The sequence below is a fragment of the Oryctolagus cuniculus genome, chromosome 15 (assembly GCF_051225735.1).
Source record: "Oryctolagus cuniculus isolate XC-2025 breed Fujian yellow rabbit chromosome 15, ASM5122573v1, whole genome shotgun sequence".
Classification (NCBI taxonomy): domain Eukaryota; kingdom Metazoa; phylum Chordata; class Mammalia; order Lagomorpha; family Leporidae; genus Oryctolagus; species Oryctolagus cuniculus.
The window spans coordinates 90,849,548-90,921,636 of NC_142881.1; the positions used below are offsets into that span (position 1 = coordinate 90,849,548).

The window sequence follows — 72,089 nt, forward strand, 5'->3', positions numbered from 1 at the left end:
CAACAAGAGCAAGGGAAACAATCCAGTTAATAAATGGGCAAGGCCAGCGCTGTGTCTCACTTGGCTAATCCTCCGCCTGTGGTGCTGGCACCCTGGGTTCTAGTCCTGGTCAGAGCGCCGGATTCTGTCCCGGTTGCCCCTCTTCCAGACCACCTCTCTGCTATGGCCCGGGAGTGCAGTGGAGGATGGCCCAAGTGCTTGGGTCCTGCACCTGCATGGGAGACCAGGAGGAAGCTCCTAGCTCCTGGCTTCGGATCAGTGCAGCGCATCGTCCGTAGCAGCCATTTTGGGGGTGAACCAATGGAAAGGAAGACCTTTCTCTCTGTGTCTCTCTCTCACTGTCTAACTCTGCCTGTTCAAAAAAAAACTGGGCAAAAGATATGAACAATCCTGCCTTTGTTTTATTTATTTTTTTAAATTTTTCTTCTTTACTTGAGTTGTGGTTGATTTATACATATATCACTTAACACATGTGTGTTTCAAAGAGCTGTTAATTTATTACTCTTAATGAAGAAAGATGTCTGTTGAATATGTAACTGAAATATAGTGGTGATGTTTAAGTTTTTGTTATTTAATTTTTACTTAAAAATTTTTTTAGTTATAAAGAGAACAGATTGGAAATACTGGATATATATAATTCTATCAAGATAACCATACTTCCTTCTCTTCCTCCCTTTCTCAAACTACCCTCCTTATTTTCATTCTCTAATTTTTCCTTTAATTTGTGCAGTAACATACTTTAAATTTTCCTTATAATCATTGGTTTCAAGCACCAATAATCACAATGTTCAACAAGTTAGAAAGTAGGAAGACCACTGTGCCTCAAGAATATACACAGGGCTATAAAAATAACAAAATCATAAGATGTCAACTTATTATATATTGTGTTCTTTATATTCTGTATTAACTACCACAATCAGAGAAAAAATATATTACATTTGTCTTTTGGGGACTGGCTTATTTCACTAAGCATTATGGTATGCAGTTGCATCCATTTTGTTGCAAAAGACAGGATTTCATTCTCTTCTATGGCTGAGTAGTGTTCCATTGTGTGTGTGTGTGTGTGTGTATGTGTGTATCACATTTCCTTTATCCAGTCATCAGTTGATGCACATCTGGATCAATTCCATATCTTAGCTATTGGGAAATGAGCTGTTATAAGTATGAGGGTATAAATATCTCTTTTATATGTTGATTTCATTTCCTTTGAGTAAATCTTCAGGATGAAATGGCTAAAACAATATGGCATATCTCTTTTCAGATTTCTGAGGAATCGCTACTCTGTTTACCATAATGGTTGTATTGGTTTACACTTCCACCAACAGTGCATAAAGGGTACCCTTTTCTATACATCTTTGCCATCATTAATATTTTTGAGTTGCCAAGGCTATAGAAGCCTTTTGAGTTGGCCATCTCCGATCTTACTTAGACAAGGTCATAGTCAAAGTGGAAGTTCTCTCCTCCCTTCAGAGAAAGATACCTCCTTCTTTGATGGCCCTGCTCTTTCCACTGGGATCTCACTCGCGAAGATCTTTCATTTAGATTATTATTTTTTTTTTGCCAGAATGTCTTGGCTTTCCATGCCTGAAATACTCTCATGGGCTCTTCAGCCAGATCTGAATGCCTTAAGGGCTGATTCTAAGGCCAGAGTGCTGTTTAGGACATCTGCCATTCTATGAGTCTGCTGTGTTACCCACTTCCCATGTACCATCATCTCTCCTTTTTAATTCTATCAGTTAGTATTAGCAGACACTAGTCTTGTTTATGTGATTCCCTTTGACTCTTAGACCTATCAGTGTGATCAATTGTGAACTAAAACTGATCACTTTGGCTAGTGAGATGGCATTGGTACATGTCAGCTTGATGGGATTGAATTGGAATCCCCTGGCATGTTTCTAACTCTACCATTTGGGGCAAGACAGATAGAACATGTCCCAAATTGTATGTCTCCTCCCTCTCTTATTCCCACTCTTATATTTAACAGGGATCACTCTCAGTTAAATTTAAACACCTAAGAATAATTGTTTGTTAATTACAGAGTTCAACCAATAGTATTAAGTAGAACAAAAAAAAAAAACACTAAAAGGTATAAAGTATTAAGTTGTTCATCAACATTCAGGACAAGGGCAAATCAAGTCACTGTTTCTCATAGTGTCCATTTCACTTCAATAGGTTTCCTTTTTGGTGCACAATTAGTTGTCATTGATCAGGGAGAACATATGATATTTGTCCCTTTGGGACTGGCTTATTTCACTCAGCATATTGTTTTCCAGATTCTTCCATTCTGTTGCAAATGACTGGATTTCATTGTTTTTTAATGCTGTATAATGTTCTATAGCGTACATGTCCCATAAATATTTTTAAACATGAAAGGCAGTGTTACAGATGAAGAGATAGATATCTTTCATCTTCTGGTTCACCCCCCAAATGGCTGCAACATCTAGTACTGTACCATGCCAAAGCAAAGAGCCCAGAGCTTCTTCTAGGTCTCCCATATGGATACAGGGACCCAAGCACTTGGCTATCTTCTCCAACTTTCCCAGGTAAATTACCAGGGAGCTGGATAAAAAGTGGAATAGTTGGATCTGAAACTGGTATCCAAATGAGACGCCAGCATGACAGGTGACAACTTAACCCACTGTGTCCCAAAGCCAGACCATTGTTTCATACTTCTCCATACAGATAATCAATTTTCCCAATATTATCTTTTGAAGAGACTGTCCTTTCTCCATGGAGTTATGTGCATGGATTGCATGGATTAAATTCTGTGGTGTCTATTCTGTTCCATTGGTCTACATGTCTAATTTTAAGTCAGCACTAGGCTATTTTGATTATAACTTCCCCCTAATATTTCTTAAAATCTGGTATTGTGACACCTCCAGCTTTGTGTTTGTTGTTTAATATTGCTTTAGCTACTTGGGGTCTCTTGTGCTTCCATATGAATTTTTAGGCCAGTTATTTTTCTATGTCTGAGAATGTTCTTGTATTTTGACTGGGGTCACATGGAATCTGTAGATTTTCTTTGGTAATAAGGACATTTTGATGATATTAATTCTTCCAATCCACTAACATGGGAGATTTTTCCTTTGTGTTTTTTTCTACTTCTTCCTTAATGACTTTTAAAATTTCAATTGTTGACATCCTTCCAAACCTTGGCTATATTTATTCCAAAGTATCAAAATTTTTGTATCTCTTATGAATGGGACTGAATTTACAAGTAATTTCTAAGTCATGGTGCTGTTTCTATATACAAATACTATTGATTTTTTAAAGATTATTTATGAAAGTCAGAGTTATACAGGGAGAGAAGGAGACTCAGAAAGAGAGAGAGAGAAAGTCTTCTGTCTGCTGGTCTACTCCCCAACTGGCCATAATGGCTGGAGCCGCACTGATCCAAAGCCAGGAGCCAGGAGCTTCTTCTGGGTCTCCCATGTGGGTGCAGGGGCCCAAGGACTTGGGAAATCTTGCACAGCTTTCCCAGGCCATAGAAAATAGCTGGATTGAAAATGGAACAGCGAGGACTTGAACTGGCACCCATACAGGATGTTGGCACTCCAGGTGGCAGCTTTACCTGCTACAACACAGCACCGGTCCCAATACTACTGATTTTTCTGTGCTTATTTTATAGACTACAATATTGCCAAACTCTCTTATTAGTTCCAATAATATCAGTGTATTCTTTTATTTCCCCTAGATATATGATTATGTTATCTGATAAATAAGGGTAATTTGACCTTTTCCTTTCCAACTGGTACCCCTTTGATCTATTTTGTCGCTCCCTTGCCCGCAAAGGAACGACACTGCTCGCAGCTTATCGGTCTTCAGCAGACTTTTAATAAGAAAGTAACAGTGATAGAGAAAGAATGAAGGGAGGAGAGTGGAAAGAAAAGCCCCCTCCTTCCTCAGCACACAGCTTATATACAAAATCCGGCCAATTGCAAGCGGGCTCAAGTCCATGCACGGAACACTCCAATCCGCTGTCCACGCAGTGTGCACGCATCCTCGGGCCAATCAGATGAGGTGTCACGCAGCAGGCAGGCTCACCGCGTGGTCCTCGGCGCCATCTTGTTGTTTACAACATTCTCAACTCCTCTGGAAAGTCCCGACCGTGGGAAAGCATTGCCCTAACCGAAACTAGCAACATCCGCCTTGTGATAAAGACACAGCAACAGCTATCAGACCGACCTTGACGAGGGGGCTCCATGGCTGCCCATCCCATGGAGCCCCACACTATTTTTCTTGGCTAACAGCTCTAACAAAAATTTCCAGAGATATATTGAGTGGTAATGGTGAAAGGTGCATTTCTGTATGATTCTGGGTCTTAGTGAAAATTGTTCCAACTATTCCACACTCAATATGATGCTAGCTTGGATATTTAATATGTTGCCTTGATTGTGTTGAGGAATATTCCTTCTATAATTAATTTACATAAGGTATTATTATGAAAGGTTTTGCAATTTATCAAATGCTTTCTCTGTATCTATTGAGATAACCACAGATAGAAAAATGTGGTTTTATTCATTAATTTGTTCATGTGATGTGTCACGTTTATTGATTTTTATATTTTGAAAAATCCCTGCATAACTGGAGTAAATTCCACTTGTTCCAATGGAAGATTTTGTGTGTGTGTGTTCTTGGATTCAATTAGCCAGTAACTTGTGGAGGATTTTTACATCTATGTTCATCAGGAATATTGTCTATAGTTCTTTTTTTAACTTTTATTTAGTAAATATAAATTTCCAAAGTACAGTTTAAGGATTACAATGGCTTTCTACCCCCATAATTTCCCTCCCATCTCCCGCTCCCTCTCCCATTACATTCATATCAAGATTCGTTTTCAATTTTCTTTATATACAGAAGATCCATTTAGTATATATTAAATAAAGATTTCATCAGTTCACACCCACACAGAAACACAAAGTGTAAAATACTGTTTCAGTACTCGTTATAGCATTACTTCACATTGGACAACACATTAAGGACAGATCCCACATGAGAAGGAAGTACACAGTGACTCCTGTTGTTGACTTAACAATTTTACACTCTTGTTTATGGCATCAGTAATCTCCCCAGGCTCTTGTCATGAGGCGCCAAGGCTATGGAAGCCTTTTGAGTTCGCCGACTTCGATCTTATTCTGACAGGGTCATAGTCAAAGTGGAAGTTCTCTCCTCCCTTCATAGAAAGGTACCCCCTTCTTTGATGGCCCATTCTTTCTATTGGGATCTCACTCTCAGAGATCTTTCATTTAGGTCTTTTTTTTTTTTTCAGAGTGTCTTGGCTTTCCATGCCTAAAATACTCTCATGGGCTCTTCAGCTAGATCCGAATGCCTTAAGGGCTGATTCTGAGGCCAGAGTGCTGTTTAGGACATCTGCCATTCTATGAGTCTGCTGTGTACCCCGCTTCCCATGTTGGACCCTTCTCTCCCTTTTTGATTCTATCAGTTAGTATTAGCTGACACTAGTCTTGTTTGTGTGATCCCTTTGACTCTTAGATCTATCAATGTGATCAATTGTGAACTGAAATTGATCACTTGGACTAGTGAGATGGCATTGAACATGCCACCTTGATGGGATTGTATTGGAAACCCCTGGCACACTTCTAACTACACCATTTGGGGCAAATCTGATTGAGCATGTCTCAAATTGTACATCTCTTCCCTCTCTTATTCCCACTCTTATATTTAACAGGGATCACTTTTCTGTTAAATTTAAACACCTAAGAATAATTGTGTGTTAATTACAGAGTTCAGCCAATAATACTAGAACAAAAAAGATACTAAAATGGATAAAGTATTACATTGTACATCAACAGTCAGGACAAGAGCTGATCAAGTCACTGTTTCTCATAGTATCCATTTCACTTCAACAGGTTTCCTCTTTGGTGCTCAGTTAGTTGTTGCCGATCAGGGAGAACATATGATATTTGTCCCTTTGGGACTGGCTTAATTCACTCAGCATAATGTTTTCCAGATTCCTCCATTTTGTTGCAAATGACTGGATTTCATTGTTTTTGACTGCTGTATAGTATTCTATAGAGTACATGTCCCATAATTTCTTTATCCAGTCTACTGTTGATGCACATTTGGGTTGAATCCAGGTCTTAGCTATTGTGAATTGAGCTGCAATAAACATTAGGGTACAGAAAGGTTTTTTGTTTGCCAATTTAATTTCCTTTGGGTAAATTCCAAGGAGTGGTATGACTGGGTTGTATGTATTCATCAGGTTTCTGATGAATCTCCAGACTGACTTCCATAGTGGCTTGACCAGTTTGCATTCCCACCAACAGTGGGTTAGTGTCCCTTTTTCCCCACATCCTCTCCAGCATCTATTGTTGGTAGATTTCTGAATGTGAGCCATTCTAACTGGGGTGAGGTGAAACCTCATTGTGGTTTTGATTTGCATTTCCCTGATTGCCGGTGATCTTGAACATTTTTTCATGTGTCTGTTGGCCATTTGGATTTCCTCTTTTGAAAAATGTCTATTGAGGTCCCATCTCTTAAGTGGGTTGTTTGTTTTACAGTAGATTTAAATTACATTTTAGCCCAAATGGATCTAACAGATATCTACAGAACTTTTCATCCTACACATAAAGAATTTACTTTCTTCTCAGCAGTGCATGAAACCTACTCTAGGATTGACCACATACTAGGCCATAAATCAAGTCTCAGCAAATTCAAAAGAATTAGAATCATATGATGCAGCTTCTCAGACCACAGTGGAATGAAGTTGGAAATTAGCAACTCAGGAATCCCTAGATCATAGGCAAACACATGGAGACTGAACAACATGCTCCTGAATGAACACTGGGTCATAGAAGAAATCAAAAGAGAAATCAAAAATTTTCTGGAAGTAAATGAGGATAACAGCACAACATACCAAAACTTGGGAGGCGGAGCCAAGATGGCGGAATAGTGAGGGCGCGCGCCGATAGTCCGGGAAAATTTAGTTTAATAAAAGGGGAGTTACGGTAGCCTCAGAAAAAAGAACCAGGAAAATATTGCAGAGGAAACTCTTCTGGATCGAGTGGCTGTGAATCGGAGGACCTGCTGGGAGAACAAGGTCGCCCACCGCGCGGAAGCTGAGCCCCGGGACCGAGCCGTGGAAGCCGCAGGTTCTGCACGCCAGTGCTCGAAGGGGAGTGCGTGCCACACAGACAACAGCGGGGAGGCTTGGGAAGTCCAGGGCTCCAAGTCCACACATTGGCGCTGGAAGGGGAGCGGACCTGCGTGGAGAGCGTGGGAGCCCACAGTTCGGGACACCAGCGGCAGACTCAACACACCAGCGCTGGAACGCGAGGTGAGCCGAACCTCAATAGCCCGAGACACCGGCAGGCAAGCGGAGAGAGGAGACTAGAGGGAACGACCCCTGGGGGGGGGAGTTCACCAGGCTAGCTGGAAGAGAGAGAGAGAGAAAAAAAAAGGTGACTGGTACGGACACGGGTTTCTCTCTCTCCGCTCACCTCTCAAGGGTGAGCAAGACAAAGAGCAGGCGCCATCTTGGACATACATCATAAGCAGAGCGACCTCAGGTCTGCACCGGCCCTGAGCTTAGCAGAAAAACCTGACTCTGGGTGGGGCGAATTAACAGGAGATTAGGACCTAGTAAATTTGTGGTGCTACTGAACTGAGACTGTGAAAAAAGAGACGGTGGGGGAGAGAACTCATGGAATTCACGTGAACACTCTCCAGAGATGCTACAATTCTGTAACTTTGGCAACCCAGTGGGAGACTGAAGGAGAATTTGAGCCCACTCTGAGGGCCGAACAGATTCCCTGTGTGGTCCTTGGGAAAGAGCTTCTGATCTCTGGCTCCTGTGGGTATATCATTTGCCTGCTAACTACCTCCAACTTCGTTCAGCTGTGCAGAATAACTTCCCTTTAGAATCAAAAAAAAAAGAAAGAGAGAGAGAGAGGTTTACCATGCCTAACCTGGGAGTGTCACCTTTGGCACACCAAACAGAGCTCTCAGGCCACACCCATCTCAAGCCCTAAGGCTCCATCAAAAACAGATAGTCCACTTAATCTAGAGTCATAGTATAAAAAAAAAGCACCACAGTGAAGAAACCAAATATCTCCAATATGCCAAATAACAAACGCAAAAACCGAGGTAATAAAAAACAAGGAAGTCACCATGACACCCTCAAATGAAAAAGACACCCCAATTCAAGATTATGAAGATGATGACATAGAAGAAATGCAAGAAGCAGATCTCAAAAAATTGATAAGAACATTAAGAAGTTCTCAAAAACAAATTCTTGAACTACAGAAATCCTTAATGGACAAGATAGAAAATCTCTCTCATGAAAATGAAATATTAAGGAGGAATCAAAATGAAACGAAACAACTAGTACAACAGGAAACTGGGATAGTGACTGAAGTGAAGAATTCAATAGATCAAATGAAAAACACAATAGAGAGCCTTACAAACAGAATGGGAGAAGCAGAAGAGAGAATATCGGACTTAGAAGACAGAGAACAGGAAAGGATACAGTCAGACCAAAGAAAAGACGAGGAAATTAGAAATCTAAAAAATATTGTCGGGAATCTTCAGGATACTATTAAAAAACCCAACATTCAGGTTCTAGGAGTTCCTGAAGGCATGGAGAGGGAGAAAGGATTAGAAGGCCTTTTTAGTGAGATATTAGCAGAAAATGTCCCAGGTTTGGAGAAGGACAGAGAAATCCTAGTACAGGAAGCTCACAGAACCCCTAATAAACACGACCAAAAGAGATCCTCACCACGACACGTTGTAATTAAACTCTCCACAGTGAAACATAAAGAAAAGATCCTAAAATGTGCAAGAGAGAAACGTCAGATTACTCTCAGAGGATCTCCAATCAGACTCACAGCAGACTTCTCATCAGAAACACTACAGGCTAGGAGGGAATGGCGAGATATAGCCCAGGTACTAAGAGAGAAAAACTGCCAGCCCAGAATATTATATCCTGCAAAGCTATCATTTGTGAATGAAGGTGAAATAAAGACTTTTCATAGCAAACAGAAATTGAAAGAATTTGTTGCCACTCATCCAGCCCTGCAAAAGATGCTTAAAGATGTGTTACACACAGAAACAAAGAAACACGGTCATCAATATGAAAGAAGGTAAAGGAAGGAAACCAAGGAAGGAAACCTCACAGCAAAAGATTACAGGGAATTCAAAGCATATATTAGAACTTATCTTTGGCAAATGGCAGGGCAAAGTTACCACTTATCATTAGTCACATTGAACGTGAATGGCCTGAACTGTCCAGTTAAAAGACACCGATTGGCTGATTGGGTTAAGGAACAAAACCCATCTATTTGCTGCTTACAAGAAACACATCTTTCCAACAAAGATCCATACAGACTGAAAGTGAAAGGCTGGAAAAAGATATACCATGCCAACAGAAATGAAAAATGAGCGGGCGTAGCCATCTTAATATCAGACAACATAAACTTTACCACAAAAACCGTTAAGAGAGACAAAGAGGGACACTACATAATGATTAAGGGATCAATACAACAAGAAGATATAACAATTATCAATGTATATGCACCTAACTACAGGGCACCAGTTTATCTAAAAGATTTGTTAAGGGACTTAAAGGGAGACTTAGACCCCAGTACAATAGTACTGCGGGACTTCAATACTCCACTCTCAGAAATAGACAGATCAATAGGACAGAAGATCAACAAGGATACAGTAGATTTAAATGACACTATAGCCCAAATGGATCTAACACATATCTACAGAACTTTCAATCCTACAGCTAAAGATTTTACATTCTTCTCAGCAGTACATGGAACCTTCTCTAGGATTGACCATACCAAAACTTATGGGATACAGCAAAAGCAGTGTTAAGAGGAAAGTTTATAGCAGTAGGTGCCCACATCAAGAAATTGGAAAGGCACCAAATAAATGAGCTTTCAATTCATCTCAAGGATCTAGAAAATCTGCAGCACACCAGACCCAAATCTAGTAGGAGAAGAGAAATAATTAAAATCAGAGAAGAAATCAACAGGATTGAATCAAGAAAAACACTACAAAAAATCAGCCAAATGAGGAGTTGGTTTTTTGAAAAAATAAACAAAATAGACACCCCATTGGCCCAACTAACTGAAAAAAAGAAAAGACCCAAATCAGTAAAATCAGAGATGAAAAAGGAAATGTAACAACAGACACCACAGAAATAAAAAGAATCATCAGAAATTACTACAAGGACTTGTATGCCAGCAAACAGGGAAATCTATCAGAAATGGATAGATTCCTGAACACATACAACCTACCTAAATTGAACCAGGAAGACATAGAAAACATAAACAGACCAATAACTGAGACAGAAATTGACACAGTAATAAAGGCCCTCCCAACAAAGAAAAGCCCAGGACCAGATGGATTCACGGCTGAATTCTACCAGACATTTAAAGAAGAACTAACTCCAATTCTCCTCAAGCTATTCAGAACAACTGAAAAAGAGGAAATCCTCCCAAATTCTTTCTATGAAGCCAGCATCACCTTAATTCCTAAACCTGAAAAAGATGCAGCATTGAAAGAGAATTACAGACCAATATCCCTGATGAACGTAGATGCAAAAATCCTCAATAAAATCCTGTCCAATAGAATGCAACAACACATCAGGAAGTCTTCCACCCAGACCAAGTGGGATTTATCCCTTGTATGCAGTGATGGTTCAATGTTCACAAAACAATCACTGTGATACACCACATTAACAGACTGCAGAAGAAAAACCATATGATTATCTCAATAGATGCCGAGAAAGCATTTGATAAAATACAATACCCTTTCATGATGAAAACTCTAAGCAAACTGGGTTTGGAAGGAACATTCCTCGATACAATCAAAGCAATCTATGAAAAACCCACAGCCAACATCCTATTGAATGGGGAAAAGTTGGAAGCATTTCCACTGAGATCTGGTACCAGACAGGGATGCCTACTCTTACCACTGCTGTTCAATATAGTTCTGGAAGTTTTAGCCAGAGCCATTAGGCAAGAAAAAGAAATTAAAGGGATACAAATTGGGAAGGAAGAACTCAAACTATCCCTCTTTGCAGATGGTATGCTTCTTTATTTAGGGGATCCAAAGAACTCTACTAAGAGACTATTGAAACTCATAAAAGAGTTTGGCAAAGTAGCAGAATATAAAATCAATGCACAAAAATCAACAGCCTTTGTATACACAGACAATGCCATGGCTGAGGAAGAACTTCTAAGATCAATCCTATTCACAACAGCTACAAAAACAATCAAATACTTTGGAATAAACTTAACCAAGGATGTTAAAGATCTCTACAATGAAAATCACAAAATCTTAAAGAAAGAAATAAAAGAGGATACCAAACAATGGAAAAATCTTCCATGCTCATGGATTGGAAGAATCAATATCATCAAAATGTCCATTCTCCCAAAAGCAATTTATAGATTCAATGCAATACCAATCAAAATTCCAAAGACATTCTTCTCAGATCTGGAAAAAATGATGCTGAAATTCGTATGGAGACACAGGAGACCTCAAATAGCTAAAGCAATCTTGTACAACAAAAACAAAGCTGGAGGCATCACAACACCATATTGCAGGACATACTACAGGGCAGTTGTAATCAAAACAGCATGGTACTGGTACAGAAACAGATGGATAGACCAATGGAACAGAATAGAAGCACCAGAAATCAATCCAAACATCTACAGCCAACTTATATTTGATCAAGGATCCAAAGCCAATCCATGGAGTAAGGACAGTCTATTCAATAAATGGTGCTGGGAAAACTGGATTTCCACATGCAGAAGCATGAAGCAAGAACCCTACCTTTCACCTTACACAAAAATCCACTCAACATGGATTAAAGACAAATCTATGACTCAACACCATCAAATTATTAGAGAACATTGGAGAAACCCTTCAAGATATAGGTACCAGCAAAGACTTCTTGGAAAAGACCTCAGAAGCACAGACAGTCAAAGCAAAAATTAACTTTTGGGATTGCATCAAATTGAGAAGTTTCTGTACTGCAAAAGAAACAGTCAGGAAATTGAAGAGGCTACCGACAGAATGGGAATAAATATTTGCAAACTATGCAACAGATAAAGGGTTAATAACCAGAATCTACAAAGAGATCAAGAAACTCCACAACATCAGAAAAATCTTTTTTTTTTTTTATCAACGAGGTTTGTTCTGCTCTCTTGGCTACCATAGACTCAGCCCATTTCTTCTCCTCAAAAGACACCAGTGCCTGGGTACTAGTCCCAGTGGTTACCACAAGGATCACACTAAGGATCCTTGTTGTAAGCTAATTTCCCAGCGATGTCCCTCACCATGGAACCAGGGAGCCCTGATTGTGTGGAGCCTCCCACGGTGACTTCCCAAAGTACCAGCCACACCCTGAGCCTTCCCATGCAGCCTCAGTGTTTTCAGAGTCCTGGCACACAAGCCTCCCAGTTACCAACACTCAGTCCCCTGTCAGTTCTCCCCACCTGACTCAGAAGTCTCCATTAGCCTGGTTGCTGGGCATGCGCATAAGCTAGTGCAACTGTTATATATGTCCAAAATGGCGTCCTCTGTCTATCAGCTTGTTATAGGGCACTGTTGCATGGTGATCGGGGAGAGAGAAACGTGCTTCTCCTCCTTTTTTTCTCCTCTAGTTTGGCAGGTATGCTATCCCCGACAGGGCTCCAAGCCAGATTCCCTCCAGGCTTTTCCTGAAGCTTTAACACCAGTGGCTTGGGTTGCTGCAGTCTGGACTCACCTCACTCTCCAAAGCTGGCATAGAGGCTCTCAGCTGCTGGAGTTCTTATTTGTGCATGTTTACACATTCCATGTAGGTCTGCTGTGTCTCTCTAATTTGCATAGAGTTTCCTCTGCTGTTTTCTCCCTAACTTCCCTGATACTGCACTCTCCCCATTTTTTTAAACTATCTTTTCCTAGACTAGAACAGTAAGCTCCCTCCATATTGCACTATCTTAATCCAACCCCCTGGATTATTTCTTAATTAATTTCTTTTTCAGATACTTCATTGTTATTATATAGAAAGGCTCCTGATATTTTGAATTTTATTTAAAATTTTATTAATATATTAAATTTTATTAATATATTAAAGGATATAGTACAATAATTGAACACATATATTCAGAATGACCTGTTAAGCCAAGCAACTAACCTATCTAATTCTTTTTATTTGTGTTTAGATCCTGCCAGCTCCTCACTTCAAATTCTTTGTACAATACATCTTATTGTGAAGAGTCACTGCCCTACACTAGAAACACTAAAACTTTTTACTTGTACCTCACTGTATTTTGGTACTGGGTGGCCAATCTCCCTCTACATAAATATTTTATCCTTCCCAGTCTCTACTAATCACAATTCTAAGTGCAGATCTATTTTTTTAAAATTCCATAAATGAAAGAGAACATGGCACTTTTCATTTTGTATCTGGCTTATATAATTTAATGATCTCCAATTCCATCCTTTTTTCAGAAAATATCTTTTCTTTTTTTAAGGCTGAATGCTATTCCATTTCCCATTCATATATTGATGGACACAAAGATTGGTTCCATCTCATGGCTATGGTCATTAGTATTGTAGTGAACATGGTTGAGCAGATATCTCTGATATGCTGATTTCATTTCCTTATGATATATACATATATATGTGTGTGTTATACATATGTGATATCACACAAACACACATGTATATATGTGTATGTGTATATATATATATATATATGCAGGATAGCTGTATCATGTGGAAGATTGATTTCTTAAGAATGACCATAATGTTTTCCATGATGCTCATTACTAATTTATTACTCAACACCAGTGTATAAAGGTTTTCTTTTCTGCATATCACAAGTATTTGTTACCTTTGTCTTTTTGAGTGAGAAGATACCTCAATGTTTTCTGATATGCATTTCCCTAATAACTAGTGATAAGAAGCATCCCTTTACATATTTGTTGACCATTTATATCTCTTCTTAGAAATGCCAATTCAGGTCCTTTTCCCAGTTCTTAACTATATTGTTTCCTATTGTTGCTGCTGTGTAGATTTTAAATCTATATGTATTCTGCATATCAGTCCTTTGTAAGATGCATAGCTTGAAAATATTTTACCTCATTTAATTAGTTGTATCTTCCTTCTGGTCATTGTTTTTTTTAAAAAGGAATCATCTTAGTTTATATCAAAATTATATATTTATGATTTTGCTGCCAATTCTTTTGGGAACTTATCGAAAAGCCGCCGATGCCAATATCTTATTGAATTCTCTGTCTTCTTTATGATATTTAGTGCTTACATTTAGATCATTGACCTGATTTGAGTTTTATATAGATTTTTGGTGGGTGAAGTTTAGTTTCCATCTTCTGCATATGGGTGGGCCATTTACTGAGAAAAACTATTGCCACCAGAGTATTTTTGGTGCCTTTGTCAAAGATAAGTTGGCTATGGATGTGTGGGTTCCTTTATGGGACCTCTATTCTGTCCATTGGTCTATGTATCTACTTTAATTCTATCAGTTACAATATCTTTGAGGTATGTTTTTTTCTTTTTTTTTTATTATATTTTTTTGACAGGCAGAGTTGACAGTGAGAGAGAGAGACAGAGAGAAAGGTCTTCCTTTGCCGTTGGTTCACCCTCCAATGGCCGCCGCGGCCGGCGCGCTGTGGCCGCTGGCGCACTGCGCTGATCTGAAGGCAGGAGCCAGGTGCTTCTCCTGGTCTCCCATGCAGGTGAAGGGCCCAAGCACTTGGGCCATCCTTGACTGCACTCCCGGGCCACAGCAGAGAGCTGGCCTGGAAGAGGGGCAACCAGGACAGAATCCGGTGCCCCGGCCGGGACTAGAACCCGGGGTGCTGGCACCGCAAGGCGGAGGATTAGCCTAGTGAGCCGCGGCACCGGCCAAGGTATGTTTTCAATTCACACATTACGGTGCTTCCAGAATTCTTTTGTTGTTCAAGACTGTTTTGGTTATTTGGTGGTAGGGAGCCTTTTTGACTCTATATTAATTTTTTAAGATTTATTTATTTGTTTGAAAGTCAGAGTTACAGAGACAAGGGATGGAGATCTTCCACTTGCTGTTTCACACTTCAAATGGCCACAATGGCCTGGACTGGGCCAGATCAAAATCAGGAGCCAGGAGCTTCTTCCAGGTCCTCAGTGTAGGTGGCAGGAGCCCAAGAACTTGAGCTATCTACCACTGCTTTCTCATGTCTTTAATAGGGAAGCCAGAATGTGAACCAGTGCCAATTCAGAACATCAGTATCACAGATGATACCTTTTTCTGCCATGCAACAATGACAGCTTCATTTCCATGTTAGCTAAAGGGAATTTTTAATGGTTCTATGAAGAATTTCATTAGTGTTTTGATGTTAGTTGTGTTGAATATGTAAATTATTTTGTGTGGCATGGAAATTGAACTCATTCAATCCATGAACATGAGAGATCCTTTTAGGTTTTTTGTCTTCAATGCCTTTTATCAGTGCTTTTAAAAAATTTCTTGTAGAGGTATTTCACATCCTGAGTTATATTTCTTCCAAGGCATTTTGTTTTCTTACAGTTATTGTGAATTTAGTTGTTCTTATAATTTCTTAGTGAGTTCATTATTGGCGTACCAAACTGCTTCTGATTTCTTTGTGTTTATTTTGTGAGCTAAAACCTGAATGAATTCATTGATAAGTTTTGGCAGTCTCTTGGTAGACTCCTTCTGTTTCTCTGTATATAGAATCATGTCATCTGGAAACAGAAATAATTTCACTTTCTTCTTTCCTATTTGTATACATTTTCTTTCTGTCATTTGCATACTTCTTTGGTCAAACCTTTCAGTGCAATATTGAATAACAGTGATGAGACTGGGCATTTCTGTCTGATTCCAGATCTTAAAAGAAATGTTTTCTATTCTGGAGAATGTAGTTATGGGTAAATCATATACAGGTTTTGCTGTGTTGAAGTATGTTCCTTCTATAAATATGTTGCCCAAAATTTGCTCATAAATCAATGTTAAATTTTACCAAATACTTTATCTCCATTTATTGAGATGACTATAAAGATGATTATATAGATGATTATCTGTCATCCTGTTGATATGATTTATTTGGTTTATTTATTTGCATACATTGGTCCATATCCTATAGTCCCAGGATGCATCCTACTAGGCTATGATGTTTGAGATTTTTAATTGTTGAATTTGATTTGCTAGTATTTTGAGTCTATGTTTATCAGCCATAATGGTCTATAGTTTTATATTCAAAGACAAAGATCTGTCTGCTGTTAGCCATGGTTTTGAAAGCTAGACAATGCTGGCCTCATGGATAACTTTGAAAGAGCTCCATCTCTTTCAAGATTCTGGAACAGTTTGAGAAGTATTGATGTTAGTCTTCTGAAAGCAGATTATTAGAATTAGCAGTGAAGCAAAAAATTTTTTTTGATAGGCAGAGTGGACAGTGAGAGAGAGAGACAGAGAGAAAGGTCTTCCTTTGCCGTTGGTTCACCCTCCAATGGCTGCCGCGGCCGGCGCGCTGCGGCCGGTGCACTGCGCTGATCCGATGGCAGGAGCCAGGAGCCAGGTGCTTTTCCTGGTCTCCCATGGGGTGCAGGGCCCAAGCACTTGGGCCATCCTCCACTGCACTCCCTGGCCACAGCAGAGGGCTGGCCTGGAAGAGGGGCAACCGGGACAGAATCCGGCGCCCCGACCGGGACTAGAACCCGGTGTGCTGGCGCCGCTAGGCGGAGGATTAGCCTAGTGAGCCGCGGAGCCGGCCGCAAAAATTTTTATTACTGCTTCTTACTTTCTCGGTATTATTTACTAATTTATCCACATGGTGAATCATTGTGGGTTTTTCAGCATTTTAGCAATCAATTGTAATACTCAGCAAATTTTCAAGTTTATCATCATGTGTATTGTCAACTCATGCACTGGTATTACCACTTTCATGAACATGGGGATGGCCATTACAGGATTTGAAATAGAAAAATATATATTATTAAGGTACAGGTCATCTTAACATACACAGTCTCCAAAACACACAAATAATAATGTGAGTCTGTTTTTAAAAATATTTATTTATTTATTTGAAAGGCATAGTGACAGAAAGAGAGGAGAGAGAGAGAGAGAGAAATATCTTCCATCTGCTGATTCACTCCTCAAATGATCACATTGATCTGGGTTAGGCCATGTGGAAACCAGGAGCCAAGAGTTCCTTCTGGGTCTCCCACATGGGTTCAGGGTCCCAAGTTCTTGAGCCATATTCTGCTGTTGTTCCAGGCACATGAGTAGGAAGCTGGATTGGAAGTAGAGCAGCTGAAACTCAAAGTGGTGCCCATATGGAATGCCAGCATTGCAGACTGTGGCTATACCTGCTAAGCCACAGTGTCAGCCCCTAATGTGAGTCATTTATAGGAGAGATTTGATGGAGTTTAATTCTTTTTAGCTAATGTGTCATTACTATGTGGCAATTATAAACATAATTAATAATTCATTAAACATGAAAGCAATAGTTTCCTAGCAAGAATTCTTTTTTTAAAGGCTTTTAGGAGATAGAAGATTCCTCTCTCTCTCTCTCTCTCTCTCTCTCTCTCTCCCCCTTGCCCTCCTTCCCTCTCTCCCTCCATTTCAAATTAATTAATTGTTTTAAATAACAACAATATTGGGAGTTGGGAACTCAATCTAGATCACCCAAATGGCTCAAATATTGTTAACTACTTGATCATTTCCCTTATGGATGATGTAGTCCCAGTGTTAGCATTAGTTGGAATCTGGAGTTAAGAGTGGAGCTGGGAGTGAAACCCAGGCACCAAATAAGGGGCCAGGGTTGTGATAGAGTGGATTAAGCTGCCACCTATGAGTAGTGCTGATTCATGTCCCAGCTGCTCCACTTCTGATCCAGCTCTCTTCCAATGTGCCTAGGAAAGCATGACCCAAGTGCTTGGGTCCCTGTCATCCATGTGGAGATCTGAATGAATGGCTGGCTTCATCCTGGCCCAGCCCAACCCATTACAGCCATCTGGGGAGTGAACCAGCAGATGCAAGATTTCTGTGTCCTTTTCTTCCTGTAACTTTATATTTCAAATTTTAAAAAATGATTATATTAAGGAACATCATCATGATACACTGGGTTATGCCACTGCCTAAAATTCCATAATACAATATGAGCACTGATTTGATTCCTGGCTGCTCCACTTTCTATCCAGCTCCCTGCTAATGCAGGTGGGAAAATGGCAGAAGATGGTCCAACTGCTTGGGCCTCTGCCACCCACATTGGAGTTCCAGACTCTTGGTTTCAGCCTGAACTGACCATGACAGCCAGGTAAGGATGGAAGAGCTCTCTCTCCCTCTTTCTCTCTCTCTCTCTACTATGACTTTCTAATTTAATAAACGTAAATCTTTTTTTAAAAGTTACATGATTTCTGACAAGTTATACAAAGGATACATTTGTTTTCAATTTATATTATATTTATATTATAGTATTTCAAGCCAAAATCCACATAAAATGTTATTTTCCTCTGTCAGTTTTTTTATTTATATGTTGATATGGACATAAATGCAAAAGTAAGTGACCCAGCATATAAATAAACTAAATTAACCAAGGACGTTAAAGATCTCTACGATGAAAATTACAAAACCTTAAAGAAAGAAATAAAAGAGGTACCAAGAAATGGAAAAATCTTCCATGCTCATGGATTGGAAGAATCAATATCATCAAAATGTCCATTCTCCCAAAAGCAATTTATAGATTCAATGCAATACCAATCAAGATACTGAAGACCTTCTTCTCAGATCTGGAAAAAATGGTGCTTAAATTCATATGGAGGCACAAGAGACCTCGAATAGCTAAAGCAATCTTGTACAACAAAAACAAAGCCGGAGGCATCACAATACCAGATTTCAGGACATACTACAGGGCAGTTGTAATCAAAACAGCATGGTACTGGTACAGAAACAGATGGATAGACCAATGGAACAGAATTGAAGCACCAGAAATCAACCCAAACATCTACAGCCAACTTATATTTGATCAAGGATCTAAAACTAATTCCTGGAGCAAGGACAGTCTCTTCAATAAATGGTGCTGGGAAAATTGGATTTCCATGTGCAGAATCATGAAGCAAGACCCCTACCTTACACCTTACACAAAAATCCACTCAACATGGATTAAAGACCTAAATCTACGACCTGACACCATCAAGTTACTAGAGAACATTGGAGAAACCCTTCAAGATATTGGCACAGGCAAAGAATTTCTGGAAAAGACCCGGGAGGCACAGGCAGTCAAAGCCAAAATCAACTATTGGGATTGCATCAAATTGAGAAGTTTCTGTACTGCAAAAGAAACAGTCAGGAGAGTGAAGAGACAACCGACAGAATGGGAAAAAATATTTACAAACTATGCAACAGATAAAGGGTTAATCACCAGAATCTACAAAGAGATCAAGAAACTCCACAAAAACAAAACCAACAACCCAATTAAGAGATGGGCCAAGGGCCTCAATAGACATTTTTCAAAAGAGGAAATCCAAATGGCCAACAGGCACATGAAAAAATGTTCAAGGTCATTAGCAATCAGGGAAATGCAAATCAAAACCACAATGAGGTTTCACCTCACCCCGGTTAGAATGGCTCACATACAGAAATCTACCAACAACAGATGCTGGCGAGGATGTGGGGAAAAAGGGACACTAACCCACTGTTGGTGGGAATGCAAACTGGTCAAGCCACTATGGAAGTCAGTCTGGAGATTCCTCAGGAACCTGAAGATAACCCTACTGTTCGACCCAGCCATCCCACTCCTTGGAATTTACCCAAAGGAATTTAAATTGGCAAACAAAAAAGCGGTCTGCACCCTAATGTTTATTGCAGCTCAATTCACAATAGCTAAGACCTGGAACCAACCTAAATGCCCATCAACGGTAGACTGGATAAAGAAATTATGGGATATGTACTCTTTAGAATACTATACCGCAGTAAGAAACAACGAAATCCAGTCATTTGCAACAAAATGGAGGAATCTGGAACACATCATGCTGAGTGAAATAAGCCAGTCCCAAAGGGACAAATACCATATGTTCTCCCTGATCGGTGACAACTGACTGAACACCAAAAAGGAAACCTGTTGAAGTGAAATGGACACTATGGGAAACAGTGACTTGATCAGCATAGCCCTGACTGTTAATGAACAACTTCATACATTATCCCTCTTAGTAGTTTTTTTTGTCTGTTCTACTTAATATGACTGGTTTAATTCTGTAATTATCACACAGTTATTCTTAAGTGTTGAAAATTAACTGAAATGTGATCCCTGTTAAACATAAGAGTGGGAATAAGAGAGGGAAGAGATGTATAATTTGGGACATGCTCAAGCTGACTTGCCCCAAATGGTAGAGTTAGAAACATACCAGGGGATTCCAATTCAATCACATCAAGGTGGCATGTACCAATGCCATCTCACTATTCCAAGTGATCAATTTCAGTTCACAATTGATCATAATGAAAGGACTAAGAGTCAAAGGGAGCACATAAACAAGTCTAGTACCTGCTAACACTAACCGATAGAATAAATAAAGGGGAGAGTGATCCAACATGGGAAGTGAGATACTCAGCAGACTCATAGAATGGCAGATGTTCTAAATAGCACTCTGGCCTCAGAATCAGCCCTAAAGGCATTCGTATCTGGCTGAAAAGCCCATGAGAGTATTTCAGGCATGGAAAGCCAAGACACTCTGGCAAAAGATCTCTGTGAGTGAGATCCCAGTGGAAAGAACAGGTCTTCAAAGAAGGAGGTACCTTTCTCTGAAGGGAGGAGAGAACCTCCACTTTGACTATGACCTTGTCTAAACAAGATAAGAATCGGAGAACTCAGAGGGCTTCCATAGCCTTGGAAACTCATGACTGGAGTATAGGGAGATTACTGATGCCATAGACAGGAGTGTCAATTGGTAAAGTCAACAACAGGAGTCACTGTGCACTTACTCCTCATGTAGGATCTCTGTCCTTAATGTGCTGTACATTGAGATTTAATGCTATAACGAGTACTCAAACAATATATTTCACTTTGTGTTTCTATGGGGGTGCAAACTGTTGAAATCTTTCCTGAATGCATACTAAACTGATCTTCTGTAAAAAAAAAAAAGAAAGAAATTATCAATTCCCAACTTGACTCTCACTGGGATTAAACATGACAATAGGTCTGATCTGATTTCATCATCATTTAAAAAAAATCATCTATTATTTTTCACTTTATGTTTCTGTGTGGCAGCGAACTGTTGAAATCCTTACTTAATGTATACTAAGCTGATCTTCTGTATATTAAGATAATCGAAAATGAATCTTGATGTGAATGGAAGGGGAGAGGGAGTGGGAAAGGGGAGGGTTGTGGGTGGGAGGGACGGTATGGGGGGAAGCCATTGTAATCCGTAAGTCGTACTTTGGAAATTTATATTCATTAAATAAAATTTAAAAAAAAAGCTAAAAAAAATGATTATTGATTCAAGGGCAAAGTATTTGGGACCGCTGATATTACTCTTGTCTGTATGTCTTTTTAAAGAATATAATTAAGTATCACTTCTCAGCCTTTTGGCTAAGATCAAGAATGTAATTAAGTAATAAATTAATCCAAAGAAAAACATAGACACCACAGGTACTTGCCTAAATATTTTAGTAGCAGTGAACCAGAAAAGACTAACTTAGGGTTTGGCATTGTGGTAGAGTAGTTTATCTGTGATGCAGCATCCCATATTGTAGGGTCAGTTCGAAGCCCAAGTACTCTGCTTCTGATCCAGATGCCTGCTAGTGTGCCTGTGAAGGCAATAAAAGATGGACCATTAATTGAGCTGTTATGAAATAAGTAGAAACCATATGGAGTTATTGATTCCTGGATGCAGACCCTACTGTTGCAACCATCTGGGTGGTGAAGAAGCAGGACAGAAGGAACATATCTCTCTCTCTCTCTCTCTCTCTCTCTCTCTCTTGCTCTTCCTTTCAAATAAATAAGTAAATATTAAGAAATGAAACAAATAACTTGATAATCCTTATGGGAGTCCTGAGTAGTCCATCCACTCTCTGGCCAGTACTTTCTTTATCTCTACCATGGGACTATACCTCTGCATTCAGCTCAGATTAATTACCCAGACTTTTGTCATTTATTCAGTGCTTAAAATAATTAAGTCTACTCATTACATGGAAAGTATACTTAGGCAATAGAAGAATGAGTTGCCAACTGTCAGGGCTGGCTGCTCCACTTCTGTTCCAACTCCCTGCCAATGTGCCTGGGAAAGCAGTGGAAGATGGCTCAAGTGCTTGGGTTCCTGCACCCATGTGCCTGCATCTCATATTGGTGCTAGTTCAAATCCTGACTGCTCCACTTCTGATCCTGCTCCCTGCAATCATGCCTGGGAAATAGTGGAATATGGTTCAAGTGCTTGTTTTCCTGCACCCATGTAGGAATCCCAAAAGAACATCTGGCTCCTGGCTTCATCTTGGCCCAGCACTAGCCATTATGGCCAATTGAGAAGTCAGCCAACAGATGCAAGATCTCTGTCTCTGCCTCTATCTTCCAGCAACTCAGCTCTTCAAATAAGTCTTTAAAAAATAAGACTAGCCAACTGTCCATGAGTATGTTCTTCCAACTTTTTCTCTTCTCAGGACTCCTCATGGAATCCACATTTCCAATCCCAGTTGGAGGAGCTTCGGTTGGCAGTTTTGTAATGAGCTGGATGAATAAAAGGACATGAAGAAAGGACATGAGGACCTACTACTTCACGGTGCCAGTCTAGTTCTTTGATCTCTGAAAGTTCATTCCTATTTCAAGAAATATGAGTTTTAGACTTATTTTTCAGGGTACCATTGCCTCTGTGATCCGAGGAGCTGGTACATAGGCTTGGAAGCTCAAGGCAGATTTTCCTGCATTCACAGAATAGTCAATGGATGGCAATGGAAGGATTATAGAAGACTACGGAATTTGAGTGGATCAAATCATACCTTAAGCATAGAGAAGACTAGGAATAGCTGTGGACCCAGAGTCAGTTAACCAACCCCTTCCAAATTCAAGCCCACATCCCTGACCATCCCATTTGAATGAGGGGCATAAATATCAGTGGAACCCTTGCATTTCACAGATCTCTTGTGTTGACCTCTTTGTCTATTTGGTGGCAGCAATCCACAGATGCAGGGAAAAATTCAAGCCCAGCTCTCAGAACAACAAGTGAACATTTGCAAGATGTATGGGTGGGTAGACAGGAGAATTTCAGGAGTTCCTAGGTAGTAGTTCCTGCATTCATAGCACATTTCTTTCAAATGTAAATTTGTCAAGCCAAGTATTGGTCATCAGAATTCTATATGGTTAGCACACATGGATGGAGATGAATTCAGATGCACCATGACTGATAAGGCTAGATATTCAGGAACCATACAAACCATACATTTCCTAATGGAAATGTACTTCTGAGAAGTACAGTCTTCCCCTGTTATGACATCACTAGCACGGAACTGTGGATACAGGTTTTTCAGGTTCCTTCTGAGCGTTGGTCTTTCTGACCAATCCTGCCCTCTTCCCAAAAAATTCCAGGCCCTGAAGCTTTACTGATACTGCTCCATCCACTCCAAATGCAATCTCAATCCCTGAAGGAAGGCTTCTGGGGGAAACAAGCAGTCCCCAAAAGTACCAGGGAGTCCCGGGGAGTGAGACACATCTGCTTGCTGGGAGCAAAAGCATCCATGGTTCTCAGGTGGGTGAGTCTTGACATTTGGTTGTGAGCCAGAGGTCTCATTCAATAGGGGAAGCCATACTGGCATTGGATTATCAGATCTGAAGACCAGGAAATATGCACCATGACCTTCATTAAAGGTAGTTAATTCATCAGACAGGAGTGCTCTGCCACAATGTCTGTGCTCTTATAGATATGCAGAAATTGGTTCTAGCAGTTCCACAAATGTGGCCACCCAGATTTCAAAGGGGCAGACTACAAAAGCAAGATCTGTGTTTTAAGTCTAGTTTGAACTCAGTTACTAGGTCATGTTACTAACCTATATGGCATAGATTTATCCATCGATATGTAGCACATGACTTTCACAATACCAGTTTAAGATCACAAATCCCCAGAAAAATTACTGTAAAGTTTGTGCAAGCTCTCATATTATGGGCCAATTGTATTTGTGAGGTTTCATCATGACTATTCAGAAGAGAAGCTTCTAGTCTTTTCCTATCTATGGCCTACTTAGTACTCTTATTTGAGTTTACAGAAATTTATATGAAATCTAGTTTTCAAAGTCAGTGTGTTCTATGAGAAAATTGAGCATACCGAATGGTGATCTAGTTCCTTTCTAGCAAAAATAGTTTATGCTGAATGAAAGAGTAGACTCCATGAAGAGGAATCCACCTAAAAGAATTTCCCTGTGGCCCACACCCTTTCAGTAGGTCTTTACAATAGAGGCAAAGGATATCCAGAGTGGTAAAGACCCTAGCTTTTCATGGCCCAAGCAGTTACTGAAGCTAGTGTCCAGAGTGAACAAAATTTGAATGATGCTGCCTTGTCTCATATGTAAACTACCAAAGACTGGATGATATTGGAAGCTTTATGTAAATTTAGAGAAGGGATGTGTGAATGAGTTGAAAATAGAAAAGGAACTAGGAAATGTTACTTTTCAGAAGGGTCTCGAAGGGGTAACCTGTGATAGAGGAATAGCCTGTCATATCTGAGAAACTCTCCATACCACTCTCTAACACAATACAATTGCTTCATGTTGCCACCATTATTTCAGAATTGGAGCTCTCCAAAACCTGGTCTATTTCCACATTTGGTATCTATAGCTATGCCAATGCTCCCTCTAACCTGATAGTTCTTCCTGGTGGCACTGGATGTGTTCCCAGGACCTTTGTGCCAGATAAGAAGGATGAAACAATGTCAATTTTATGAGATCAGTTTGTGGATAAGTGGGATGCTTGAAAACCTGGATACCTGAAACGTAATTGCTTTGTTTCCAGTTTTACTCTTAAGTAACAATTTGTTACACATCAAGGTATGGCATGGTTCACTATGCACAGAGATCACTTCCTGGTAAAGTTTATCATTCAAGTATGGAAAAAAGAATAATCAAAACTTATTTTTTCTTTTTCTTTTTCTTTTTCTTTTATTTATTTGACAGAGTTATAAAAAGTGAGAGAGACAGAGAGAAAGGTCTTCCTTCCATTGGTTCACTCCCCTAATGGCTGCTACCGCTGGCACTGCAGCGATCCGAAGCCAGGAGCCAGGTGCTTCTTCCTGGTCTCCCACGCAGGTGCAGAAACCCAAGCACTTGGGTACTTCCATGAGAGAAAAATGGCTGCGGCCATTGCAAACTCACGTGTGAGTGCGGGGAAAAAGCTGAAAAATTCGCTAAAGAAGAAGAAGGTGAAAATGATTGCCAAAGTCATAGCGTCAGAGCTGGAAGAGGAGGTGAAAGATGCTTCCGACAGTGGAGGATCTATAGGAAGCTGTGGATCAGAAAAGGATCATTTTTCTGATGATGAAGCAGCAGATGTTGACAATGAGGATGATGCTGAACCCTGTGACAAAGAAAATGAAAATGCTGGAGAATCATGTGCTGGAACTAATATGTGCTGGGCAGATGCCATGGCTAAAATCCTCAACAAGAAAACACCTAAAAGTAAACCCACCATTCTAGTCAAAAATAAAGAACTGGAAAAGGAAAAAGAAAAGTTAAAGCAAGAAAGACTTGAGAGAAGAAAACAGCTTGATAAGAGGCGGGAGTGGGAAATGATGTGCTGAGTAAAGCCAGATGTTGTCAAAGAAAAAGAAGCAGAGAGAAATCTTCAGAGAATTGCAACGAGGGGTGTGGTGCAATTATTTATGCTGTCCAAAAACATCAAAAGAATGTTGATGAAAAGGTTAAAGGGCCGGCACCGCGGCTCACTAGGCTAATCCTCCACCTTGCGGTGCCGGCACACCGGGTTCTAGTCCCGGTAGGGGCGCTGGATTCTGTCCCGGTTGCCCCTCTTCCAGGCCAGCTCTCTGCTGTGGCCAGGGAGTGCAGTGGAAGATGGCCCAAGTGCTTGGGCCCTGCACCCCATGGGAGACCAGGAGAAGTACCTGGCTCCTGCCTTCGGATCAGTGCAGTGCGCCGGCCGCGGCGGCCATTGGAGGGTGAACCAATGGCAAAGGAAGACCTTTCTCTCTGTCTCTCTCTCTCACTGTCCACTCTGCCTGTCAAAATAAATAAATAAATAAATAAATAAAAATAGAAAAGAGAAAAGGTTAAAGAAGCTGGAGGCTCTATTAGAAAGCGTGCTAAATTGATATCAACTGTTTCTAAGAAAGATTTCATCAGTGTTCTGAGAGGAATGGATGGAACTGCAAATGAGAAAAGTTCAACTGAGAACTCGAAAGGCAAACAGACTAAAGCGAAATAAGAAGAGGGCCCAGGTTGGACGATCCTACGTGATGATTTCATGATGGGAGCACCTATGAAAGACTGGGACAAGTTAAGTTGGGGCAGATAACAGCAGACCAGAATCTGCAAGTGACTCTGAAGTGTAAAATAATAGAGGCAACATAGTTTTCAGTTTATTTTAGCTACAAAGATACTCTATCCTCCGGCAGTTTGGGAATTATAATGATACCATTTGTAAGAAAGCCAAGACTTACTAGCTTTGATGTTCCCCCTTTACATGTAAACTTTGTTAAAATTGTATTTTCAAATTTTGCATAACTTTAGGCATTGTTCCTCAAGACATCTGCAACAAAAAATACATCCACTTGATCAGCAAGATCCACATCGTGCCAGTATGGTCAGATGTTTACAGATTGGTCATGTCTGTGCTGGGTTCTTTCAGTGTCACCACTGTTGCTAGACATGCAATGCCAATTCATAAGTAAAATGAACTCTTTGAAGTCAATATTTCTCTGCCTTCCAATTTAGACACTATTTGTTTGTAGCTTTTGGGAATGATGGATATTTTTGTCTGTTTTAGTTAGCTATTGAGAAACCTGTGCATAAAGTTAATATTTTTGATTTTGTGCGATGAATTTAATTTTGTCTGATAGATATTTAAAAATACTAGATCTCTACTTTTATATTTCCTTTTATATACTAAGTAATATAAATAAGTACTAACATTTACTTTTTAGAATTTTTTTTCATGAAAGATTTATTGAGATGGAAATTTTCATGGGTATCTTATGCAAGAGATTTGGTTTCTTAGGAAACATATTTGATATGTTCTAATTTCTCTCTTTTCATCTCCCAAAACATTTGAGTTAGTTTAAATTCTTTTTTCATGGACAACCTAAGCCATGAAATGATGGAGTTAGGTACCAGGTAATTTTGCATCATAATATTGCATCTGATTTGAGACTTCATTGCATATTGTTTCCTTAAAAGTTATTAAATTGGGTGACTTTTAGTATCAAGTTGTGAAATAAACAGAAGAGAAAAGTAAGACTGTTTAATATTATTCCAAAATTCCTGTGAAACTCAGCTCCAGATTACAAGTTTGTAAGGGAATTATTTATTAATGTGAGTTGTTCTTCTTTGACAATGATCCATCCCTTTCTCCATCATTTCCATAAGAAAAATAGTTCCCTCCTATCACTCGGTTGTACATACTTGCATCTATTATATATTGAAGGAATAATTTTCTCCCAAAACAATGTACTAAAGCATAGATGTTTCTATTTTTAAGCCCATTTAAGTGTTACCAGTATTATGTGGCTAACATTAAATTAGTCCATGGCCTGGTATTTGTTATCTTGAAGAAAGGTAGACACCCAAAATATAAAGTGGTTAAAACAGCAAAGCTCAAAATACATTTTTGTATTTGTCCCAACTTCTGAACTTCAGTATCTTATTAAATTTAGAACTGCCATCTTGTCACTTTAATATAAATAAATGTGAACAGGTATTCCTCAGTGTTAATACAGGAATGCTCAGTATCCTAATAGATAATATTTCAGTGTATCCTAACTCATAGATAATTTCGGGAAAATAATGTGTAAAACCTAAAAACTCGTTTTTCCACAGGACCAAATATTAAACTTTATATTTTGTTATTAATCAGTTCTTGGGTCATCATACAAAAAGTTTGCAAATTTTTTCCTGAATAAATAAAATAAATAAATAAATAAATAAAATTTTCAGTTTTATATGATTAAAAAAAAGATGGCCACTGAGGTGAAAAGTTCATGCCAAGATGGCCACTGACAGCAGAAACTGCCTGGCAACAGGTCGTGATTGGATGGCTTTGGAAACCACATGACAACAAAGCCTGACTGATGGCAGGCCATGATTGGATGGTTTCAGAAACTGTCTGACAACAAGAGCCTGACTGGCAATAGGCTGTGATTGGATGGCTTTGGAAACTGCCTGGCAACAGGCTGTGATTTGTTGCGGCATAGACCACCCCTTGACCGGATTGGCTGGTCTTGGCTATATAAGCTGTTGTACTAACTGATATAAGTGAGTCTGCAGGCTGCTCGCCTCAGGCCCGCTTTCACCCGACTCCCAGGGTCTGTGTGGTGACTCCTCTTGACCCCACCACACTCCTCCTCTCAGAAACAATCCACTGCAACATTGTTGAGAAATCAACTGCAACAACAGAGTACACACACTATATAAATGTAAAACCTGCAATTTTGCAATTGAATGGCTGAAGGAATAGCTGCAAGTGTCTAAACATGGGCTGGTACAAGGAAATGGAGATGCTAAGTGCTCTAATTTTATCATTATGCATGGGAAACTCACATGTATGTTGGAGTGTCATATTATATTCTGGACTTATGTGTAACTATGATGTGCTAATCAAGGAAAATTGTTACATGTTGAACACAATGAAAGTGTTACATAACCTAATTGATCATTAAACCTTGTATACATGAAATGAAGTATCACATTGTACCGCACAAAAATGTACAGCAAAATTGTACCACAATCTACTGTACTTGGGGAATATTTGACATTTTCCAAACCTATCAAGAAATGACCATTCAATAACAATGACATTGTAACAAATGCAAACTCTGAAATTCTAATAAATTGAGCTATAATATTCAAACAGTTTTGTACTGGCAAAAACCAGACACTTTAAATGGAAGGGGGAACAGAGTAAAGAGGTAAAAATCAATCTTTGTATTCACAGTCCATTAAGTTTTGACAGAGATGCCAATACCAAACAATGAAGATAGGCATGTCTCTGGAATAGTCATTAACAATTTGATATCCACATGCAAAGGAAAGATATTATAATTTTATCTTACACTACACCTAAACATATGCTCATTTGAATGACTGAGGTGTAAGACAAAAAACTTTAAAACCTAAAAGTAGCATCAAGTGAAATTTCCATACATTAGTCTTGGAAATGCTGTGTAAGAAAAGAATGAAACTGAGAATAAGTAAAGCAAAAATATTCAAGTGGAAAAACTTCCAAGTAAAAAGCTTTTAAAAAGGAGTTTTCCTCTCTTAGAAGCCCCCCTCCATGCTACTCTCGCTGGTGGTCTTTGATTCTAATAAATACTTTTAAATCTCCTTGCTGTCAACCTGGAAATTCTTCTATGTGAGACAAAGAACCGAGGTAACAATAATTTCTCTACCACAGTTTTCCCATAATATTATTTTTGTGCCGTGACTTGGATAACAACTCCAATGTGATGTGGATCCAACATCAGATTATCTCACAAGACTGGTGAGCATGCAGACTGCTGTTGCTTTTCTTTTGGACAGCCTTCCTCTCTTTCATAGTAACTTGCATTTTTCTCAAAACACTGGGTCCCTGTTAGCCAGTTAAAAGTGATTAGCATGGCTGCTGGTCTCAAGACTCAGGGATGAGCCATATCAGTCCCCTGGAGCTGGGACTCTATCCTAACGTCTTCCCTCCCTCTTGCATAGTTCAGCCCTTTGGGTGGAGTGGAAGAAGGCCCAGAGACAACTGATGGATTCTGGCTGCAGCTACACTCCAGAGGTTTTAGAAGGTCTCCTGGCTAGGCACCAGCCCCCTGACTGCTGAAATGGTGTTGGGCCTTGAAACACCTCCCTTGCCTCCTGCATGCATTGGCCCTTTGCGTGGGCCTGGAAGAAGGCCTTGAGGCAACTGATGGATTCTGGCTGGGGCTACACTCCAGCATTTTCAGAAGGTCTCGTGGCTAGGCACCAGGCTCCCACTGCCGGAAAGGTGTTGGGCCAACACAGTTTCCAGTGAGGAGCCTGTCCCCTGCCATTTTGGAGTCCTCATGAGCTAGAAAGCCAGAGACTCCACCCTTCATGCTTCTTGTCTCAGCTCTGGGAATGTTGGTCTGGCCCAACTCAGCTTCCTTTCACATGGATCAGCCCGACACATGGACTGGGAGAAAGGTTTGGAGTAACCTTGAAATTCAGGCCAGGGCCACTCTCTGGAGTTTTTCAAGGACTCCCTGACTGAACATCAGATACCAATGGCCCATTAGGGTGTCAGCTGAAAACTGCATTCTGTTCTTCCTTCCCAGAGATTAATCTGTCTGTGAGACTGGGTACAGCCTGCAGTGAGGCCTTGGGTTCCGGGCTCCATGCCTCAGGTGAGTTTTTCCTTTACCCCAGATCTCAACAGATCTCTGTCTCTCTGCTTCTCCAAATGCTTTCTGTACCTTGTCAAGTCTCCACAATTTCTACAAACTCAATTTCCTGGTCTTATTAGTGGGTATTTCCTAGATATTTTATTCATCGGTTCTGGGTTAAGTCTATCTTGTTTGCAGACAGGCAGTCTCTTGATCTAAACTCCCATTAGATGCAGTCCCTGGGTGGCATAGACAAGTCTCAGCATGTCTCTGGTATCCCCCACCTTGCTTATCCAGTCTGCTCTTTTGGGTCCCCATTGTCAGCTACTGCAGAGGAGTTTTACTGGGGAGAATTATATTCTCCTTCTCTGCTTCTTTGTGATTTCACCTGTGTAGTCAACAACACAGGTGGTAGCCAGGGCTGGCACTCTAGCTTACAGACACCTCTGCTAAGGCTCTTGACTTGAAAGATCGTTGTTGAAATCAGGCCTATTAGGCCAGACTCAAGAAGAGGCATAAAACTACTATTTTTCCCTATGTATGAAAACAAGCTACAGTATATATTTGACCAGGCAGAGGCCTAATATAGCACACTACCAGTAAGGGAACTGATCACTCCCAGTGTGTGCTATTCTGACAACTATATATCCTAGGCTTCGGTGTGGAAGGCTGAGCAAGAATGGGTGACACGTGTTAATCCCACCCTCACCTTCCTCCCTTTCCTGTGGGCTTCAGTGCATGTCTGGACACCACAGGTAGCAAGACAGCTTTAAGATGTCTCAAACTCAGGAGACATAAGGCCTGAAGCACGTGGGGTCAGCGCTGTGGCATAGCAGGTTGACACCCTGGCCTGAAGTGCCGGCATCTCATATGGCTGCCAGTTCTGGTCCCAGCTGCTCCTCTTCCAGTACAGCTCTCATTCCAACCAAGAGGCAAACTATCTACTTTTATTTCTTTGGCCCATGAGCATACAGAAAAATGCCTCATCATTTTCTACACCACTACCTTCCCTATTTACAAACTGGAGGATGGAGAAGTTAGCTTAAGTGAGTTACATAAAGTGCCAGCCCCTCTACTCTGACTCCCCACATCAGAACTCTGTCTCCTAACAGACCTCTTGCCTCTATTACCCTGCATATGCTTTGGTATGCATCAAATTCTTTTCCTAAAGTGTCAGAGTCCTTGGGTATATGCAGTGAGCCATCAGGGTTCTTCTGTTATTGCTTGTGACTGCTGATTTTAATCCCAGTGGAATTTTTTTATCAGGTGACAATTGCCCCCATTGTTTTAATATGGCCTGGGGGTTTCTGGGCAAGAATCTAGGCCCAATAACTTCAGATGCTGTTGAATGCATATGGGTTAATCCACATGATGACTTCTTGAGACCTGACTCCTAATCCCTGAGACTGATTTGAGTGACAGCCTCACTATTAGACATGCACAGTATTAGAGTATAAGGTTATTGTCTCTTTGCAGGGACTCCAGTTTCTTTCTACCCTGCCCTTTTGTGGGCTCTTACAGGAGCCTCCTTGTAGTAATTGCCCTCTTCTACAACCTATCAGATTCTCCTTAGGAATCTCTGGAGGGGTGTCCACCTGTGCTTAAACAATGCCCTCTCCCATTAAAACCTAACAATGGTGAGCAATCTCCAGTGGACATTTTGTCCCTGGCACATCAGTCCCTAGCCTACATTAACCCTTGAGACCCATCTCACAGTCCCAAATAGCTGACTGCTGACTAGGCATCAATGGCTTAAGGTATTTTTTCTTTGAGTAAAAGGAAAATTAGTTTCAAATTCAATTAGAATCTAAAATGATGTCTTTGATAAGTAGAATTTGATATAAATGTGACTTTGACTATAATATTATCCAGCAGTTCTGATGAACCATGTTGCTGTGGATTCGTTCTGAGAGAGGCACAGTGGGGGCAAGAGGTGTGGAGTCACAACACAGACACCAGCAGTCTGTTGAAAGCAGGCTAGAGGTGAGCAGCTCTCAGACTCATTTACTTTAGTTGGTGCAGCAGCTTATATAGCCGAGGCAGCCAATCCAGTCAAGGGGCAGTTTATGCCATAACCAATCACTGCCTCTGGCCAGGCAGGCTCTTTTGACATGTGGGTTCTGAAGCCATTTCCTGAGTAACTGACACTCGCTTGCCAGTGGCCATCTTGGCATGGCCTTCTCATTCCACCACAAACACATATTCATGTATCTAAAGGATATGAAATGTGTGCATGAAAGATATATGTGTTTTCCTCATTTTCATTTCAGCATTATACAAATGTTCCAAGTGTGGAATCGACCTATCAGCAGATAAGTGTATAACGGCAACCTGACATATATAAATACACATACACACACACACACACACACACACACACAATGGAATATTTTTTAATCTTAGCAATGAAGGAAATCCTATTAATTCTGACAACATGGATGAACTTGGAGGACATTCTGTTACATGAAATACACCAAGTGCAAGAAGAGAAATACCTCCTGTTCTCACTCATGTGTACATTTTTTCATTTCATGTGTATATTGTCCAATGTCAATCCCACAGAAATAAGAGTTTGGTGATTACCAACACTGGGAGGTGGGGAAGTCAGGAGATATTGATCACAAGGATCAAGATTGGTCAAGGCCAATGAGTTCAAGTGAACTATCAGACATTACGAGAAACACAGTTTTGAGAAACAGTTAATAACATGTTACTGAAAAGTGTTGATACAGTAGGCTGTAAGTGTTGTCAGTACAGGAAGTGATAAAGATGTGAGGTAAATCACATGGCAAATAATTGGACTGAACCAGTCTACAAGTGTACAAATATCAAATCACTCTTCTATAACCATAAATCCATGTAAAGCTATCCATTTTGAAATGAAAATATACCTGTAAGAAAAGTTTATTGAGATTGTTTTCTCATAAAGAGGGATGAGAAAATAGATATGACAACAGGAAATAAGTAATTGAAAAATAATATGTTTTCTTTCAGTTTTTATATTGAATCCATTGATGTGGAGAGCATGGTGCTTCCAGAATTTTGTATGGCAAAAGCCTCTGGCTGACGGATTGGTAGATATGGAAAATGAACTCCTACCCCTCTGTGGATCGTAGCCCACTTGCTTATAAATCATGAAGCCTGTTTTTCTAGCAGGATATTGCTATCCTATTAGACACAGTAATAAACAAACTTCCTGCACTGCACCTAGGGTCATCTATGACTGATGTGGTCATTTTGTTGCTGAACCATCACATGCAATGGTGCATTACTGAGTGTTTATTCCAATAGCAATTCTTTCTAAATCTGCCAAATCCCTCAAACCCATCTATTGGCACAACTGTATTTGTCCCCTTGTTCACATAGTGTAACATAGATGCTCTCCTAGGATACTGTGGATCCCAAGGGCTTGTCAGACCATGATGAAATAAAAAATGCCAGAGGGTTTGAGCAATCAAAAATGTGTTTTTCTGAAGTGTTTTTCCTCATAATTGAGAGTGACAGGTGCAAAGCCTCATGCAGGTGATCTTGAGTTAATGGGTGAGTTGAAAGGAAACAAAAAATACATCAAGCCAGAGCAGTTCTGATCAGAGGGACATTAAGAGCAAGGTCACAGCCATGTATCTTCCTTATAAATGTTTCCATTCTGCTTCTAGCTGCTGTTCCCTTGTCTAGATCATGAGACTGACACACATTTTGTACATGTTGAGGGCATACAGCAATGCTGGGAATTAGCTATGCCCTACAAAGAGATTAATTCTCTCTGCTGCATGATGAGCCTTTATAACTGGTCCATCCCCATGTTCTCCTCATCTCAGCTGAAACTGCAGGCTTTGGGTATGGCTTGGGAAGACATTGACATGTCATTGTCTCTGATTTTTTTCTTCCTACTCCTATACCCTTTACACACTTCACGGGTCATCACTGATAAAAGCTGCCGTACATACCTGAAGCCAAGTGTCTACAGAAATGGAGAGCTTGTGCTGGGTGTGTTTTTCCCCCTTTACTACATGGAAGTGGAAAGAGACATGACCCGGTTATCTTTTTTATTGAAGCCTGACTATAAAGTGGCTGCATCTTGGTAAGTTCAAGGATGTGTGTAAGTGTAAAGTGTGGTTATGCCTTCATGTGCAGCCATGATTGTGCCTGTGTATTTTCAATCCCTCTTGAGAATTCTGAAAAGTGTGGAAAGAGGAGGAGAAATGTAGATGATGCAGTGAATAAAGGCTGAAGTCCTCCACCTTCTTTCTCCATACACAACTTTTTATTTTCTATTTGTTTTCCAATCCTTTAGAGGCAGAAGAGAATAATCAGTATTTTTGTGCCTGCTGCATTGACAAGATATCTCTGATCAAGCATTGTGTTCTTATAATGAGTGAGAGTGTTGGAACCACAGTATCCCTACTGCTAGCACTCATGGAAGGGGTACATAGGAATCCTGAAACACAGAGAACCTTAGTTGAGTTCGATGTTAGGAACAAGGGGGCTCACTCTGTTGTCTCTGCTGACATAGCCATTGTTCAAATGTGCCTGAAACAGAAGCCATAGATGTCTGAGATCTACCACCCTATCAGACCCTGTCCCACCATTGATCAAAAATTGGGTCTTACTGGAGGTATTTGGGTCCTTGATCCTGAAAATGAGAAGAAAGGGAATCATCTTCCAAAAGTAGTTGCTGGCTGTCTCTGGGTTCCTACTGATTTATTTCTCCAAGAACAACAGCAAAACTGCATTCATTCTGGGCTTCACACCTGTGTAGCATGTGCTGCTGATAACTGGGTTACTGCAATTATGCTTGATGAATGGGTTGGCAGCAGACAATCTGTCTCTGCATACCTTATTGGTTACAACAGTAGAGTGTGATTCTCAAACGTTCAAGAAAACTACCTGCTCATGTGTCTGGGAACTGGGGGACAGTATACCATCTGTTTAAGCGTGTTGGTCTTTTCTTGTAAGTTTCTTTTGGAATTTGACACTTGTTACCACCAGGTTGCTTTACATGACAGGGTGAATGCTAATTTTTGAGGAATAATTGCAGTCTTGTAGTCATTCCTAACCTGTACCTTCACATTATCTGTCACTTCTTGATGTATCATTTTAAGTTTCCTCATCTCTTATTTTCTCTATTTACCAAAGTATAAAATAGAACATTTTATGTAAAACATTTCATTCATTTGAATCCTCTGGATATGTGGTAGCTACTGATTGTATTTGCTCAGAGATATGGAGACAAGATATGATGATCTGAAGATGAAGGGATCTCTAATGTCAGGTACTCTGTTTAGGGAAAGTAAGGCCTTATTCAGGAGCACAGGGTGAAAGCCTTCATATATACCACAAAATTAGACTACAAATTTTTTACTCTGCCTCCTGTCCTCCAGCCCAAGATTTATCTGGCCATCCTCATTCTATACAGAAGTGGGACAGTCACCATGTGTTTCTCACATCCTAGAATATTCTAAGCCTATACCTGGGCAAATCCTGATGTGTACTCAGACTCAATTCTTCCTCAAAGGGGCTTCCATACCTGACAGTATATCACAAAAACATTTTCCTATAACTTATGGATGTTATTGTTTCCATGCCTACTAAATCTCACTTTCTGTACATAACCCATGTTTGTTTACCCAGTTTTGGGTATTTAGGATGCTGCTAATGTTTCTGTGATGACAAGTAATAAAGTAATATACAAATGCTAATTTTTATTTAATAAAGTTTGCATACTTCTCACATAATTAGGGAAAATTCTAGGACCCTGGGATATGCTCTTTCATTGAGTTTTTGGTACTACTGACCAAATACTTGCTGATAAATCAGATTTCCATCTTCATATCCAAAAATATGTGAGATAAGAGTCATGTGACTGGGTTTTTGAAAAAAGATTTATTGATTAATTTATTTACTTATTTAGTTGAAAAACAGAATGACAGATGGAGAGATAGAGAGAGAGAAGTTTTATCCAGTGGCTCACTGCCCAAGTGGCCATAGTGGTAAGGGCAGGGTCAGGTTGAAGCCAGGAGCCTAGAACTCCAACCTGGTCCCCCACATAGGAGCCCAAGTACTGGGCCATCCTGAACTGTTTGTCCAGGTGCATTAGCAGGAAGCTGGATTGGAAGTGAAGCAGTCAAGACTCCAAGTACTTCAACATAGGATGCTGGTGTTGCAGGAAAACTAAAGTTCATTTGTAATTGGTTCAATTGTCTGTTTTTTGCACATCTACATTACGACCAGAAGGGACATTGAGGTTTTTCTGTAGCATGTGATGATTTTCTGGCTCTATCCTTTTTTAAATATTTATTTATTTGCTTGAAAGACAGAGTTACAGAGAGGAAGGGAGAGAGAGAGAGAGAGAGAGAGAGACACAGAGGGGGAGAGAGAGAGACAGAGGGAGAGAGAGAGAGAGAGATCTTCCATCCACTGGTTTACTCTTCAGATGGCTATAATGGCTGGAGCTGTGCTGATCCAAAGCCAGGAACCAGGAGCTTATTCCAGGTCTCCTACATGGGTGCAGGGGCCCAAGGACTTGGGCCATCTTCTACTGCTTTCCCAGGCCATAGCAGAGAGCTGGATCAGAAGATGAGCAGCCAGGACTCAAACTGGTGCCCATATTGGATGCCAGCACTACAGGCGGTGGCTTTACCTGTCATGCTACAGTGCCAGCCCCTGGCTCTATCCTCTTACGGTAATTCTCCTTTGTCTTAGTAATCTCAAAGCCAAATTTCCTGTACAAGTCAACTGACTCATTGTTGATCTGGACATAAAATGAAATGCTATCAAAAATGCCATCTTTTTAACAGATGCTTAAGTCATGATTTAACATTTTTTCTCTATTGCTCGCCTTTGGTGAAGTGTGAGACATCCTAGTATCATGATGAAAAGCCTCTTCTGATTCTGGGAATGATCTACCCTACAGCATATCGCATCTACAGCAATATCATTGAAATGGGCAAATTTTGATAGCTGTCCAACCTCCAGAAAATCCTTGTAGATCTTGTCATTGTAGCTGGATGAAAATATGACTTAGTTCATTCTCTCCAACCGTTTAATATTGTGTGGTGTAGGGACCAGCACTGTGATGCAGTGGGTTAAGCTGCTACCTGAAGTGCCAGCATCACATATGTGCACTGGTTCAAGACATGGCTGTTCCACCTCTGATCCAGTTCTCTGCTATTGTGCCTGGGGAGGCAGCAGAAGATGGTCCAAGTGTTTGGGCCCTTGCACCCATGTAGGAGACCCAGGATAATTGCTCCTGGATCCTGCCTTCCTCCTGGCCCAGCCTTGACTCTTGTGGCTTTTTGAGGAATGAAACAGCAAATGGAACATAGTGCACTCTCTTGCTTTCTCTCTCTGTAACTCTGTAGGTCAAACAAATAAATCCTTAAATAATAATAATAATAATAATAATAATAATAATGTGTGGTATCATATCTCCCAACTCTCTTGTCTTCTTTGTCTGCTGTGATTGTTGTTTCTGCTTCTACCAGTGCTATCATTACTGCTTCCCAGAGCTCTCAGCACCCTAGGATAAGGCCACTCAACCCCACAACCTGACTTAGTCACTTACAGAAGGGAGATGAGTCAGTGATGGAGACCCAGAGAACTGAGGAGGGCTGTAAGCCTCTAGAAGGGGTAGGAGGTGTGCTACCATGAGAGTACCTGCATGCCTCCACACATGCAATCAGGGCCCAGAGTTTCTTACTTTGTTACTTTATGGATGTTTTTCCCTTTGTGCTCAGAGAAGATACATGGTATGATTTCAATTTTTTTATATTTGCTGAACTTTGTATTATGGTCAAGCATATGGTTTGTCCTAGAGAATGTTCCATGCATTGATGAAAAGAATGTGATTCTGAAGCTATGAAATGAAATCTTCTGTAGATATCAGTTAGATCCACTTGTTCAATAGTGTAGATTAGCTCTATTGTTTCTTTGTTGATTTTTGTCCAGGTAATCTGTCCCTTGTTGAAAGTGGGGAGTTGAAGTTTTCCATTATCATTGTAGTGAGTCTATCTCCCTTTAGATCCATTAACATTTGTTTTGAATAGCTGGGTGCCTTAGCATTTGGTGCATAGCCATTTACTATAGCCACATCTTTCTGTTGAACTGATCCCTTAATCATTGCATAATGACTTTGTGAGTCTAAGAGTTACCTTGTTAAAATTTACTTTGTCTGATATTATTATAGCCATTGCTGCTTTTTAAATTGCCATCTTCATGGAATATCTTGTTTCTGTCTTTTAATTTTCAGTTTGTGTGTATGTGTGTTTTGTGATGTGTGTTTCTTGTAGGCAGCATAGATGGGTCATGTTTTTTAATCCATTTTGCCAGTCTGTTTAATTTAATTGGAGAATTTAGTATTTTTGCGTTCAAGATTACTACTCATAGGTAATTATTTCATATGGCTATTTTTGTAAATATCCCTCCCGGTCTTCACAGTATAACATTAAAGTATTATTTTGCTCCCTTTGGGGAGTCATATTTTCTTATTTGTTCACTCTTCTTGTACTTCTACATTTATTTTTGATGCGTCTGGGGAAACCTTCATTGGTAACTCCTCTGAGGGCTTTGTTTTTGTAAATGGACCTCTGTGGCTTAATGGAATTCCTGCTCCTTCAGTAGATACACAGTGTGTGAGCTGGGTGGGGTCTAGGTACTCTGGCTAGAATTTTTGGGTGAGACAAGAGTCCAGAGTGACATTCAAGTTGGGTATCATAGATATCCTCTGTCACCGGCAGGGAGAGGGTGTGATCGTGCTGCTGGTGTGTTCACAGCCTCAATCCTCTACATCAAGGTGAACCAACTGCTGAAAGTAGGCTAACTATGCCTGTGCACATGACCCATGCATGTACACAAATCACACAAAGGGTCTATGTACTCTGTAGTGTCATTGCTGACCCCTACAGGAGTTCCCTCCCAAGGACCCAGGAAATTCTGTGCTTCTGGAATCAGATAGAGTGATTGCCCATGGACTCAGTCACATTCCACACCCTTCTGAGTTTCCTAGCCTATGCAGAACTCACACAATAAAAGGATTCCTACAGTCGCAGGCTACAAGATTCCCATAGTCACAGCATTCAGGGGACCTTCTCTCTTCCCTGCAGTCTTCCCCATTTAGGAAGCAAGGCATCCAATTCTCAGAGCACGCCGCCCGCCCAACAGAAGTCAGTTGTTGCTCCACTTGGCAAGCTGAGTCTGGTGCTTTGGTGGGGGTCCAGGAGGGCAGAAACACACCCTCCATTCACGCTAATTGTGCACCCTATCCCCCACCAGCTCTCCAGCCCAGACTCAAAGTTAGGGCAGACCATAAAGTCCTTCCTCAGACAAAATTCATCAGTGGTCACAGCACATCTGCAGCATCCACCCACCTTGTTCTGGGAAGCAATCCTTTTACTGCTAATGTAGGGCTCCCTTCAGGATTTCCTCTAGGGACGGTCTGGAGGTTATGAATTCTCTCAACTTTTACTTATCTTGCAAAAGTCTTATTTCTGCTTCACTTTTAAAAGATAGTTTTGCCAGATGTAGTATTGAAAGATCTTTTCTTTCATGATCTTGAATATATCATTCCATTATTTTCACACCTGTAGGGTTTCTGATGAGAATTCTGCTGTTAGACTATTAGGTTTTCCTTGATACATAACTTGACATGTTGATCTGTCTTTGAGGATCTTGCACTAACCTTGAGTTTTGCCAAGACTTTAGACTTTTGTCTGAAATATGCCTTGTAGAAAGTCTATATTTGTTGACTCTGGATGGGGTCTTTTGAGCTTCCTATATTTGGTTGTTCACATTTCCTTCAAGACTTAGGAAGTTTTCAACAATTATTTCATTCAGTAGTTTCTTAATGTCCTTTTCCATCTATTCTCCTTCAGACATCACCATGATAGGAATATTTGTTCACCTAGTGAAATTACACATGTTCCTTAGGTTTCCTTGTTTAAGATACTTTCTTATAAGGAAGTACTTTTCTCTGAAGAGAGGAAAGAACTTCCACTTTGTATATGACCCTTTCTAAAAACTGACAGAATTTGTGGACTCAAAAGGCTTCCACAGCCTTGGCAGCTCACATCAAGAGCTTCAGGTGATCACTGACATCGTAAATAAGAGTGTCAGTTGTTAAATCAATAACAGGAGTCACTTGCTCCCCATGTCGGACATCTGTCCTTAATGAGGTGTACTATGAGAATCAGTGGTAAAACTTGTCTTCAAACTATGCTTTATACTTTGTGTGTCTGTGTGGGTGCAAATAGTTAAAATCTCTACTTAGTCTAAAGTTGGTCTTCCGAAGATAAAAATTAAAAATGAATCAATGGAAAACAGGATGGGAGAGGGAGTGGCAGATGGGATGGGAGTGGGTGTGAGAGGGCAGGAATGGGGGGAAGAAACACTATATCCCTAAATGCTATACATATGAAAATTTGTATTCATTAAATAAAAACTTTCAAAAAATAAAATAAAATCTACCCTCAAAAAAAGATAGCTTCTTTTTATTTTTGACTTTCTTATTTCAAATTCAAGTTCTCAGGATCAGAAATTCTTTCTTTGAATTAGCCTATTTTGTTGGTGAATTTCTCAATTGTCCTTTTTTTAAATTGTATGATAGAACCTTTTATCTCCAAAATTTCTTATTTACTCTTTTTAAAAAAATCTGTCTTTAAAGATTTATTTATTTACTTGAAAGTCAGAGTTACACACAGAGAGAAGGAGAGGCAGAGAGAGAGAGAGGTCTTCCATCCACTGGTTCACTCCCCAGATGGCCGCAATGGCTGGAGCTGTGCTGATCAGAAGCCAGGAGCTAGGAACTTCTTCCCAGTCTCCCACACAGCTGCGGGGGCCCAAGGACTTGGGCGATCTTCTCTTGCTTTCCCAGGCCATAGCAGAGAGCTGGATCAGAAGTGGAGCAGCTCGATACGAACCGCCGTCCATATGGGATGCTGGCACTGCAGGTGGCAGCTTTACCCACTATACCACGGTGCCAGTCCCTCTTATTGACTCTTTGTAATTATTTTTTCTCCATTTCATAGTTCTAATTCATATCATGCACAGTTTTTCTTGTTTCTCTGAGTTGACTATATTTGCTTTTATCTCATTAATATTCATTGGATTATTATTTTGAATTGTTTTTCAGGAAATCATAGATTTCTTTCACATTAGAATCTACTTTTGGAGAGCTATTGTGTTCTTTTGGAGGTTCCATGCTTCTTTGCCTCTTCACTTGCATCATGTACCTACGTGGACATCTGCACATGTAATTGAACAGTTTCTAATTTATGGAGTACCTTTCATGGGAAAACAGGGTTCCACTTGTGTAGTTTCTTTGATTTTATTTGTAGGTAACCCCAGAACTCTAACCTCCAAAGGATCTTTTCTGGTCTAATCAATATCAGTAATTCTCTGAGTCCCACAATGGTCCTGTCTCTTGCAGTTCATTGAGGTAGTGATCGTACTTTCTAATGGATGAGAGCTTCCAAAGATGTGTGTCTTCAGACCCCAGAGACTTGTATGTAATTTTCACTAAGGCTTGTGGTGACAGTAGCCACATTCCTAGTCTGTTATGCACTTGAAGGGCTGTCCTACTATGTCTCCAGACAAGCCTGAGTGATGCAGGTGCTTCTGGAACTGATAGTTGTGGACCTGCAACTTAGTGATGTGAATGGGAAGTAATACTGAGTAGTAACACTGGGACTTACAGCACCAAAATCCTCAGCCCTATCTCTTGTAAATATAAAAGGAGACGTTGCTCAGTTCCTAAAGAGTGAATACAGGTCATCATGGGGATTGACAGGTGTCAGTCTGGAACTCTGAAGTGTAGACAAGATTTCCCCTGACTCTGAAGATTACATAGAAATGACTTTGAGGATTGTAATGCTAACAGTCACAACCCTGGATCTGCAAGACAGGATAGGTATCTTATCCATGTAGCAAAGTAAAAACAGATTATGCTGGGACTGTGTACTGGCAGCATTGGTCTTGTAGCAGTGGAATGGAGATAGAGCCTTCATCAGACCCTGCAGGAAAAGCATAGGTGGCTCCAAGACTTATAGAGCCAACAGTAACAGTGAAAGAGCAGCAGGATGCTGTAGAGACCTAACCCATATAAAGCTATGTATCAAGGAAAATCCCATAGTCTAACAGCAGAATTCTCATTAGAAACTCTGCAGGTGATAAAAGAATGGAATGCTATATTCTAGATCTTGGAAGAAAATTTCTTATATTCTGAATTTCTGTTAAGATGAAATGAGGATCATGGTAATTGGAGAATTCCTCATTTTGTTAGGTTAAATTTATTATATGTTGTGGAAATAATAGTAACGAATACTGGTAATGCAACATAAATCAGGGCTTTAGTAGAATATGAAAAATAATCCTACAAATTTCACTTTGAAGCTGATAATTCCTACAGATTTTCTATCATATTTGTGCAGGATCGAAAGTTTAACACTTAGCATGCTTCTACTAGGGAAATAAAGAATTATGTTCATCTTCTTCTGGTTGACAGCAAGAGCTACAAATAGCATAGAGGAGAATAAAAACTTTTCCTACAAAAAGAAAAATCATCACAATAAGATAAAACTACTAATGGTCTTAATTTATCCTTCAACTAAATTAAATTAAACACTGGGTAGTTCTCAATAGTCTAACTTTTGCTCTGGATATACTTAGGGTATAACAAGATTGCAATAGGAACTAAAAATCTTTCTGGTTCAAGCAGTTATATAAAGGCAAAATTTCTTTAATCAAAAGTAGAAAAATTCAAGTTCTATATGTAGAAATAACATACACAAGATTTGTTACAATAGAAAAACTAATTTTTCTTAAATAAAAAACTCCGTCATTTGGGAACTATATAAAAATATTTCATGAAAATTTAATACAAATTTCATCACACATTATTATTAATCCCATCAAAACATAACAATCAATGCAGATGAAATAAAGTATGATTGGATAAATATGTATAGCATCACAAAAATTTATTAAGAAGTTTTAATAAATTCAAATTATAGATGAATATAAAAAATTAGAAGATACTCAGACCAATTATAAGGGGAAAAAAAAAACAAAAGAATCATTCTGAGAATGATAGGATGTCCATTCTCTTGGAGACATAGAGTGTGATTGCTCTTATTAAATTCCTTTTTTTTTTTTTTACAGGCAGAGTTAGTGAGAGAGAGAGAGACAGAGAAAGGTCTTCCTTCCATTGGTTCATCCCCAGATGGCCGCTACAGCTGGTGTGCTGTGCTGATCCAAATCCAGGAGCCAGGTGCTTCCTCCTGGTCTCCCATGCAGGTGCAGGGCCCAAGCATTTGGGCCATCCTCCACTGCCTTCCCGGGTCACAGCAGAGAACTGGACTGGAAGAGGAGCAACTGGGCAGAATCTGGTACCCTAACTGGGACTAGAACCCGGGGTACCGGCACCACAGGTGGAGGATTAGCCAAGTGAGCCGTGGCACCGGCCACTCTTATTAAATTCTAGGAGCTCATGATTTTGGTGAAGATACCTAGAAAAATTCAGAGAACTTTCAAGCATAAAATGTGAGTTGATGAGGATAATTCAGCACAGAGAAAAAATTATAAACTAAGTGAATGTCATGAGTTCTCTAACAATGAATTAGAAGTCCTGAATCAAATGCTTATTTCCAAGGTAAATGTAATTTAGCAAATCTGCATTCCCCAGGAGTTGATATAATACCATATAAAATTTTAGGTTGTCACCCTGAAAAATGACTCTGTATGGTTAGAGAGGATACCACTTCCCAGTGTTTGAACAACTAGTAACGTAGATATCATTTAAACTATTCCAAGAACAAAAAGAAAATAAAAAATTATTTCACCTTAGTTTCTGTCTTTAAGGAGAGATGGGTTCCCATACTTTGATCAATAAAGATTTTTTTAAAGAGTTAATGAAGATGAGTGTATGCATGACACACTTTCACAGGAATCAAAATGCCATTTCAAGATCTTCCAGAGATCTTGGAACCTAAGTCCTGCCATTTCGATGTGCCAGGGCTGGAGGACCACTGAATGGAAGCCTGAGTATGCCCATTGCAACTTCAGGGCTTGGTTGGGGGTCTTCCCTGAAGTCCATGATCTGACCCTTCTCTGTAATGCTGCCCCTCTACCTAGGTGGTTGTGGAAGAACTAGCAGTATGTGCTGACCTTTCACTTTGCCATCCAGGAGATCAATAAAGACAGCCACCTACTCCCCAATTTGTCTTTGGGCTTCCAGTTCTACAATGCCTTTCCCAGTGACCAGTTCACCTTGTGGAGCACTCTGAGTTGGCTTTCTGGAGACTATATACTTCTCCCTAATTACACTGGCCAGACACAAGAAAAATCAGTTGCAATTATTGCTGGAAGTACAGAGCATGTTCTGCTGAAATTGGAACGCTGTTGGAGCTCTACAAAATCCCACAGGTAAATGTGCTGTGAATTCTGTAGAGAAATACTTGAATCTCCCTCATTACCATTTTCTCACCTCTGATGAATGGGAAATGTGGAAGCCAACTGTACACATCCCACCATGGTTTAAAACAGATACCCAGGAATCTCCAGCATTGTGAAATTATTAACAGATGAAAGGAGAGTAAGAAAGGGAATGAGGGATGGATATGGAGATCCTTCACTCAGATTACTTTCTAGTGCCAATACATCCATCGAGGAATATTGACTGTAGAACACTCGGAGCTCTGTGCCTCAAAGGAGCTATCCGTATCAAAGGGGAATATTCTATCATAGGATAGGGCTATCTACAGAGGTATGCACAAGCAAAAGATTGTTAGGTGTGGAGACACAAAGACCTAGCTATCTGGTTCCCTTAAATACAACATTGAAGTTGTTCATCAACAGTCAGGGCAAGGGCTGATCAAGTCACTGTTTCTCATAGTGTCCATTTCACTTCAACAGGTTTCCTTTTTGGTGCTCGGTTAGTTGTCAATGATCAGGGAGAACATAGGATATTTGTCCCTTTGGGACTGGCTTATTTCACTCAGCATAATATTTTCCAGATTCCTCCATTTTGTTGCAAATGACCGGATTTCATTTTTTTTTACTGGTGTATAGTATTCTGTAGAGTACATATCCCATAATTTCTTTATCCAGTCTACTGTTGCTGGGCATTTAGGTTGATTCCAGGTCTTAGCTATTGTGAATTGAGCTGCAATAAACATTAAGGTGGCCGGCGCCATGGCTCACTAGGCTAATCCTCTGCCTAGCGTGCCAGCACACCAGGTTCTAGTCCTGGTCGGGGCGCTGGATTCTGTCCCGGTTGCCCCTCTTCCAGGCCAGCTCTCTGCTGTGGCCAGGGAGTGAAGTGGAGGATGGCCCAAGTACTTGGGCCCTGCACCCCATGGAAGACCAGGATAAGTATCTGGCTCCTGCCATCGGATCAGCGCGGTGCACCAGCCACAGAGCGCCGGCTGCGGAGGCCATTGGAGGGTGAAGCAACAGCAAAGGAAGACCTTTCTCTCTGTCTCTCTCTCTTACTGTCCACTCTGCCTGTCAAAAAAAAAAAATTAAGGTGCAGACCGCTTTTTTGTTTGCCAATTTAATTTCCTTTGGGTAAATTCCAAGGAGTGGGATGGCTGGGTTGAATGGTAGGGTTATATTCAGGTTTCTGAGGAATCTCCAGACTGACTTCCATAGTGGCTTTACCAGTTTACATTTCCACCAACAGTGGATTAGTGTTCCTTTTCCCCACATCCTCGCCAGCATCTGTTGTTGGTGGATTTCTGAATGTGAGCCATTCTCATAGCCTTGGCAACTCATGACAAGAGCCTAGGGTGATTACTGATACCATAAATAAGAGTGTCAATTTGTTAAGTCAACAACAGGAGTCACTGTGCACTTACTCCTCATGTAGGATCTCTGTCCTTAATGTGCTGTACATTGTGATTTAATGCTATAACTAGTACTCAAACAGTATTTTTCACTTTGTGTTTCTATGTGGGTGCAAACTGTTGAAATCTTTACTTAATATATACTAAACTGATCTTCTGTATATAAAGAGAATTGAAAATGAATCTTGATGTGAGGGGAAGGGGAGAGGGAGCAGGAAAGGGGAGGGTGGCGGGTGGGAGGGACGTTATGGGGGGGAAGCCATTGTAATCCATAAGCTGTACTTTGGAAATTTATATTCATTAAATAAAAGTTAAAAAAAATAAAATGTTGAGACCAACAAGGAAAAAAAAATACAACATTGAAAATCAGATCTCCCCAAAGATACTAAGGAGTGATTGAGGTTAAGTAGTTAGAGTAGTGTTCATTGACTGTCTACCCAATTCTGACTTACTATCTACCAATGCAGATTTCTTCACAGGTCTAACAGTAAATGCTTCATTTACAACTCCTCATATCACAAATTGTTTTTGTTTGAGAAGCAGAAAGACAAGGGCAGCCAGAAACATTGCAATAACTAGTTTACTCAACAAATACCATGATGCTTGTTTAGCTGGCTATCACAGAATCTGGAATCCAGGAAATTAATCCAGGTCTCCCATATGGGTATAAGTAACTTAATTAAATCAAGCCACCACTACTGCCTTCCAACGTCCATATTACTGCCAAACACAGATCACAGCGGCATAGGAAAATGTGGGGCTTGACAACTATTTTACCAAAAATCAAAGATGGAAATTTATTGTGTTCTTCATAACAAATTATGTTATTGTGTAAAACTAAGTTAACTCCAAAGGATTAAGAGAATAACGCACTAAAGATTTATTTCTCTGTTGGAGTTTACATCTCATACTGGTTGCTGGGGGAGTAGGCTCTGGTCCACAAGTCTCACAGGGTGATAATACAGAAAAGACAACTATCTTAGTGATACTGCACCCAAAGTAAATGCATTTCCACTGCAGGACATTAAGAACACATAAGGATCTCATGCATTTTTAATATTATGAATGATGAATTCATTTCTTCTGAAAGTGGTTGACTTTGGGAATGTTTTTTCTGTGTGTAGAATGAGAGAACTGCATTATCTCCACAGCAGTCTCCTTGTACCCAATAATATTCTGCTCACATACTTCTCTTTAACAAATATCTTTCACCCTCCCCAACAGAGATAATTCCATATGCCACTGAAATTATAGTTATGATAATTATATTTTTGCTTTCAGCTAACATATGGCCCCTTTGATCCCATGCTAAATGACAAAGACCAGTTTCCATCTCTCTATCAGATGGCTATCAATGATAGTTCTCTAGTTTATGGAATGATCTCCTTGTTGCTGTATTTTGGCTGGACCTGGGTGGCACTCTTTGTATCTGATGATATGAAAGGAGAGTGGTTCCTTCAAGATCTCAAAGCAGAGATGGTTAAAAAAGGTCTCTGTGTGGCCTTCGAAGTGAAACTCCCTGCCACTAAGAGAATGTTTGCATCAACTGATATCAGTTTCTTGACTAGGCTCAGAAGTTCATCTGCAAATGTCCATATACTATATGGAGAAGTAAGTAGCCTCATCAATGTGGACATTGCAGGACCATACTTTTTAACCACAGGAAAGGTGTGGGTCATGGCAGCAAAGTGGGATATTGTTGTACATGAGACATACCATATGCTACATTCTTTGCACGGAGGCTTCTCATTTTCTCCCCACGAGGGAGAAATCCCTGGCTTCAAACATTTCCTAAAGACAGTGAACCCTTCCCAGTACCCAGAAGACTTCTACCTCAGTAAACTGTGGCTCCACATTTTTGGCTGTTCACCTGCTGGGTCACTTTGTGGAAAAATTGGAGTGTGCCCACCAAATGCTTCCACTGAGTTTTTCCCTGGAGACATTGACATGATGACCATATCTGACTCCAGTTATTTGGTCTACAATGCAGTGTATGCAGTTGCCCATGTCCTCCATAACATACTTTTGGAGAAAGCAGAAGCAGGATCGCCAGGAGATATAGCCCAGCCTATGCTTCTTCCCTGGCAGGTAAATATACCCCCAGAACAGGACATGTATTGAGCACCTGATGGCATCTGATTGCTTTTATGTCAAGATCATTAAGATCCAGAATAATAGAAAATGTTTTTTCACATCCCTCTAATTATTTATATCACTGTAATTATTATTTGTATTTGAAGAATTCTGAAGATAGACTAGGAATTCAAATTCTGCAGCGACATCACAATGTTTTTTAAAGATTTATGTTTTATTTATTTCAAATATTTACAGAGAGAAGAGGAAGGACAGAAGAAGAGGGGAGAGAGAGAAAGAGAATCTTCCATCTGTTGATTCACTCCCCAAATGGCCCCAGTGGCTGGGGCGATGCCAGGCCAAAGCCAGGAACTGGTGCTTCTTCTGGGTCTTCAATATGGTTTAAGGGACCCAAGCACTAGCGCCACCTTCTGTTGCTTTCCCAGGCACATTAACAGGGCATTGGATCAGAACTGGAGCAGCCAGGTCTCAAACTGGTGTGAATACGGGATGCCAGCATCACAGGTGGAAGCTTAATCTGCTATGCCACAATGGCGGCCTATAACAATATTTTCTATTGGAGGATGATATGCTGTAAAATATTCTAATACAACTAGTAACAAAGCATAAAAGAAAAACTTGATCAAAACTATTATTTTCTTTGGAATGCATGCAAAACCAGAAAATATGGCCTGTGGACCATATCTCACACCAACTATTTCATATATATATATATATATGAATATGTATGTGTATATACATACATACATACATACATACATAACACTGTGTACTATTCCCTCTATGAGAAATTTTGGGGGGAAAATATAAATGGATTCCAGATAATACCTATATTTATTTTGAGAAATCAAGTGTTATTAGGCATGACTACTTTTAGAAAATCTGCAACCATCAGGGATCAAAGACTGCCACCCTATTGTTAACTATGAGAACACTGAGGATATACCTAAGCACAAAGTATGCCCCTTGGGTTACAGATTAATTTGTCTGGATTGTAGGCCTGTATATTTGAATCCATTACCCATTTATAAAATATATTTAGAATTTCCTGCCTACACATAGAAGGGAAAAATAAATTTATCAAATTTGTTGAACCAATCAAATAAATTTAAAGCCTGTATAAAGGAAAATACACATATGTAAAAATTCATATCATGAAGAGCACTTCTCCATATAATTTCTATGCTCACATATAATAATCATCTTTGATATACCATTTGTACTTTGCTAGTGATGTCACTTAGAAAAGTAAGTGACTGCAGCTGGCTCTGTGGCACAGCAGGGTAAAGCCCTTGCCTGAAGCACCAGCATCCCATGTGGGCACCGGTTCTAGTCCCGGCTGCTCCTCTTCCCATCCAGCTCTCTGCTATGGCCTGGGAAAGCAGTGAAGAGGGCCCAATTCCGTGGGCCTCTGCATCTGCACAGGAGACCTGGAAGAAGCTCCTGGCTCCTTGCTTCAGATCAGTATAGCTCTGGCCATTGTGGCTTATTGGGGAGTGAACCAGCAGATGGATGACTGATCTCTCTATCTCTACCTCTCCTTCTCTCTCTGTGTAACTCTGACTTTCAAGTAAATAAATAAATCTTAAAAAAAAGTAAGTGACTTTGTCAAGTGGTCTTTCAAAGATAAAGTATAGATTATTTGGATTTGTCTAATTTAATGAAGATATAATAATAGATGTTTAAAGAATAAGACATTAATTTTATCCCACAGCATGTGTCATGAGACTCAGAAGGTAAAGGAAAACACACATTAATAATATCCTAACTATCACCAACAGATTTTGAAATTTTGTTTTTGTTTATACAATGTACTATCTAACATCAAAAGATATGCCTATTTTCTACATAAAACAATCTATGGGTAGAGGGAGAAAGAAAAATACCCTGTTCATCATATTCAAACTAAATATTATAATATATGGACATATAAATCATAGAATTGTATAAGTTTGGACCTACCTAAACTATCAGCAATATCCAATTTTTAGAAAATATTTATTATAAAAATCTTTGCATGGATTTCTAATTAACCTAACTGAAAGACATTATTATTTAATTCAATTATATTAAATTATAAATAGTATACACATATGCCTATACCTGTTTATCCACCACCACCGTGAAGATATTTAACATATAACTCCATGCGGTGCCCATATGGAAGTGCTAGGGTTAGTTTCCACAGTCTCAACCAAAATTCCATGAAGAAGCTTGCAAAAGATCCCATATCTTAGTCACCCTCTAGGACACATCCTACAATTTTTCTGACTGGAATAAATACTCCCTATTGGGTTTTTTGAAGTAAAAATCATCTACAAATTGAACCTATGTGATGCTGACAACCCAAACAAAACCCACACCTCTATAAAAATCTAAAAGCTGTTAGGGAGGAGGAAAATGATTATTTAGTACATTTGCACTCCCTGACACTCCTTTGAATTCTCTCCCTCTTTCCAATTATGTTTGTCCTTCAGCTTCATCCATTTTTTTAAAAAATAAAATTTACTAACAGTGCTGGGGATGACATATCCTTCCATGAAACAAGAGACCGTATGGCACAGTATGATGTCCAGAACATTGGAAATTTTCCTGGTGGTCTTCAGTTGTTGGTAAAAATCGGAGAGTTTTCCTCCAAGAGTCCACATGACCAAGTCTTGGTCATCAGTGAAGAGATGATAGAATGGCCTCTTGCATTCAAAGAGGTAAGATTCTGTATCAATGTTGAGCACATACCGGATGATCTGATAGATTACTGAGACAAGATTAAGTGTGACGCTTTTAAATTCCCATTTCATATCTCAGCTTCAAAATATATGGTATTATACATATTCTGAGATAACATGTATAGAAAGTGTAATTATGTATATGCTACTGGTTTATTTTTTTTGGTTGGATCATATTTATTCATACAGCAACTGAGCAAAAAGAATACACAAAATTAATGAGTAGAGATCAAAATATATACCTACAGATATTAAGTATGTTCTACTTACATTCTGAAATCCTTAATCACATATGATGCAGGTACTCATTATTTTAATATACTATGAACACAATTGAATTATGAATTGACATTATTTACCTCTTTGTATATATTATTCCAATTTTCATTTTTAATTGTGCATGTCATTCAGTCTTCAATATATGTTGTACATAAATCTCAAAGCTTTGAGCATGATTTCTGTCATTTTTTCACAACTGGACTATACCAGGCAATATTTTGTGTGATTTATATAACATCATTGTTTGCATCCCAAATGAGTTAGTAGTTTCCAGAATCTGTGCTCTCTCTAAACTTAGAAGCCCAGAAGTAAAACACAATCCATAATTTACAACACAATCTCAATTTTGTTTTGAGTACAGTCAAAAGTGTGCCTACATGTGATCCTTATGATCCTTTTATGGGCAATATAAAATCTTCTATACAAACACAAGTGAGAACATGATGAAAATACACTCAGACATTCAAGTTCTCTTAATCGTTACAACATAAAAATCTTCACTGAAAATATTTTGAATGAAATGCTTCAATAAGAGGGGATAAATACTCAGAATGAGGGTGGACATCTATGAAATTAATGTAATCAGGCACCTTCATAATATTTGGCAAAATGTTGATAAAGTAGGAAACTCGATCATAGAAACCTGGATTATATGATATCAGCACAATATGGGTTGTGAGGAGATGTTCTGGCAACCTAAAATTGCAGGTCAAGTTTCTGTTGTGAGGGGGGAAATATTGACATCCTGTCAAAGTAACAGATGGTGTGCAAAATCATGACAAATGCTTCTCTTTTCTCCCCAGACTCCCAAATCTGTGTGTAGCCAGAGCTGTGTTCCTGGATTCAGAAAAGTGCCACAGGAAGGAAAACCTCTCTGCTGTTATACATGTGTTTTTGTTCAGAGAGAGACATTTCTAATCATACAGGTAGAAAATACATAACTTCCCCATTGAAAACTCCACTGTCTTTACTGTTAAAAAAAAATAAAAAGGAAGCCAAGGATATGTTCAGTAGGATCATAGAGTATTAACAATTTTATAATAACCACATCCCACATTACAGTATCTGAGTTTGGTTCCTGGCCCCTGTTCCTGACCAGCTTCTGAATAATGTAAACCCTAGGAGGCAATGATGATGGCTCAAGGAATTGAGTCCCTGTCACCCAAGAGGAAAACTTGTATTAATTCATTGGTTCTTGACTTTGGTTCATACCAATCCTAGCAATTTGTGTTATTGAGGAGTAAATCAGCACATGGTAGACCTCTGTGTGTGTCTGTCTCTTTATTGACCTTTTTCTGGATGTGTCTCTGCACCTGTCACAGTAAGTAACAGAGCTTATAATTTTTTTTAAATAAAATGAAGTGTCAATGTGTAAAACAAACATCAGATTACCATCATGGTTAGAGAGAAATGTCATTTTATATTAAAGGACTATCCTTAAAATTTTGGATCCTGAATTAATTCCCATTTTATGTATCAATTTATAGGAAGTATAAATGTTTATATATATTATAAAATATATGTTACATATGATTATGTTCTGTTCCTTCTGTCTTATTCAGCATTATTTCATGGTTGACATCATACTTTAATTGAGATTTCTTTCCAGAATGTTAGAATCAATTGATCATGCAGTATCCCTCTATGTGGACACTGTCTTATCTAAAATAGTTTATTATAAATCATCACTGTTTAATTATTTTGACATGGTATAATATACATATAGTTCTATAAAGTTTCATTCTGTAAATTGACAGGATTTTTTTCTTGCTTTTTTAAGAATTGATTTTTCTGATTCTACAAGGGAGAGATGTTTGTATGGGCATGAAATTCCCATAGATGATAAAACCATTTTAAGTGAATAAGCTACTGGCAATTAAGTACTAACACATTCCCATTGTATAAATTATGTTCACAAATTTGTGCAATCATCATGTCTAGGGAGGCCCAAAGGGTTCCATCACCCATCATTAAACTCCTTCATTAAGCAGTCCCTTGCAAGTCCTTAAGACTGCAGTTCATGAAAATATCCATCTCCTTCAATTTCTATGTAACTACTTTTTCTGTATATTTCTTAGAACTGGAATCAGATACCTTTGTAGTCTAACTTCTTTCATGTGGTACTTAGCTTTTTATTCATTCAGATTATAGCTGTTATTCCTCCTTCTTTTTGTAACTGTATATTACATCTTATGGATTTGGTATATTCAATTTATGCAGCAATACAGTGATGGACATCTGTTGCAAGCATGTTGTTCTGAATGTTTATGTGTAGATGTGTGTTTGAGTAGAAATCTCCAGATCTTTGGAGTTTACAAGGATACTTCAGATTGTCTTAGGGATAAGCAGTTACTATGTACATTTATTGTGGTGAAAAAAATTAAAGTCAATATTCTGCATCTTCATGTACAGAAAAAGGAGTAGATAACATCCCTACATACAAAGGAGAGAGTCAATGCATGTCTTTCTTATCACACACATGCAACACTAATGCTCTTATGCCTGGTGGTCTCTCACTCCAAACTTTGAACCAAAAAAAGCATGGTTCCTAGAACCTATCCAAAGAAACCCTTTTGATATTCATGGCTGAAGACACTGTATGGAGTGAAGCTGAAATAGTCATGTTAGCTTAACTAGAGAAGTAGGGTTACCATTACCTGGGTTACAGTCATCCCTTCACCCAACCTTTGGAATCAGAGACAAAATCCTCTCTAATGCAAATGCTGAACCTGTTGTCAAGATGCACAAAGCACAGCTGTGTCCCTCCTCTCATTCTTTATCTTCTGCTCCCCAGTTACCCTGTAGCCCCCAGAAATCAAATAGAACTACACTTTCAAAATTCTTCAAGGAAATTTAGTAAATTTCACATTCATCCACACCCATGTTAGTTCATATTTGAACCTAGTGAAACTCTCTGTTCTCACTTCTGTTGCATGAAACTACCACTCCATCAAATTCTTATCCTTCGTGTGTTTACTGAATATGTACTTGGTTATGAGCAGTTGATGAGTCTTGTGTAATTTAGGCCTACTTTTTGATAAAGGCAATATCAAGGTTTCAACAGTGAAGAGTAGTAACCACCAAGGGCATAATCACTTTGGGAGTGTTGACAAATTCACTTACTGTTCTAAGTCTTCACACTAACAAAGCACAAATAGTATATAGTATATTAAATAGCATTATTGTAAGTAAACATGAATATTACATAGTAAGTAAATTATCTGATGCTAATTTTAATATACATAATTGTTTTGGGGAAACATTTCATTTATTTTATTTGTTCATCTAATTTGATTAATGAATGTGTTCACTGTACATGGAAGCAGGGTTTCCTAAATACTCCATATGTGTTTGTGTGTGTGTGTGTATTTAGATAATCCAAGCTTACAATACGTGTGATTCAATTTATAACCCAAGTGGTACATCCTGTGTTATGTGTAGCCTCAGTGGTCTCATTTAAAAATGGAACCAAAGTTCCTGCTCCCTGACTGCTGCAGATCTTCTAGTAGTATTTATTTCTAACATTTCACTTCCTGAAATCATTTTAGGATATGTAGAAATCATTTCTGTTTTCCAGAATTGGTGGCAGCATGTGAATGTCTCATCTAAAACAACATCCCAGTTTGCTTCCCCATGGTTAAATGACATTCTTCTACAAGTTCCACATTGACAAAACTCCTTACATCGTCGTATAGTACATACAGATTTTCAGAAGAAACTCTGATCCAGGCCAGGAAAGTGATCAGTTGAGTCAGACCTTCTCTTAGCATCAGTAAGCTTTGCTGCAAAGACCATACAGACATCTTTCTCTTCAGACTCTGTTTTGATTTCCTTAAAGGAGTACTTTCATATCATACCATTAGACACAAAGAGGGATACAAATGCTGGGGGAAATGCAGCAATAAGGAAACAATTCAATGATCCAGAGAGCTGTCACTGGTGGCAATCTGACAGGTGATGGAAACTTGTCTTTGTCACTTAACATGAGATGAGAAGGACCATATATTAACTGAAAGTAGAGGGAGCAATTATGAGATGGCTTTTGTGAGACATGACTTCTCGCTATTGGGGAGTGTGTAAAAACATTCTCCACAAAGGTAGCCTCTCAAGAGAACTATATTGAGTAAACAGAAAAACTCAGGTAGAGATGTCCAATTTCAGTCATTTGGGGCACAGAAAAGCTATGATTGCATGGCCTTTAGGAACAGAAGTTATGATTCCCATTCACAGCATGAAAGAAAATGTGTAAGATAACTATATGCTCTTCCTGTCCTAAAGTGAAAACTGAGCTAAACATGAACTTTTAGGAAGCATCATCAAGATATTGATCTTTCCCTCAACCTCATACATTATGATAATGGAACATAGACCCCCTTCTAGAAGCCACTAGTTGATGTTACTGATGAGAGATATAAATATTGACTGTATTTATCTCTTGCTGAAGTTTATATATTACCATAGCACAAGTTAAATTTCTTTGATGAATAAAACCATCTAGCCTCACTAAGTTTTGCTAATATTACTTTTAAAACCCATAATCCTCCTATGCTACTGTGACCTGTATTTGGCATTAATGTGTCATAATTCTTCAGTGTTTGACATGAGTTTCTACTGAAGTTTTGAAATGTTGCCGGCGCTGTGGATCAATAGGCTAATCCTCCGCCTTGCGGCACCGGCACACCGGGTTCTAGTCCCGGTGAGGGCACCAGATTCTGTCCCGGTTGCCCCTCTTCCAGGCCAGCTCTGTGCTGTGGCCTGGGAGTGCAGTGGAGGATGGCCCAAGTGCTTGGGCCCTGCACCCGCATGGGAGACCAGGAGAAGCACCTGGCTCCTGCCTTCAGATCAGCGTGGTGCACCGGCCGCAGCGCGCCAGCCGCGGCCATTGGAGGGTGAACCAACAGCAAAAGGAAGACCTTTCTCTCTCTGTCTCTCTCTCTCACTGTCCACTCTGTCAAAAAAAAATGCTAATGCAGACTGGGAGGCAAGACAATTCCCTGAAAGAAACACAACAATGCATTAATATTGAATTGTGAAGAAAATAAAATTGATAAAATGGCTGAAAAGGGTTTAGAAAAATGATAGCAAAAGTCAGGGTACAGGGGCTGGCCTATATTGTTGTGGGTAAAGCATCCATCTTTGGCACCAGCATCCCAAATAGTCACCAATTCAAGTCCTGGCTACTCTACCTCCAATCCAGCTCCCTGCTAATGCTACTAAGAAATCAGCAAAGGATGGCCCAAGTGCTTGGGAACTCAAATCCATGCAGTAGACCCTGAAGAAGTTCCTGGTTCCTGGCTTTGGATAAGCACAGCTCTGGCCATTGAAGCCATTTGGGGAGTGAACCACCAGTTAGAATCTCTCTCTCTCTCTCTCTCTCTCCCCTCCAAATAAACAAGTAAAACTTTAAAAAGATAAGCAGTTAATTTAAGCTAGGAAACCTACACATTATAAGGATAAGAAATTCAACAGAGATAGAAGAATTGAAAAATAACCACACAGAAATATTAGAAGTGAAGCATACAGTAAGTTAAAATAAATCAGAAAACCTTAAAACAGAATAAATGAATCAGGAAAAAATGACATCTGATATAGAACTTCAGGGCTGTTGAACTATTTCAATAAGACCTACAAAAGAAGAAAAATTAGAATTAAAATTGGATTAGTGATCTATGGGATACCATCAAATGACCAACTATACAAGTCCTAGGAAGGCAAAAAGGAATAGAAAAAAAATTATCTATGAAACCAATGCAATGAAATGATACCAGAGATTTCCCCCACTTTGGAGAAATATATGGACATCAAAATATTAGAAGCAAATAGAACCTTATATATGCATGATCAGAAAAGTTCCTCACCATTGTAGTCAAATGTTCAAAAATAAAACATTAAGAGACTATAATATTTTCTTAAAGAAACAAAAGCTCACATCTAAAGGAACTCCTATCAGATTGAAAGAATAATTCTCACTAAAAACCCCCACTGGCCAGAAGAGAATGGAGAGATAGAGCTAAAGGTCTAGAAGGAAAAAAATACTGGAACAGTCTAGCGTATTTTATGCAGCAAAACTCTCATTCATAAATGAAGGTGAAATAAATATCTTCTAAGACAATCAAAAATTGAAAGAATTTCTCAACACCTGCTAAACCTTACACATGATACTAAAGGATGTAGTACTACATAAAGAGAGAGAGAGGTGGTCAGCATCATGAAAAAAAGTGCCAACAGAGAACCTCCTGGTAAAATAACAAAGCAGATTCAAACCAAACCATAGAAACGCTCTTTTTTTGGGGGGGGGGGTTATACGGTGAACTTTTCTAAGAATCTCACCTTTTTAATTTTTTTTTAACATATACAGATTTGGGAACATGATGCCTCTTCCCTCCCCCCACATCCCTCCCACCCATAATCCCATTTTTCTTACTCCTCCCTCTTCCTTTCTCATTCTTATTTTTTACAGAGATCAATTTTCAGTTAATTGTTATACTCATAAAATTAACCCTACACCAGGTAGAAAGTTCACAGATTAGTATGAAGAAAAAAAGAAGGAAAAAAAAAAAAGAAAAACATTGTTCTTCAACAGGTCAGGCAAGGGCTGTTCAAAATCATCACATCTCAAAGTGTCAGTTTTGCTCCCGGAGATTACATTTTGAGTACACTATTAGTTACCATAGAACAGAGAGACCATATGGTATATGTCCTTTTGTGACTGGCTTATTTCACTAAGTATAAAGGTTTCCAATTGCTTCCATCTTGTTGCAAATGACAAGATTTCATTTTTCTACTGCTGTGTAGCATTCCATAGTGTATATATACCATAATTTCTTTAACCAGTCTTCAGTTGATGGACATCTGGGTTGATTTCATATCTTAGTTATTATAAATTGAGCTGAAATGAATATGGGGGTACAGATAATTCATTCATATGCTGATTTCATTTCCTTTGGATAAATTCCCATGAGTGGGATGGCTGGGCCATATAATAGGTCTAGATTCAGCTTTCTGAGATATCTCTATACTGTCTTCCAAGTGTCTGTACCAGTTTCCATTTCCATCAACAGTGGATTAAGGGGCCCAGCTCCCCACATCATTGCCAGCATTTGTTGTTCTTTGTTTTATGTATGTGAACCATTCTAATAGGGATGAGAAAAAACCTCATTGTGGTTTTTATTTGCAGTTCCATGATGGCTAGCGATCCTGAGCAGTATTTCCTGTGTCTACTGGCCATTTGAATTTCCTCTCATAAAAAAATGTCTGTTTAGTTCCGTTGCCCTTTCTTTAAATGGATTGTTTTGGTGTTGTTTAGTTTCTTGAGTTCTTTACAGATCCTGGAAGTTACTCCTTTGTCAGTCACATTGTTTGCAAATATCTTCTCCCATTCTTTTGGTTGCCTCTTCACTTTTCTAGTGTTTTTGGTAGTGCAGAAGCTTTTCAGTCTGATGTAATCCCATTTATCAATTTTGGCTTTGATTGCCTGTGCTTCTGGGGTCTTTTCCAATAAGTCCCTATGCCAACGTCTTGTAGGGTTTTGACTATGTTCTCTGAAAATTTGAAGGTATGACATCATAGATTTAGGTCTTTTTTCCATTTTGAGTGTATTTTTGTGCAAGGGGTAAGGGAGGGGCTTGTTTTATACTTCTGCACATGGAGATTCAATTTTCCCAGCACAATTTGTTGAAGAGACTGTCTTGGCTCCAAGAGTTGATTTTTGCTCCTTTGTCAAAGAAAAGTTGGTTGTAGATTCATAGATTTATTTCTGGAATTTCTATTTTGCTCTATTGCTCACATGTCTGTTTTTGTGCCAGCCACCAGGCTGTTTTGATTATAACTGCCCTATAGTATGTCTTGAGGTCTGGTATTGTGATGCCCCCAGGTTTGTTTTTGTTGTTTAAGATTACTTAGCCCAGTGGAAAGAACAGGTCTTCAAAGAAGGAGGTACCTTTCTCTGAAGGGAGGAGAGAACCTCCACTTTGACTAAGACCTTGTCTAAATAAGATAAGAGTCGGAGAACTCAAGGGGCTTCCATAGCCTTGGAAACTCATGACTGGTGCATAGGGAGATTACTGATGCCATAAACAGGAGTGTCAATTTGTAAAGTCAACAACAGGAGTCACTGTGCACTTACTCCTCATGTAGGATCTCTGTCCTTAATGTGCTGTACATTGAGGCTTAATGCTATAATGAGTACTCAAACAGTATATTTCACTTTGTGTTTCTATGGGGGTGCAAACTGTTGAAATCTTTACTTAATGTATACTACACTGATCTTCTGTTAAAAAAAAAGAAGAAATTATCAATTCCCAACTTGACTCTCACTGGGATTAAACATGACAATAGGTCTGATCTGATTTCATCATCATTTAAAAAATCATCTATTATTTTTCACTTTATGTTTCTGTGTGGGAGCAAACTGTTGAAATCTTTACTTAATGTATGCTAAACTGATCTTCTGTATATAAAGAGAATTGAAAATGAATCCTCATGTGAATGGAAGGGGAGAGGGAGTGGGAAAGGGGAGGGTTGCGGGTGGGAGGGACGTTATGGGGGGGAAACCATTGTAATCCATAAGCCGTACTTTGGAAATTTATATTCATTAAATAAAAGTTAAAAAAAAGATTGCTTAGCTATCTGTGGTCTCTTGTGCATCTATATGAATTTTAGCATGATTGTTTGTAGACATAAGAAGAATATTGTTGGTATTTTGATTGATATCACATTGAATCTATAAATTGCTTTTGGTAGTATGGACATTTTGAAGATGTTGATTCTTCCAATCCATGAACATGTAAGATTTTCCAATTTTTATTTCTTCTTCTATTCCTTTATTTAATGTTTTGAATTTTTTTATTTTTTTATTTAGTAAACATAAATTTCCAAAGTACAGTTAATGGATTACAATGGCTCCCCCCCCATAATTTCCCTCCCACTCACACCCCTCCCATCTCCTGCTCCCTCTCCCATTCCATTCACATCAAGATTCATTTTCAATTATCTTTATATACAGAAGATGAATAAGTGAAATTTTCATCATAGATATTTTTGATGTTCAGGGTTAAATTTACTTCTAGGTATATAAAATTTTTGTAGCTATTGAGAATGGGATTGATCTTAGAAGTTCTCATTTATGTTGTTGTGTATGTACACAAAAGCTGATTTTTGTGTTTCATTTCCTGTTACTTTACCAAGGTCTTTTATGAGTTCCAATAGTATTTTCATGGACTTTTTTGGGCTCCATGTGTATAGAATCATGTCATCAGCAAATAGGGATAGTTTGACTGCTTTCTTCCCTATTTGTATCCCTTTGATTTCTTTTTCTTACTTGCTGGTTCTGGCTAAATCATCCAGGACTACATCAACTAGCAATGGTGAGAGTGGGGATCCTTATCTGGTTCCAGATCTTAATGTGAAAGCCTCCAATTTTTTCCCATTCAGTAGCATGCTGGCTTTGGGTTTTTTTAATAAATTGCTTTGATTATTGTCGCTCCCCCTCTTCGTGGAGGAACGACACAGGACCCTGCGCTGTTCTTTCGTCTGCTCGGCCCTCCCCGGGTTTGCTGCTGGTTCTTCCCGGGTTGGCTGCTGGTCCTTCCTGGGTTGGCTGCTGGTCCTTCCCGGGTTGGCTACCGTCCCTTCCACCTCCGTGGAAGGGCGGTTCCCCCGCCACATTCCCCACTTCCGCGGGGGAGCAGCACACCGCCGGCCGGCTCTCTCGGGGGCTGTACAGGTGTTCCTTCAGATGTTCCCCTTAGATGTTCCTGGTGCATGCCGTCTCTCTCCTCCTTTATAGTCCTCCTCCGCCAATCCTAACTCGGCTGCCCACACGCCGAGCACGCCGCTCTCCTCCAATCAGGAGCAAGTCCTACAGTTTATTGGTTGAACTGGAGGCAGCTGGGTAGAAGCTGTTTTCTCCTCTCCCAGCGCCATATTGTAGGAGAGCAGATGCATAGAATAAGTCTTAATTCCAGTAACTTAGTCTAGTCCGGTTGCTCCCCACAATTATGTTGAGGAATATTCCTTCTATACCCAATTTGCTTAACATTTTCATCATAAAAAGATGTTGAATTTTGTCAAATGCTTTATCTGCATCTATTGAGAAGATCACATGTCTTTGGTCTTTTGCTTGTTAATGTGATTAATCACAATCATTAATTTTTGCATGTTGAACCATCCCTGCATACAAGAATAAATCTCACTTGGTCCCGGTGACTGATCTATGATGTGTTGTTGGATTCAATTGGCTAATATTTTGTTGAGAATTTTTGCATCTGTGTTAATCAGGGATATTGGTCTATAGTTCTCTTTCTCTGTTGTATCTTTTTCTGGCTAAGGAATTATGGTGATGCACGCTTCATAAAAGGAATTTGTGAAGATATCCTCGTTTTCCATTGTTTGAATAGCTTGTGAAGAATTTAAATTAGTTCTTTTTAAAATGTCTGGTAGAGCCCTTTTGCCCTTCTGAACTTGTTGCCCCTGTTGCCCCATGCCTTTGGGGCACATAGCCTCCAGGCCACCTGCTCCCTGCTTTCCTGCCTTAATGCTTGCTCCACGTGTCTCCTGGCCTGCTCTCTGCTTGGTATGGACCAAACTTAGCTAATAAACTTTCCTTCCTCCTTTAAACAAAGCCCTCACTCTCCTGCACATTTCTCTCACTGAATAAAATCCTCAAAAACTTACCATGTTGTTGGCCAGTTGAGCCAGCATTAACAATTCTTCTTTGAATACATGGCAAGAGCCCACAGGCTTATTAATACTGGAAATTATTAATAAACAGGACTGTATCATAATGCCAACCCAGATGGGACCCTCTATAATGGAGGGACTCCCCAAAATTTTTAATATTGATTGGTTTAAAAGGAAAAAAAACAGCAACATAAGAGCTGGCTTCCCATGGTTTCTAACCCTATTCATCTTCTTGCACTCCTCTTCCTCCACCTTCTGTGTTAGTGGTTTCCCGTTAAATCAGGTAAAGAAACTACCTTGCACATCCTTCCTAGGCTGGAGTAAGGGGCAGTTTTCAACTCTTGCATGGGCACTGAACCTGGATCAGTGAGTGTGCACGTCTCTGACCTTGCTGGCTGTGCTTTCTCGCCCCCTGCCTTGCTCCAGTAGCTCATGGCCTAGGCGTCATGCTGGGTGCAACCCTGGGGGATGGGAGGGAACTGAAATAGCTGAGTTGGGGTTAGAAGCCTCTCATCCTTCCCACCAATGTAACTGATCATCTCAGGTCTGCTGGACATGTTCTACCTGCTCTGCGTGCTTCACTGGCCTGCCCTGGATGCACACTGGCTTCTCTCATATATGAAATTCTACTGGGGTGGGGAGAGAACCTTGCTCATGTGCTCAGCACAGTGGCAGCCACTGCATGGCTTGCAGCTCCAACTAGCCTTGCTCTTCCCAAGAAACCACAGCCATTTTGGCTAGCATTTTCATCCAAAATGGGCAAACAGTGATTAACTTAGATGGTTTGTCTTTGAGTCTTGGCACTGGTAACGTTTGGAAGAAGCATGGATTGATTTCTTTTTCTGTTTCTTGTTTTGAAAACATGCTGTTAGTGCTAATGGAACTTGGGGAGAGAGATGAGAAGGATTTTCATAGGATGCTAGTTTCAAGTTTCTAAGTTGTTTGTAATGTGTTTTAAAGACAATTATCTAAGATTGAGAATTTAGAAAGTCTTTATTTTATGGACTGGTTCCAAGGATATTGAAAATTCTGCTTTGCCTTGGGGTCTTTGATTTTCAAATCAAGCATGCTCTTAATTGTAAATTTTGATCTGGAGAACTGGTTTATTTGCCTAGTAATGTGTTAGCATCAGGGATGTGGAACATTAAATATGGCATATGCTCCACTTCCTGCTGCAGAGAGTGAGACTTCCATTCCAAGATGGAAGCTCCCATTTCAGGCATGGAAAGCCAAGACTTTGTGGCAAAAAAAAAAATCCTACGTGGAGGATCCCTGTGAGACCTCAATGGAGAGAAAGGGCCATCAAAGAAGGATGAGGGTAGCCTATCACCACCTACTATCTGGGAGATGTAAGATATGTTCTTTCAATCTTAAGAGGAAAGTGGGAGGGGTGGTTCCAAGATGGCAGAATAGGGAGGGAGCTAATGGATCTAGTCCAAAAGAAGATAGTTTATAAAAATGGAGATAGTGTAGTCTCAGTGAAGAGTTAGGGAAAAAAACCAGAAGAGGAAACTCTTCTGAAATTAGAGAGACACGGTGGACCTACATGGAGGGTGTGGGCACCTACAGCTCAGGACTCCAAAAGCCGAGAGCCTCTGCACCAGCACTGGAAAGAGAGGTGAGAGGAGACCGCAGTAGCCTGAGACACTGGTGAAAAAGCAGCAGAAGGAGCCTAGAGGAAACGAGGCTTGAAGCCCTGTGGGGTAAAGTATACCAGCCTAACTAGAGGAGAGAAAAAAATAAAAGTGATAGTATGGGCGCGTCTCTCTCTCTCCAATCACCTTATAAATGTGTACAAGCCAACAGAGCAGGCACCATTTTAGACATATGTAACAGCTGCACCAGCTCGTGTCTGCTCCTGGCAATCAGCTGAGTGGAGACTCCTGACTGTGGTGGGGAGAAATGACAGATGGCTAGAAACTTGTGATTGTGTGAAGCTTCTGAACTGGGACTATGGAAAAAAAAACTGAGGGTAGGTGGGAGAACTCATGGTATGGCCGAGACTTTTAGTAGTCTAGGAGGGAGATGCTACAAGCTTGGGCGGTCCTGGTTACTCGGTGAAAGACATTGCTGGGGAATCTGAACATACACTGAGGACTGCACAGATCTTTTGTGTGGTCCTTGGGACACAGCAGATTAATATTAGACCACTGAGGCTAAAACTCAGGCACTGATCGCCATCGAAAAGAGCTCAGCTGAGCAGAATTACTTCCCCTCTGACTAAACAAAAAGAAAGAGAAGATTTACTATGCCTAACCAGGGTGTATCACCTTAGACACACCCTTAACGCTGAAGAATTGAAGAGAGCTCTCTGGTCACACTCTCCACAAGCTCCTAGAGATTCACGGAGAGCAGACAGTCCACTTATCTATAGAGTCATAGTACAATGATAAATCCACCACAATGGGAAAAAAAAGAAGAAACCAACAAGAATCTCCACAAATGCCAAACAACAAATGCAACAACCCAAGAAACAAGAATATGAAAGACGACATGACGCTTCAAAAAGAACAAGAAACTTCAATACAAGATTATGAAGATGATGAGATGCAAGAAATGGAATTCAAAAAAATGATGATAGGAATACATAGAAGTAATCAAAAGCAAACACACGAACTACTGAAATCCCTGCAGGACATGAAAGAAAATCTCTCTCATGAAAATGAAATCCTAAGAAGGAATAAAAATGAAAAGAAGAATTCAATAGAACATGAAATTGAGATATTGAAGAGAAATCAAAATGAAATGAAGAATTCAAGAAAACAAATAAAAATGCAATTAAGAGCCTTAAAAATGGAATCAGTGGGGCAGAAGAGAGAATACTGGACTTAGAAGACAGAGCAAAGTATACAGTCAAACCAAAGACAAGAAGAGGAAATTAGAAATCTAAAAAATATTGTTGAGAATCTACAGGATACTATTAAAAACCGAACATTTGGGTTCTAGGAGTTCCTGAAGGCATGGAGAGAAGGATTAGAAGGCCTTTTTAGTGTGATACTAGCAGAAAACTTCCCAGGTTTGGAGAAAGAAAGAGACATCCAAGTACAGGAAGCACACAGATCTCCCAATAGACATGACCAGAAAAGATCCTCACCACGACACGTTGTAATCAAACTCATGACAATGAAACATAAAGAAAAGATTCTAAAATGTGCAAGAGAGAAACGCCAGATTACTTCCAGAGGATCTCCAATTAGACTCACAGCAGACTTCTCATCAGAAACCCTACGGGGTAGGATAGAATGGTGATATATAGCCCAAGTACTAAGAGAAAAAAACTCCCACCCCAGAATATTATATCCTGCAAAGCTCTCATTTGTGAATGAAGGTGAAATAAAGACCTTTCATAGCAAACAGAAATTGAAAGAATTTGTCACCACTCATCCAGCCCTGCAAAGGTGCTTAAAGATGTGTTACACAGAGAAACACAAAAACACAGTCATCAATACAAAAGAAGGTAAAGAAAGAAAATCTCTCAGTAAAAGATCAGAGGAAGTTCAAAGCATAAATTAGAAATATCATTGGAAAATGGCAGGGAAAAGTCACAACATATCAATAGTCACAATGAATGCAAATGGCCTCAACTCTCCAGTTAAAAGGCCCTGACTGGCTGAACGGATTAAAAAACCAAACCCATCTATTTGCTGCTTACGAAAAACACATCTTTCCAACAAAGGTGCATGCAGACTTAAAATGAAAGGTTGGAAAAAGATATTCCATGCCAACAGGAAACAAAATAAAAAAGATTGCTTACCATCTTGCTTACCAGATTTTCATACAAAAACTCAGGAATCTTCAGATCATATGCAAACATATGGAAACTGAACAACATGCTCCTGAATGAACATTGGGTCATAGAAGAAATCAAATGCTTTCTGAAAGCAAATGAAGATCACAACACAACATATGAAAACTTATGGGATACAGCAAAAGCAATGTTAAGAGGCAAGCTTAAAGCAATAGGTGCCTACATCAGAAATTGGAAAGGCGCCAAATAAATGAGCTTTCAGTGCCTCTGAAGGATCGAGAAAAACCACAGCAAACCAAAAGCAAAACTAGTAGGAGAATAGAATAATTAAAATTAAAGAAGAAATCAACAAAATTGAATCCCAAATAAAACATTACAAAAGGTCAGCAAAATGAAGAGCTGTTTTCTTTTTGAAAACATAAACAAAATTGACACACCATTGACCCAACTAACAAAAAAAGGAGAGAGACGCCCCAAATCAATAAAATTAGAGATGAAAAGGGGAACTTAACAATAGACACCACAGAAAAAAAAGAATCATCAGAAATTACTACAAAGAGTTGTATGCCAACAAACTGGAAAATCTAGCAGAAATGGATAGATTCCTGGACACATACAACCTACCTAACTAGAACCAGGAATACATAGAAAACCTAAACAGATCCATAGTAGAGTCAGAAATTGAGTCAGTAATAAAGGCTCTCCCAACAAAGAAAAGCCAGAACCAGATGGATTCACTGCTGAATTCTACCAGACATTTAAAGAAAAAGTAACTGCAATCCTTCTCAAAGTATTCAAAACAATTGAAAGAGAGGGAATCCTCCCAAATTCTTTCTATGAAGCCAGCATCACCTTAATTCCTAAACCTGAAAAAGATGCAGCAGAGAAAGAGAATTACAGATCAGTTTCCCTAATGAACATAGAAGCAAAAATCCTCAATAAAATTCAGGCTAATCGAATCATCCACCCAGACCAAGTGATATTTATCCCTGGACTGCAGGGATAGTTCAATGTTCACAAATCAATAAGATATACCACATTAACAAAATGCAGAAGAAAAACCATATGATTATCTCAATAGATGCAGTGAAAGCATTTGATAAAATGCAACGCCATTTCATGATGAAAACTCTAAACAAATTCAATCTAGAAGGAACATTCGTCAACACAATCAAGGCAATTTATGAAAAACCTACAGCCAGAATCCTATTGACTGGGGAAAAGTTGGAAGCATTTCACTGAGATCTGGTACCAGACAGGGATGTCCACTCTCACCACTGCTATTTAATATAGTACTGGAAGTTTTAGCCAGAGCCATTAGGCAAGAAAAATCAAAGGGATACAAATTAGGAAGAAAGAAGTCAAATGATCCTTCATTGCAGATGATGAGATTCTTTATTTAGTGGATCAAAAGAATTCCACTAAGAGAATATTCAAACTCATAAAATAGTTTGGGAAGGGAGAAAGATATAAAATCAATGCACAGAAACCAACATTTGTATACACAGGCAATGTGACAGCTGAGAAAGAACTTCTAAGATCAATCCCATTCACAATAGCTACAAAAACGATCAAATACCTTGGAATAAACTTAACCAAGGACATCAAAGATCTCTATGATGAGAATTACAAAATCTTAAAGAAATAGAAGAGGATACCAAAAAATGGAAAAATCTTCCATGCTCATGGATTGGAAGAATCAATATCATCCAAATGTCCATTCTTCCAAAAGCAATTTACAGATTAAATGCAATGCCAATCAAAATACCAAAGACATTCTTCTCAGATCTGGAAAAAATGATGCTGAAATTCATATGGAGACACCGGATACCTTGAATAGCTAAAGCAATCTTGGACAACAAAAACAGAGATGGAAGCATCACAATATGAGATCTCAAGACATACTACAGTGCAGTTATAATCAAAACAGCATGGCACTGGTACAGAAACAGATGAATAGGCCAATGGAATAGAATAGGAAGAACAGAAATCAATCCAAACATCTACAACCACCTTATATTTGATCAAGGAGCTAAAACCAATTCCTGGAGCAAGGAAAGCCTATTCCACAAATGGGATGGGAAAACTGGATTTCCCATGCAGAAGTATGAAGCAAGATGCCTACTGTACACCTTAAACAAAAATCCACTCAACATGGATTAAAGATCTAGATCTATGAATTGACACCATCAAATTATTAGAGAACATAGGAAAAACCCTCCAAAATATAGACCCAGATAAAAACTTCTTTGAAAATATCCCAGAGGTATAGAAAATCAAACAACTGGGACTGCATTAAATTGAGAAGTTTCTGTACTACAAAAGAATCAGCCATAAAAGTAAAGAGGCAACCGACAGAATGAGAGATAATATTTGCAAAGTATGCCACTGATAAAGGATTAATAACCAGAAATCTACAAAGAGATCAAGAAACTGCACAACAACAAAACAAACAACCCACTTAAGAGATGGGTCAAGGACTTAAGAGACAATTTTTGTTTTTCTTTTTTTAAGATTTATTTATTTATTTGAAAGGCAGAGTTACACAGAGGAGAGGCAGAGAGAAAGAGAGAGGTCTTCCATCCGATGGTTCACTCCCAAATAGCAGCAATGGCCAGTGCTTCACCAATCTGAAGCCAGGAGCCATGAGCTTCTTCCGGGTCTCCCACGTAGGTGCAGGAGCCCAAGGACATGGGCCATCTTCCACTACTTTCCCAGGACACCGCAGAAAGCTGGATAGAAAGTGGAGCAGCTGAGTCTAGAACTGGTACCCACATGGGATGCCAGCGCTGCAAGCCAGGGTGTAAACCCGCTGCGCCACAGCGCCAACCCCACTAGACAATTTTCAAAAGAGAAAATCCAAACGGCCAAAAGACACATGAAAAAATGTTAAGGATCACTAGCCATCAGGGAAATGCAAAACAAAACCACAATGAGGTTTCACCTCACCCCGGTTAGACTAGCTTACATACAGAAATCAACAAACAGCAGATGCAGGTGAGGTTATGGGAAAAAAAAAGACACTAACTCCCAGTTGGTGGGAATGCAAACTGGTAAAGCCACTATGGAAGACAGTTTGGAGATACCTCAGAAACCCGAATATAGCCCTACCACACGACCCAGCCATCCCACTCCTCAGAATTTACCCAAAGGAAATTAAATTGGCAAATAAAAGAGCTATCTGCACCTCCATGTTTATTGCAGCTCAATTCACAATAGCTAAGACATGGAGTCAACCTAAATGCCCATCAACAGAAGACTGGATAAAGAAATTATGGGATATGTGCACTACAGAATACCATACAGCAGTAAAAAAAAAATGAAATCTGGTCTTTTGCAACAAAATGGAGGAACCTGGAAAACATGCTGAGTGAAATAAGCCAGTCCTAAAGGGACAAATATCATATGTTCTCCCTGATTGGTGACAGCTAACTGTGCACCTAAAAGGAAACCTGTTAAAGTGAAACTGACACTATGAGAAACAATGACATGATTAGCCCTTTGTCCTGTCAAGGAACAACTTACTATTTTATTCCTTTCAGTATTTTTTGTTCTACTCAATACCATTGGTTGAACTCTTTAATTAACACACAATTATTCTTAGGTGTTTAAATTTAACTGAAAAGTTATCCCTGTTAAATATAAGAGTGGGAATAAGAGAGGGAGGAGAGGTACTGTTCAGCACATGCTCAATCGGACTTACTCCTAATGGTAGAGTTAGAAATGTACTAGGGGATTCCAATTCAATTCCATCAACTACCAATGCCATCACACTAGTCAAAGTGACCAGTTTCAGTTCATAATTGATCATAATGATAGGATTAAGAGCCAAAGGGACCTAATAAACAAGACTAGTGTCTGCTAATAATAACTGACAGAATTTAAAAGGAGAGAATGATCCTACATGGGGATCAGGATACACAGCAGACTCATAGAGTGGCAGATGTTCTAAACAGCACTCTGGCCTCAGAATCAGCCCTTAAGGCATTTGGATCCAGCTAAAAAGTCCATGAGAATATTTCAGGCTGTAAAGCCAAAACACTGTGGCAAAAAAAAATGACCTAAATGAACGATCTCTGTGAGTGAGATCCCAGTGGAAAGTATGGGCCATCAAAGAAGGAGGTAACTTTCTCTGAAGGGGAGGAGAGAACTTCCACTTTGACTATGGCCTTGTCTAAATAAGATCGGAGTTTGAGAACTCAAGAGGCTTCCATAGTCTTGGCAGCTCACAACAAGAGCCTCAGGTGATTACTGATGTCATAAAAGAGAGTGTCAATTGTTAAATCCACAACAGGAATCACTGTGCACTTACTCCCCATGTAGGATCTCTGTGCTTAATGTGTTGTACTATGTGAATTAACAACATAACTAGTACTCAAACAGTACTTAATACTTTGTGTTTCTGTGTGGGTAAAAAATATTGAAATCTTTACTTAGTATATACTAAATTGATCTTCTGTATATAAAGATAATTTAAAATTAATCTTGATGTGAATGGGATGGGAGAGGGAGTGGGAGTGAGAGATGGGATGGTTGGGGGTGGGAGGGAGGTTATGAGGGGGAAAAGCTGCTATAATCCATCCATACACTGTACTTTGGAAATTTATATTTATTAAATAAAAGTTTAAAAAAAGTTTAGAAAAAAACACAATTATTATTAGGTGTTTAAATATAATTGAGCCAGCACTGTGGCTCACTTGGCTAATCCTCCACCTGTGGCGCCGGCATCCCGGATTCTAGTCCCAGTTGGGGCGTGGATTCTGTCCTGGTTGCTCCTCTTCTAGTCCAACTCTCTGCTGTGGCCCGGGAAGGCAGTGGAGGATGGCCCAAGTGCTTCAGGCCTGCACCCGCATGGGAGACCAGGAGGAAGCACCTGGCTCCTGGCTTCAGATCAGCGCAACACAGCAGCCATACTGGCCATTTGTGGGGGTGAAGCAACGGAAGGAAGACCTTTCTCTCTGTCTCTCTCTCTTTATCTCACTGTCTAACTCTACCTGTCAAAAATAAATAAATATAATTGAAAATTGATCCCTGGTAAAATAATAGTGGAAATAAGAGAGGGAGGAGATGTACAGTTCGGCACATATTCAATCGTTCTTACCCCAATGGTAGAGCTAGAAATGTGCCATGGACTCCAAATCCCATTAAGTTGTCAAGTACCAATGCCATCTTACTAGTTAAAGTGATAAGTTTAAGTTCATAATTGATGATGATGATAGGATTAAGCTTCAAAGGGATCACATAAATAAGACCAGTGTCTGCTAATAATAACTGATAGAATTGAAAAGGAGAGTATGACCCAACATGGGGATCAGGATACACAGCAGACTCATAGAATGGCAAATGCCCTAAACAGCACTCTGGCCTCAGAATCAGCCCTTAAAGTATTAAGTTCTGGCCAAAAACCCCATAAGAGTATTTCAGGCATGGGAAGCCAAAACACTGTGGCAAAAAAATGACTAAATGAAAGATCTCTGTGAGTGAAATCCCAGCGGAAAGAACAGGCCATCAAAGAAGGAACAACAGCCTAACCCATTGAGCCAAAATGCTAGCCCCTAATGTTGGATTGTAGGAAACACACATGACCTTCACAGCTCTAATGAGAAGCTAATCATAGGGATTAGTTATTAGATAATCTGCCTCTCCTTACTTCCTGACCACTCACTCCCCAAGTGCAGCCATGATGAACTCATGAGGTTTCTTGATTTGTCATAGCCAAGGTTTTTAGATTCTTTTGTTTTAGAAAATCTTAAATCCTTAGGAATGGCTCAAATATACAGTCACTCCCAAACAAGACTAGCTGGGGATATGGCAGAGGGCTAAGTAACAGTGAAACAAACAAAGCTTGTAAAGTCACAGACCAAACTGAGAGTTGATGCAAAGAAGCATTCTGTTTCCTTTTGCTGTTCCAAAAAGGAACTGGTGAATATTTAAGCTGATTTAGAGACCTGAGATTCTTATCAATAGTGTTATCAAATTTTGGATTGGTGATGGCTCAAAGTCACTGTTACAAACTCCTCCTCTAGAGGTGGAAAACAAGATTTACATATACACAAGCGGTATCATAGTCATCGTTCATCTAGATAGGAGTGGGCTAAGGCATCCTAAGTGGCTATTCTTTTATTTGGACCAAAGCCTAACAGCCTACAAAGGTGAATAGCTTCATCTCTTCATGTGTTGCCTGCTAGAAAGGGTACAGGGTACAGGAAGAGACAGCTGTTTATGAGG

The 72,089-nt window shown here is 39.6% G+C and overlaps 1 long non-coding RNA gene and 2 pseudogenes across 2 annotated transcripts; 2 read left to right on the forward strand and 1 right to left on the reverse strand.

Moving 5' to 3' along the window:
- The first annotated feature begins 25,293 nt into the window (after positions 1-25,293).
- Positions 25,294-26,511, forward strand: LOC100358809 (RRP15-like protein; annotated as a pseudogene). Its single transcript, XR_016221382.1, has 2 exons — positions 25,294-25,862; positions 26,229-26,511. The product of XR_016221382.1 is annotated as an RRP15-like protein (transcript).
- A 7,912-nt stretch (positions 26,512-34,423) lies between these two features.
- Positions 34,424-52,997, forward strand: LOC100359069 (uncharacterized). Its single transcript, XR_011382680.2, has 3 exons — positions 34,424-34,579; positions 50,906-51,133; positions 52,237-52,997. It is a non-coding gene; the product is annotated as an uncharacterized LOC100359069 (long non-coding RNA).
- LOC149122180 (N-alpha-acetyltransferase 50-like) lies at positions 36,692-38,146 on the reverse strand (annotated as a pseudogene).
- Positions 52,998-72,089: the final 19,092 nt, after the last annotated feature.